Here is a 72,089-nt window from a genome sequence, read left to right on the forward strand (position 1 = left end):
TTTACATAGAGAATATCAAACTTCTATAATAAACTTCTACTCTTCAATCTTCTGCTCTTCAAATTCTTGTCTCAAACCATTTGATCATACTCTCCTCAAGGTATTGTTTACCTTTGCCTTTTACCAAAAGCAACTTCAAGCGGATCATCTTATCTACAAGTTTTGACAGCACTTCCACAGCCATAGGAGATTCCCCATGTCTTCTAACATTTCACTCTCTCCATATACAATGAGCTAGAGTTTGAAAGGCATAGCGAATGAGGAAGCCTTCTGTATTCATATTCCTTGTATGCGATAGCACATTAAGAATCTCAGACCATTCATAGGTGAATCTTTCTCTCATAATTCCACCCACCATATCTTTCCAAATCCTTCTTTAATATCGACAACTAAAAAAAAATGCTGACAAGTTTCTTGCATTTCTTGGCATAGTACACAATCTCCATTCACTGTCTATTCCATTGCTGAATTCTGTCAGTAGTTTGCAGTCTATTCTTGATTGCAACCCATACAAGAAAGGAGTATTTAGGCGTGGAGTGTGGAAACCAAATACCTTTGCTCCAATCACATCGAGGTTGAGCTTGGCGCAAGCACAACCATGTTGTCTTCTTGGAGAAACTTTTAGAGTATTTATCATCAGAATTCCTCCATAAAGAAATATCATCATCTTGATTCACTCTTCTTTTAATAACTTCAATCTCGTCCTCAATATCATTCAACTCTTGCACTCTATGCCTCCTTCTTCGATGATGATTCAACACATCAAAAACAAAGTCATTTTCTCGAATGCCTAGATCAATACTCCCTCCATCTCGCAAAATATTTTCCAGACAACCCAACCGAGACCAAGAGTCATACCAAAATGACGTATGTCTTCCATTGTGCACCTCCATTTTAAGGAACAACATCGCTAGCTCTCTCAACTTCAATAGTTTCTTCCACATCCAGGAGCCCGAAACTGTGCTACTTTTAATAGGCCAGAACGAACCCTTGTGAATGAGATAGCATTGGATCCATTTTACCCAGAGAGAAACTCTATTTGAAATTATTCTCCAGATCAACTTCAAACATAATATTGTGTTAATTTCCTTTAAAGGTCTGAGTCCTAGGCCCCTTTCCTCTTTAGGAAGACATACATCTTTCCAGCTCACCTTCGCTTTACTGGTCTTCAATTCCGGACCAGACCATAGAAAAGCGGAGCAGAGGCTTTCAATTTCTTTCAAACAACTACTCGAAAGACGAAAAGTAGAGAGCCAAAAGTTTGCTAAGCTTGTTATAACAGAACTGATGAGTTGTAGTCTTCCCCCATGAGATAAATAACGACCAGTCCACAGTTTCATTTTACTTCTAAGCTTCTCCACCAGTGGCATATAGTCATTCACTGTCATTCTTCTAGTTAGGAAGGGGAGCCCCAAGTATCGCACAGGCAGCTGACCAGTAGCAAATGGGAATCGAGACAATATATCCTCTTCTTGCTCTTCTGATATCCTAACTGTGTAAAGAGTTGATTTTTCTAGACTGATTTTGAGACCTGACATACCTGCAAAGTCTTCAAATATTTTCATAATCCCCTCAATAGATCTTTTCTTCCCATCAGTAAAGACCAACAAATCATCTGTGAAACATAAATGAGTCAGCAATATGTTTTTACATCTCGGGTGGTATCCAATTTGTTTCTTCTCAGTTGCTCTATCAATCACACGCGAGAGAACGATCATACAGATGACGAATAGGTAAGGTGATAACGCATAGCCTTGCCTTAAACCCCTTTTGCTTGAAAGAAACCTGCAAGCTCCCCATTCACTTGCACTGAGAAGGACGGAGTACACACGCATAACTCAATCCATCTGACAAACTGATCCGGAATATGCAGGGCTTTCAATGTGGTGAGAAAAAATGACCAGTTCACTGAATCAAAAGCTTTTGCAATGTTTATTTTCATGGCGCGTCGAGAGGAAACATCTTCCTTGTGATAATCCTTTACAAATTCAGTAGCCAGCAAAAGATTCTCAACCAACAACCTATCTTTAACGAAAGCAGACTGATTGTAAGTGATGCAATGCGGAAGAGTACCTTTTAGCCTGTTTGCTACTATCTTTGAAATCACCTTGTCTAGTACATTACAGCAAGAGATTGGCCGGTAATCTTTCATCTTTTCTGCAATAGCCTTCTTTGGAATTAGCGTTAGAATAGTTGTATTCAATCCCTTAGGCAGGAAGCTTTTACTGAAGAAAGAATGAACAGCCGTGGTGAAGTCTTTGCCAATGATACTCCAAGCGGCTTTAAAGAACTCAGTAGTGTACCCGTCTGGTCCTGGGGCTTTGTTACTTGGCATTCTGAACAGAACAACTCAAATCTTTTCATCCGTAACGGGCTTAATCAACTGAGAACACTCATCTTCAGAACATCATACATTGAGAATCTCCTTCATCTCATCAACTTCAATACTATGAATATTGTCTGGTTCATACGAAAGGAATTCATTGAAGAAACCCTCTGCCTCCCTTTTAATTTATTCCTGAGATTTGACAATCGCACCAAACCGACAATTTATTTCTCGAATTGTATTTCTCATCTCCCTTATTCTGGCAGCACTGTGGAAAACTTTGTTCTTCCTATCACCCAGCTCAATCCAATGCATCTTCGACCTTTGCTTGAGAATCTTCTCCTCTATACCAGAGATCCTATTCCATCTTTCTGAAGCAGTAAGCTCTTCTCTTATATTATCATGAGTTGAATTATTTAGCAGTCTCTCTTGCTTCTCACAAAGATCTTGGTGCGCTTCCTTAGCTCTCATAGATAATTTACCCAACTTTTCCTTGCTCAGATTTCTTATCAGAGGCTTTAAAGCCTTTAGATATTTTGAAAATCTAAACAAGGCTGAAGTTGACTGAAATAGAGTTGAATTTTCCTTCCAGTAGTCTTCAATCATCTTGAGTAACCCAAGCATTTCTGCCACCACAATGGTAAATTTGAATGGTCTTCTTTTCTCCACTGCCTCTATGTGCAGGTGAAACCTTCCCCTGAGATGATCAAAGCATCTCCCGGCCTCAAAAACTCCATACGACTGAGCCATTTTGTTTATCCAAGTGTCATTCACCAAAAATATGTCTAGCTTCTTACAAATTATCCGCTCTTCTCTTTGATTGCACCAGGTATATCTCGGACCTTGTGAACCCAAATCAGTGAAATTACAGTATTGAACCACCTCTTCAAACTCCCTCATTCCCACACTCACAAGACCAGAATTCTGATAACTCGAGTGCTCCTCTCCCTCCAAAATTTCGTTAAAGTCTCCCATAATTATCCACTCCTTACTCCTAAACAAAGGAGAATCCTGATGCGCTTTTATATCATTCCATAACTCTCTTCTGTTTTCCACCGTATTTTCTGCATAGATAAGAGAACATATGAATTCCTCTTCCTCTTCCAGCAAAACAGACACAGTAATGATTTGCTCCCTCTTAAAGATCGGTGTGACCCGAACATTTGAACTCCACATAACCCAAATTCTCCCTTTTCTACTGTATTCAATATTCATAGTTGCTTATGAATGACCAGCCATTAAACATTGATGACACAATCTGTTGCGCCTTCTTCTCTTTCACACGAGTCTCCAAAATCCCTCCAAATTGTAAGTTTTTTTATTGAATCCAATTTCTCACTACATCCTGCTTCGTTCTTCTGTTAAACCCTCTCACATTCCAGAAAAATCCTGTCATTGCGAAGAGTTTTTTTATTGAATCCAATTTTTCACTACATCTTGTCAAATTTTTATTTCAACTAAAAAGTATCATCTCTTGATTTGATTTTTTTAAAAAGAATTACACTCTAAATTTGTTTTATATATATATATATATATAGAAATATACAGTCATCTTCTTCTATATGTTTATCATTTTCTTAGAAATCACAAGTTTTGAAAAGTCATGATTTTTGAGTTTTAAATCAACATGGATTAACTATAAATATCTTCTACACATAACTTTCATTTATTAGTCTATATAGTTTCGTTTTAATTAAAACTATCAACATATGACATAACATATTTTACAGTATACTATTTTTTTTTTGAATGAATGTAAAATTTATTCAAACACAAACTTTTGTTCATTATTTCTATCCTCTTTCTGATTTTCTTTCTTATGATATAAACTCTCTTCTTCTTATTTTTCATTCATCAAGTCTTCAGTTTCTATGCTTACTGCTCCTTCCACTTTCTATGAGGCGAAGAAGTCCAAAATCTGGTGTAAAGTTGTGGACGACGAGTTTGAATCTTTAGAGAAACTTGATACTTGGTCAGTTTGTTCTTTACTTGAGGGAAAGAAGACTATTGGATATCGTTGGCTTTTCAAGCTCAAACTGAATGCGTATGGAACAGTTGAGCGTCCTAAAGTTCGTTTGGTGGCCAAGGGTTACACACAACGAGAAGGTGTAGATTTCGTTGACACGTTCTCCCCAGTTGCTAAGATGGTAACGGTCAAGATGTTATTTGCCATGGCTGCTAAGAAGAAGTGGTTTCTTCATCAGTTAGACATCTCTAATGCCTTTCTGAATGGAGATTTATCAGAAGAGGTTTATATGGATATTCCTCAAGGTTATGCCGAAAGAAAGGGAAACAATCTGCCACAGAATGCAGCATTGAGGCTCAAGAAGTCTATTTACGGTCTTGAACAGGCATCCAGACAGTGGTTTCTAAAATTTTCAACAACCCTTCTGAATATGGGTTTTGAAAAGATCAATGGTGACCACACTCTGTTTTGGTCTCATTCTGGTGAGAAGTTTCTTCTGGTTCTTGTCTATGTAGACGATATTCTCATTGCTAGTAACTTCGAAGCTTCTATCTCTACCATGATTGCTCAACTTTCTGCTTGTTTCAAGATCCGTGATATAGGAATTCCAAAGTATTTCTTGGGCATTGAAATTGCTCGTTATGCTTCTGGAATCTCTTTATATCAGCACAAGTATATTCTTGATTTGCTGACTGATGCTAGCAGGGGCAGACCCAGCAAATGTTATAACATGTGGCACTCTATATTAGATCACAAAGTTCTTAGCCAAATGTGCATGGGGCATAAGAGATTTAAGTTACTTGAGTTCCTCAAATCTTCAAAGAAACTAATGAATTTTTTTTTCTTGTATGTGGCACATGCCCCACCTACCTCTCACCTAGGTCCGCCCCTGGATGCTAGTCTTCTTGATTGTCGTCCTTCTCCGATTCCAATGGATCCCAGCATCAAACTTTCTTCTAAAGATGGTGAGCTCATTCCTAATGCTGAAGGTTATCGATGCTTAATCAGGAAGTTGTTATATCTTACTATCACACATCCGGACATATGCTTTGCGGTTCATAAGCTATGTCAATTTTCTTCAGCTCCTCGTCTTCCTCATCTTAAGGCGGCTCACAAGATTCTTCATTACCTCAAAGGAACAATTGGTCAAGCTCTTTTATATCATGTTGATGATGATTTTCAGGTTACGGCATTCTGTGATTCAGATTGGTCACACTGTCCTGATTCTAGAAGATCTATCTCAGGATTCTGCATATTCATTGGCAACTCTTTGGTTTCTTGGAAATCAAAGAAGCAAGACGTTGTTTCTCATTCATCAGCCGAGGCTGAATACAGATTGATGGCTTACACTACTAAGGAAGTCATCTGGTTATCTCGGATGGTTAATGACTTGGAGGTCTCTGCTCCTACGGTACCAGTACTTTACTGTGACAGTACTGCAGCTCTACACATAGCCAAGAATCCCGTTTTTCAGGAGCGGACCAAACACATAGAGCGATATTGTCATTCAGTTCGAGAACGGTTGGCGACTGGTCAGATCAAAACGCTTCATGTGAGATCGGAGAACCAACTAGCCGATCCGTTCACTAAGCCACTCTACCCTACTCTGTTTCATAAACTCATGTCCAAGATAGGTTTTCATCAGCTTCTAACACCATCTTGAGGGGGACTATTAGTGTATATAACACACAATTGTAAATGAATAGTTAGAGTAGAGGTTAAAGTAGTTAATTATACACATGTATATATAGTGAACATTGTACACATTTAATTTTTAATGAAGATATTTCATATTATGCTGATGCTAATATACTCTTAAGAATATAATTACACATACATAGATTTTCTAGAGAGTGGAACAAAATGTGTACATAACTAATTACTTTGTATATATCTACTACAAAACACGAATGAATACATTATTCATATGACGTATGTATGCATTCCTTAGACTACCTTATTTATGGAACACACCCGTAAGTAGCAAAGTTGAAGATCATCCATCATAACTTCCAGGTTTATTTTAGCTTCTTATGTCTCTGTTGCGAACCTAGACTTCCATGAGGCACTGGTCCAGGATAAGGAAAACCTCCTCCATAAACCGGGCTAGGGTTCCAAAACCCGTAATCTCCGTACAACTTTGGTAGAAATCTATTGGATTTCACCTTATAGGAAGAATTGATATCTTGAGAAGAAGATTTGGAAGTAGAAAAAGAGGATTTTGCCATTACGGTCGAGATGATGATGATGATAACGAGGGTAGTTATGAGAAACTTAGACATGCTAGAAACATGAGGAACTATAATCAAGATTCTTAGGATGTGCATGATGTTCCTACCTTTTGAGATATTTAAAACCTGATTAGATAGAGGATTACAGCCCGTGCGTTGTTTTAATATTTCTTTATTTTGTATAAATAATGAATTGAACTTGTTTTACATAAGGTATAATGTAATTAAAAGAGAGCGTCTGAGGATTCAATAGCTGTTTTTGGCTATCACGTCATACGAATGAAAAAGATCATGAGGTTTGCATGTACTTTTGCTGTTTATATTTTATTTCGTACTTTATACTATTGGAAACGAAATCACGTTGGTTACAAACTTGCAATTAAACTCCTGTATGATTTTTTTGTACGTAAGACATAGCACAAGCCCAGGAGTTGCTAAAGCCCACATTTTCTTCTGACTTAGGGATTTGATTTTTTTTCACATTTTTCTTAATTTTTCTTTTGGTATAGCTGAATTATTACTCAGTCACGACTCATGAGTTGCGATTTGCGAAGGACCCATACCAACGCTGAAACCTGAATCCTCAAAGCTCACTGCACCAGCAAGGAATGGAACTCGAGAATGTAGCATAGCAAGGTACGACCACTAGCAAGTAGTGCTATTTGTTTTCACGTTGTTTAACTTTAAACTAACAGCAGTGTCATTTCAGTAACCAGCAAAGTAGTTTACACTTTTGTAGTTTGTTGAATAGTTTACACCTCATGCAATCTGTTGACGGTTGCATATAGCTTACACCTTCTACAATTTCTTTGAAGCTAAAACTTAACGTAATATTATCGCACTTGCTTACACATTTTGTAGGATGTTGCATATCTTACACCAGCTAGCACAATATTGTATTAGCCTAATTCTTTAAAAAATATTGTATTAGCTAATCTCTTTTACAAAACGTTGTATAGTTTACACCTTTGTTATATGTTGTGAAACTAACATTTTTTCAACAAATATCAGATTTAAAGCATATCAATATTTATTAGTTTATTTTAAAATACAATATTTTAAAGATGTTTTATTTGTTTTAATCAAATTTAATTATTTCGAAAATGATAAATGCAACCATAGTGAAAATTTTCTAATCATATATAACTTAGTTGTGGTACAGAATTAATAACTTTTCTTGTTAGTTTCTTGATAAATAACAAATATTTGTTTAAAAACAATCAATAACGAGTTGGTAATTTTGAAATCTCCTTCCCCAGTAACTAATGCATGAATCTCATGATAGAAATGTAAAGTTAGATATTGTGTTTTTAGTTTGTAAACACTGTTGTACAGATCTTAGTAAAATCAGTTTGATTATTAACTATTAATAAAGAGATTTGAACTACATTCACTAACTAATTTTAGGCAACATTACTTATATATATTAAGGGGTGTCCTATGATTCATTCAAGTGAACATGTGGCTGTCCTTAATCTAAAACAAACAAACACGAATTAGACATATTTTATTAGTACCAGAAAACCTAATATTTTTTTAACATATGATTTCATTGATTTTAGATTGCCATATGATACGCGACGAATAATAGACTTGGTCAACGGGGGACATGCTTTGCTACAAAATGTCTCCAGTGTCCCCCATCTTGACCATCATGAAAATCTAAAGTCTTCTTTGTTATTTTTCTCGGCACGTTCCAATAATTATTTGACCTTTATAATTAAAATTTCTTAAGATACTTTTATCACAGTTGTGATGTGAGTTTCATTCATGCATCAACCCACTGTTTTTGTTTTACTCGTATAATTATATTCCAGTGCTCAATTCCTCCGTCACACATGTAAACACATCCAAAAACCATCATTAGAAGTTCTGACTTTTGATCCCAAACAATTTCTGACTAAAAAACATGTAACGCGTAAGACGAAAGTACATGTCCGTTTCGAAATAGTTCGTGACCCAAATGAATAAAAACAAATCCTGATAATGATGCATCACCGCGTATAAGGTGGGTCTGGAATGAATGACTGACTTGAAAACCTTAATATAATATATCTAGGGTTTCAAAATCTATAAAACTTGTTTTGTGAAAAATGATTTGTTTGCACAGGTTCTCAAACACAAATAGTTGTAAATTAATATTACTTTTATGTATTAAATAAATACATATATATATATGACATGCATGTATAAAATCATTCAACATATAGAGAGAGTGACTTGCATGCATGGTGCCAGTGGCGAACCTAGTTGTGTAAGGAGGAGGCAGCTGCACCCACAAAAATCTAGAAATAAATATATTTGCATAAGAATTAACAAGCTTTCTATAGCATAGTTGGTTTCAGTCATTAGTTTGTCCCCCTAGACCATGGTTCAAATCTCCTCCTATGCTATTTACTTATTTTTTATTTATTTTATTCCCCCACAAAAAAAAAATCTTAGATTCGCTATTTGATTGAATTTTAGACGCTTAATAGTGAAAGATTGTTTTTTTGCAAAAATATAGTTGAGGATTTGCCAGTAAAGATTTGAGAGTTCCCTCGAACCATAGAGTTAGATGGTAGCTTGAAGGTAAATTTAAGAACTTTAAGAAGATACTAAATGAATAATTTTCCCCTAGACATTGGTTCAAATCCCCTCCTATGTTATTTACTTATCTTTTATTTATTTTATGCCCCCACAAAAAAAATCCTAAATTCGCCACTTGATGGTGCTCAATTGAATTTTAGACGCTTAATAGTGGAGGATTGTTTTTGTGAGAAAATATAGTTGAGGATTTGCCAGTAAAAATTTGAGAGTTTCCCTCGAACCATAGAGTTAGATGGTAGCTTGAAGGTAAATCTAAGAACTTTAAGAAGATACTAAACGAATAATTTTCTTACAATGTTCATTGTGTTGTAGAAACACTTCAAATCGCAAGTAAATATTGATTAGTAAAAAAATTATTCGTTTATTTTTCTGTTTTGTATTGGTCTTGATTTATTTAATGATCAAACTAAGATGCGATAACCTATTGATGATTTTAATTCGTGTGAGTAAATATGATTCTAGATGAAACAATCTATAAGTATAAAAATAAAAAAATAATTTTTCAAAATAAATTATCAGAATAAATTTTTATCTCTATCTGTTTTGACTAAGATACCAAAACAATATTATGGTTTCTTTTTCTTAATTTACCTTTATGTTTACGAAGTGTTTTAATTTTTTGTGCCATTATTTAATAAACTTGTATATAGATCCTAAAAATAAGCAATGACAGAACATTGTAAATAAATTGAAAACTAATGGCAGAATCCCTATTATAATTATGCTTTAATAGTATAGATTTTGACGTTCTAGATTTTATTTATATTCTTTAAAGTAATTTGATTTAAAACTATTCAAATATTTTATAAAATCTGAAATAAGTATAACTATTTTTGTGGGTCTAGATACTATATAAAAATCATTTAATATAAAATTAATAGAATTAATATATTATTTTTTGTATTTTCATAAATAAAAATTTGCATTCTGTTAAAATTAATAAATATTAGATTCTTATTCTTAAATTTGTTTATTTTTAAGAACATATAATTATATGTATGAGATTATGTTGGGTTTAATTTGACATCAGATAACTTTATACAAAAAAATGTTAGTCAACAAATTAACATCAAATAAGTTTTATAATTAAAAGTTTATCAAATAACTATATATCACAGATTTAATCAAGCAAATTACAGATATTTTATTAAAAATTGTAATGAAACGGGCTAAAATAATTAAAAACAAAATTATATAATATTTTAGATACTTTTCTTATGTAATATAAATATAAAATAATATAATTATATAGTTTTAAAAGACACTAAAATAAAAAAAGTTAAAACATTACTCATAAATAATGTTATAATCTATTGATATTGTAATTAGATTTTGTAAAAAAAAAAATCTGCGCTTTATAGTTTGGTTAATATCATTAAAGAAAAAACCACAAAAAAGGCAAGAAAAAAAAGTCTTGAAGAGAGAAAAATGCTTCTTCACTCACTTTCCCCGTTCGTGTCGTGGAGACAAAAACAAAGATGCCACGTAACTCAATCCATAATTACGATACTACCACTCAGCCGCCCCTCAGTCAAAACCGCGGTTCCTTTTTTTTTGTCTATAAATACAAATCTCTCTCTCTCTCTCTTTTTATTCTCAAACCACCACAAAAACACACCAAACTCTTGATTCTCTCCTCTCTCTCTCTCTATATGGCGCCGACAGTTAAAACGGCGGTAGTAAACACCAACGGCGGCGACGGCGGAATCAAAGAAACCCGTTATAGAGGAGTGAGAAAGAGGCCATGGGGACGTTACGCCGCCGAGATCAGAGATCCGTACAAGAAGACACGTGTCTGGCTCGGAACCTTCGACACTCCAGAAGCAGCCGCTCGTGCCTACGACAGAGCTGCTCTTCGTTTCCGCGGCGCTAAAGCCAAAACCAATTTCCCTTATACCTACATGGTCGACAACAACGAGAGCCCGACGCAAAGCAGCACCGTCGAATCATCGTCGATTCCGGATCTCAATCTCGGATCCGTCGGTTCGAAATTCCCTTTCCCGAAGGTTCAGGTCAAGCCTGGGATGATCTTGTTCGATGAAGAGTCGACGAGGAGTGAATCGGACTCGTCGTCTGTGGTGATGGATCGTAGTCCGGAGAGACGGTCACGTGTGTTGTTGGATTTGGATCTTAATCTCCCGCCAAAGCCTGAAGACTAATCTTTAGACGAGTTATAAATGGTCTGAATCGAGAGTAACTATAGATGAAGCTTGTCTCGTTTATTATTAAGTTGGTGCCAATTTTTTTTTTTTTCAATTTTTGGGTCAGCAGGAAACTAAAAATAATGTTAGTGTTGAGAATGTTTTGTTCTCATCTGCCGTTGTTTATCGATTACTTGTAACGTTTTTGTTTAATTTTCTGATCAGCAAAACTTAGTAAATCTGTTTTGGCATCAATCTTTTTGACGAACACATTAAAAAAATAAAAATTGTCGGCAAAGAACAAATATAAGTCGTTTCTCTTTTATCTGTATACAATTATTTGAGGAAAGGTTAGAAAAGCCAAAAGGAAAATACAATGGGACTATTGGTCAAAGACAGAATTTTGCTGCCTCAAATAAAGGCGCATAGTAAATTAGTAGTTTATTTGTTTTTTGTTGTTATGGAATTGTGTCACAAATAGCATAAGATCTAGAAGCCTTATCATGTTAACGTTTTTGTATAAATGTAAATACTATTCCAAAAAAGAAAGAACAAGACTTTAGTTACAAGCGTTTGAGAAGTATAAAGTTATATATTCCGAAAAGATAAAATAAAATCCTGATGAAACTATGAGCGGAAACCAGTGAGACACCGTTTATGGGAATAAACGTGCAAGGAGAGTGTCACGGAGAGTTCTATCCAGCCTCCTAAACATAGGAAGAGTGGTGTCCGAGATGCTGTTGCGCAGCATGTTGTTCTTTTCTTTCCAAATGATAAAATATCTCCACCTGAACCGTGAGTCTCTTTAGGATCGAAGACAATCCTGGCAAGTCTGAGAAAGCCTTCAGCAGAGGAGAGCTTGCCAATCAGAAAGCATGAGAAACGGCTGGCCCAGAAGAGTCAAAACGATGTCCCACAGCTGAGATGAGACATCACAATGAAGAAACAAATGGTCTTTAGTTTATGCATTAGTACCGCATAAACAGTAAGCTGTTACAATTCATGTTATCTTTGTATGTAATAGAAGTTTATCTTTGTATTAGATAAAATATCAAATCAGTTAATAAAATAATATAAAAGTGTATAAAACATCTTGTATTAGAAAAATACTTTCGATTGCTAAATTTTTTTGAACATATTTATATATGTGTGTGTGTGCGTGTGTGTGTGCTTAAAAGGTTCTTGTGATATATTATGCTAAAACATTAAGCTGTTAGACTATGATAAGGATTTATTTTTCTAACGAGAAAAATAAGTAAAACAAAGAAGATATGTTTGACCAAAAAAAAACATAGGAGATATTATTCCAAACTGCTACCTAAAGTGAAGATAAACACAAACTGAACTTGGACCTCATTTGATTAAAAGCCCATGGCCCAAATATATAACCACATTTATTTTGAAATTAAGAGAAGAATTTGTTGGAATTTATTTTGAAATTAATCCAAAATGAAAAAGTAATGTTTGTTGGAATTTGCTCCTCTCCGCCAACCAACAAAATTTCCTATCATGTCAACAATATGTCTGTCCATATTTTTTTCATTTAGCTTACGTGACGATATAGCTAATTCTATTACCGATGCTTCAAAGTTATGGTCGGCCACTGCCGCCACACTTTTGAGTAACTTAAACAGAACTAAATTGTTACTATTAAATAGACTTTTTGTCAAATAACTAAATAAATCTTAGGTTTATTGAAAAAACTAGAGATAGCTAGCGGATAGACAACAACGAACTCCATATTATATGTAAGAGGTCAAAACGACAAGAGACTCACAAAGGACCACGCTAAACGTTTAGTTTAGCCTATAATAAACTAAGTAAATGTCAAAGAAAACAAAAAAAAAAGACCCCAAAGTCAGGCGACGGCGAGTGGGGTCTCCACAAGAGCCAAAAGGGGAATTACGTTAATTCAGAATCAAATGCAGCGGTCGTCATTGAGACCATGTTCAAATTCAAATTGAACAACCGGTTTCTTAGGCCTAAAATATATTCATATAGTATGTAATTGTAATTGTTGCCCGAAAAAAAGTATGTGATTGTAACTATAATTGACCAAAAAAAAAACCTAGTATGTAATAATATATAGGGTCTCATGTACTTACATGAATTAAGTATAACATTGAATTTCAAAACAAATTTTGCTATTTTATAAGAGCCTCTCCAATTCTTCCCTATATTTATTTTATTTTATTTTAAAATAAAAATTTCATTGTAGAGATGATTTACTCCAATATATGTTTCTATAATAATTTTTTTATAGAAAAATGTTATTTTTATTTTTAAATATAAAAATATAAATAACACCGTTTTATAGAAAAATATTATAAATATATACATCAAAACAAGAACCATATCTGTAATAAAAAAATTTAAAAGATATAAAAATAGGTTGGAGATAGTTTAAAGAGAACTGATATATAAATACACTCTATATCATTCATAATTTCACTTTACTTAATTAATGGGTATTCAATAACAAATGGCTCATCTAAACATAATTTGGTTTCAACAAAAACCTCAGTAAAATTTTAGTTTTACATTCGTCTAACACATTTAGTGGTTCTAGGACGAATTGACAAAAAATGTCAAAAAAAAAGAAAGAAAAAAATTCATATCTCGTATAACTATACGAATTCGCTTACAAATCATATTCAAAAACAATGAACATAAGGATAAAAGTAGCAGTTATTTTCTAGAAAATATATTTTTAATAAAAATATATATTTATTTTGTAAAAACATAGGAAACTATTTACATACTCGAACTGATAAGATAATACAAGTGTTAATGGCAGTCCAATTGTCCAAATTCACACGCTTGCTCAGTTTTTACTCTTTTGTCTGCTTCTCTCTTTCTCAGTCTTTTGTCGTTGTAAGAGAGGCGCGTGAGTCAAACAGAACGCAAAGCAGAGTAAAGAGAGCTAGTACACAAGTCAGTCCGTACTTCATGACACGATACAATTTAAAAAAAACCCCGAAACTGACATAAGCGACTGTCATTGGACTCGCAACAATCCACATCAAAATAACTTTGTTTAGATCCAGTTTTCTAATCAAACAATTATAACAATGTACACAAGGCTACTTAACAATTAATACTGAGTGTTAATTAAGAAGTTTATTTTTTGTTTCCGCAACATGGATGATGGATCATAACCATCAGTCTCCGTCTCTTACATAACTAAAAAGAGAAAAGGACACTGAAAAGAAAACTGATCATATTACTCTAAAAAGATTTTTAGCTAAAAAGAAACTAAAGTTAAAACAATAATAGTTCCACCGAAAGTGTTCATCAAGACGGCGCCGTTCTCCATTTTCATAGTGTGTTTTACAGCCAAAGCGGCGGCAGCTCGTTGAGATCAATGGCTAAGCCACGTCTCGTCGTTGCGGAGGCAGTACTCATCGGAAACTCAACTACTCGAGGCGAAGACGACGTGGCAGCGGCAGGCGAGGCGGCTATGTGAAGCGGTGTTTCTCTAGAGAGGAAATCTGAGGTCGTGTCGTTGAGCACTCCGGTTCGGAGAAAGACTCTATGGTGATGGTGGTGGTGATTGTCAGAAACCGGAGGAGGAGCCGAGAACCAGAGTTGTTGGTGTTGGTTATCTGCGGCGGGGACGGAGGGAGCGGAAGGGATGTGGTTAAGGTCAAGAGAGAGAGGAGAGGGGAAGTTAGTCTTAGCTTTGATGCCACGGAGGAAACGGGCGGCGCCATCGTAAGCGAGAGCTGCTTCTTCGGGAGTGTCGAAAGTGCCTAACCAAACCCTAGTTTTCTTCCAAGGATCTCTAATCTCTGCCGCGTAGCGACCCCATGGTCTCTTCCTTACTCCTCTGTAATGAACCTCCCTCCCGCAAGTCGACGACGTCATTGTTCTAATCTAGAGAGAGAGAGAGAGAGAGAGTTTTGCTTTGTCGACTTGTTTGACCCAAGTGAGAGAGAGAGAGAGTTTTAAAGAATAAAAAGAGGTTCGTGGACCTAAACTTGAGACACCCGTCATCATCGGCTTCTTTGACGATTATAAAATTTTAACATTTTTGTAATAAGCAAGCAATATACATTTATTTTAAAAAATATATAAAAATTTATACATTTGTGTTTCCAAAGTAAATAAAATAAGTAAAAAACTGAATATGTGATGTCTAGGATCTAGGTTGCTCGGGTGTTTTGAAGAATCAAACACCGTTCGATCTTTTGCTAGCTTGGCGATGTGACTTTTGTATGCTGAAATATGTTTACACGTTGGTGTTCTTACACCATAATATACTGTTTTAATAATTGAATGTATTAGAGAAATATACATATAACCAGAGCCGTGCTTACAGCTTAATGAAAAAGGCATTTGCCTAGGGCCCCCAAATTTTGTAAAATTTTAAGGGCCCCTAATTACAAAAAAAAAAGAATTACATAATAGTTAATGTATTCTTTTAGTTAGATTTTTATTTTTATTTGATTCTAAATTCGATTTATGTTTAAAAAAAAAAAACTAATTTATGATCAATTTTACTATATTTTATGTAAAACTATAAAGATTCTACTTCTAATTAACTGTAAATATTTGATCCATATTTTTCATTTTTGTATATGTTATGAGTTAGATTTATTTTATATATTTATAGAATTTGATTAACAAATTATAATATTTTGAATATATAGTTTATTGTATTTAATTTAAACGCCAAGATTTAGCTTTTTAACAGCGACCAACATTTTAATTCAAAATTTGTATTTTTGTTTTTATATTACTAATTCCTACTTTTGATCATTATTTTATTTTTAGTTTATAAAAGTCTAGTGCAGAAAATTTAGAAAATGTTTAGGTAATAAATCAAAACTTTTTAGTGTTATGTTTATATGTTTTTTTCAAAAAAATATTTTATATAATTTGAATTTAAATAGAACTTTTTTCAAAAAACGATATCAAATAATTTTTTTTTTAATTCGCCTTGGGTCCTCAAAAACCTTCGCACGGCACTGCATATAACTACTATACAATGAGATGTCTATGGAAAGTAACGGCAGATCGACTGTACTCATCGCTTTTATCTACTATTTATAAGTTGTGTTAAACGTAATTGTTTGAAGAGTTTGAAATTTGAAACAAATTGTAGTTCTTATCTTAAACCGATCGCATTCAAGATTTGACATAACTTGTCCAAATGCAAAAATGTTCTTACCAATCAGCCATGTTTTAGGATTATCTTACTTGATTCTATTGATAAGTTATGTTCAACGTAATTGTTTGAAAAATGTCTTTGATCTATTTTAAACTGATCATGTATTCAACATTTGACAGGTGAACTTGTCCAAATGCGAAAAATGGTCTTACCAATCAGCCATGTCAGAATGATCTTACTTTCCTTTATTGATAAATTAACTAAACTTTTAAAGCAAATGAAATCTGATAATGGTTCATTTGAAACTGTAAATTATACAATCTTTTTTTTGATGGGTAGGTAGATTGATTGATGAGTTCATTATCTATATTATTAAAAGAAAAAGATTCTTAAAAAAATTACTTATGAAATGTTGTTGCACCTATTCATTAACTATTCATTATATTTTGGTCTTATCTTTATTTTCTCTAACAATCAAAACAATAAATACATGATATACTATATACTTTTTGGAAATGTCACTGGTTTGTTTCCAATATTATATTTTCTGCCATTATCATTTATTTATTCATCTAAAAATTATTAATTGTATTTTTGGTATAGAAATATCAGTGAATTATATGTATCTATACTATATTAAAAGGGTTATATGAGGAGTAGAGAGTGTGTCCACGTCAGATTAAAAAATCAGCCAATTAGAGAACTTTCTGTAGCCATGTCATCATCTCCTTAAACCTACGCGACTCTGTCTTTTGAGCTTCATCTCATCTGAAAATAGAAGCAATTATTGTCTTCTCCGATCTATTACAATAAGATATACTCTTCTCCCTTCTCAGAAACGGAAGCGACCTCTCCCCTAGATCTAGAAATCATCATATATTATTTGGATCATGTATTTGCCCTTCAAATCAGTTATTCTTCTGAGTATCATTCTCTTTTTCTCTGTAATCTCCTTCGATAAGTAGTCGGGAAGAGGGATATGATTTCTGGATTGAATTCAGTGATTACTTTGAGTGTCTCCACCAAGGAGGTATCCTACTACTTCTTTATTCTCCTCTTTCCTGGTCTTCTTTTAATTGAAGATTGATTTCGTGGTGATTGTTAGGTTATGGTGCAAGCCACTGTTTCTGATTTAAGAAAACGCTAGACGAGACTGATGAATCATGTCTAGATCACGGTAACTCAAAATTCTGTGTTGGATGTGGCAAGGTTTGTGTCTTGACAATTCAAAATTCTCACTTTAATAGAAAACGTGGAGGAGTCGGAGAGGTCAAAGTTCACATTGTTATGTGGCTCAGATCTCTTCTCTTCCTGATCCTATACACACGAAAGATGTGATTGTTGAGACTGAGACCGAGCTATAGAAAATTTGAGGTTAGGTCTTTCGAGAAATGTGTTACACTGTCCCATATCCCATTGTCTCACTTGAAGGCAGTCCGGTGCAGGTAGGTGGTACAGATGCGACTCCTCCGTTTTTGGAGTCTAGGAATGTCAATAAAATAAAGAGGCCAGTTTATGGGGGTTGATATGCTGCTGCTTTATTCCAAGGTAATCTGACCACCGCTTTAAAAATCGAATGTTTCATAATTTCATTACCTATTTTGGACTCCTTTGTATAAAAAGAGGTCACTCTAACTTGAACTAGATAGGGACGACACATGTTCTATGCGGCGGAGCAGTTAGTGCTCGACATCTGCAACCCCGAACTCAGGGAGAATGCTCTTCACGAGTTTTCTAAGGTCGTTCATTATCTCTCTCTATGCAGTTAATTAAACTTCTCTTGCTTAGTGTTGCCTATGAATTCTGATTGTCTTGGTTTTTGTATTGACAATCAATTTTTTTTACTAGGTTTTGGTTTGTTTTGCTCTGTTTTTCTCGGTAAATCTATTGTTAATCTAGGACAAGCTTTCAGATTTGTAGGATGATATAGTTGAAACTCTAGACAATTAAAAAGTTAAATGGTTTTGATGTTCTGTAATAATATAACATGTGGTCGTGTGTTTTTAATTTACTATCATATTTTTGAGAAGAGAGATCTTTCATGATTTGACTCTCCTGTTGTGGCCCTCTGTTGGTACCATTCCTGCTCTTCCACATGTACTCTTCGTCCATTAAAGCTGAGTGGAACCTTCGCATGGTTGATGTTAGGAGTTTTCAAGGCTCCTAAGACAAATGCTGTAGTATAAATGATTGTCGAACCAGTTCTGAGAGATATCAAAGCACCGAGAATGCAAGTAATCACTTAATCTAAGTGCAACCAATGATTTAGATGGGTTTTTAAACTATGACTAATTAAAAGAAATAACTAAATGATACTTTCTTAACTATTGGAAAAGAGAACTCATGGATATAGGGATTAGACCTCGGGTGATCAAGTTTCGAACTAAAGATGGCAAACGATCAATCAATCTATTAACTTTAAGCTTGGACACGATCCTAAACAAACTCTATGTCTAGATGAATGCTCATTTACTTAACACAATTCAAACATCAAATGTCTTTGGTTGAATAATATGAAAGCAATCGTAACTAGCAAGTCCAATGGCTATCTTAGCACCTCTAACAACAAATGTCTTTGGCAAAGTATGCTAAAAGCTAAGAAGAGTTGTCTCGGGCATTTCCTCGAACACCTTTCGGGGGGGAAATGCCTAAGGTTCAACTACTGAGTGGCCAACTCAGAAGATGCATTATGCTCACTCAACTAGCAAGGAAATATGAATGACCTACACTAAAACATCCTAGTTCTAACCTAATCACCCTCAATCTCCCTAACCCATGAATTCAAAAGGTGATTACTCACTAATCTCCATGATTCCTCTTAAACCCATGTTGGATTTCAGATTAATCATGTAGAGAAACACAGGAAATAGATAAGAACACAGAATTCTCAATAATAAACTGATCAATTCATTCAAAGAGATGACTTTCCAAAGGTTTTTGGTGGTTTTTTCTAAGAACAAAGATGATCCCCCTCTTGGTGGCTCCTAGAGTATTAAAACATAGGTTTAGAAAATAAAAACGTGCATAATGAAATGACCAAAAGGCCCTTGAGAAATCACAAATTCGAGTAGAAATAAAACGCGCAGCGACCTCAGCCCGTCGCTCCGACAAGTCGCTCCAGGCTTCGGGAGCGACCTCGCTGTGTCGCTGCGAGAGGTCGCTCCGGGCTCGTTCTCGCGTCTCCGGGTGATGAAACCGCGAGCGACTTCTCCCTGTCGCTCCCATAACGTCGCTCCCAGCTGGAGCGACCTCGCTGTGTCGCTCCGAGAGGTCGCTCCGGGCTCGTTCTCGCGTCTCCGAGTGATGAAACCGCGAGCGACTTCTCCCTGTCGCTCCGGTTAGGTCGCTCCAGTAGGGTCATCAGAGCGACCTCGCTGTGTCGCTCCGGACTGGTCGCTCCCATGCCTTGCTCGCCCAATGACCACTCTAAACACTCCTTTTTGAGCTCCAAATGCCTCCAAGTGTCTCCAAGAACTCCATGTGGTACTCCAATACCTGATAAGGACTCATGTATGCAAAATGCAACCTAAACATGGCTAAATCCTAATCTATATGATCAAAATACACATGGATGAATGGATAAAACAATAGAAATATGCAAGATATCAATGGTGAAATAAAGTCGAACTATCACAATTACACTTCAGCGGTTGGGAGTGGGAAGAAGGCGATGCAAGAAGTTATCTTGAACTGGTATAATCAAATCTCAAAAATTCATAACATATACCATCCCAAGAACTGGGATTTACATCAATCTCAAAAGTTCTTAGCATCTTTTTGAACTTTCTGAGAAGAATAATTTAACTTGGACAAGGCATTGATGATTGCACATCAATGGAGGAAAGCTCAAGAATTACTGGTCAGTCACTTTTCACTTCAATATCTTAAACAGAGGAGGAATATATGCGAATGAAAACCTAAGCTCTCAGTACTCATCCGCTGTATCATCCTCTCTTGATGTTGCTAACACCAGCCTTCTTACTTCCGTTAATCGTGAGATAACTAATTCCTTTAAATTTGCAGATTTGGATCAAATATTATTCGTTGTTTTGCTGAAAATTTACCCCTTTTCTCTCAGATTCGCTGAACCCAGTAATGATGCATGTTCTAAGATCAACTCCATGATTATCCCCTGCTGTGAAGACTTGATAGAGCCCAAGAGTGATCACAGTCACAATATTGTAGAGATCACAAACAACACAGGGAAATATCTTCTTGATGAAAACTTAGTAAGTTTCATGATTCAATCTGCACTAAACAAACCCAGAAAAATGCAACGTACCAGACATTATAGCTGGTTTTACATGACGATAGGAATGTTGACTTTGGTGCAAACAGGTGGATAAACCTTCGTGTTCAACGCCCAGGAAAAGACCAAACGACATACCAAGCATTGAGTCCATTGAGGTACTTAGAATTCCAGTATCTGAGACTTACTGAGAGCGTTTCAAGATGGGAAACTGTTGATGCAGGCCAATGGTGATGCAAAGGAGCAGCAACACCTTATACGTGCTTTCTCTGTCTATGCAGCAGCTGTGTCGGACTCAAGATCTCCTCTCTCTGCTGTTAACTGATACCCAAAGAGGATTAGTCATAAATAAGCCAAGAAAAGAAGGTTATTAACTTATTATTGTGTCACACTCTACAGAAAGAGTATTGTTGCATACATGTCAACTTATTTTCTTCATGGAACTGGTTTGAGGATTTTTACAAAAAACTTTTCTTAGTATTCTTTATTTGTTTAGTTAAGATTTGTATTGTTTATTAGTTGGAACAAAATAATTTTTTTTATCTTCTGAATCAGTATATTATGAGTCCTGTTAGTTTTAATTACAAGCAATTCTATTAGGTTTACGGTGTTGGATACGTCATGAGCTTGAGATTAGCGATTTCTAATGGTATAGTTCCAGTTAAAAATTGTTGCTGAGTTCAAGGTAATTTAAACGGGGCAAGATGGATTCTGAATCTGGTAATGGACCAGTATATTGGTTTCCTCTAACCGAAATCGTTTTTATGTTGGTAAGTATGCCTGTGTTGGCCGGACAAGGACCATGGAGACGGATACCACTGAGGCTAAAGGACTGCAGATTTGGCTATGGCGAAATAAATGGTTGGAAAGGTCCGGTCATGTTTTTAAGATTGATAAAGGTGAGCATTTCTAAATACTGGACTTTTGCCAGCGACAGGGAGATAATGCCAGTAAGAACAAATATGGGATTAACCGAATCTATGTGGACAGTGTGTTCGACAACTCTGTGATCACCCTTATAGCAACAAAAACGTCCCACAAGCAATAATCAGTACCTTTCTTTCAGTTACTTAAAACTACTAAAGAGTCTTGGGTTATACTATATTGGAAAGCGAAAAGACCGCCTCATCATCGGGATGCGACGCAGCAGCTCCCTTGGATTTAGATATGGACAAAAGATAGTGGCGCTAAGATGACGAGATGGAAAGAACAAGAGTTCATGGTGTTGTTGTTTTAAATATAACTAATGATGTGAACAAATATTTGACATGCGTAAAAGGAAAATACGAAGAGAGAGATGCAACAAGGTTTAATCAGAAGTTTAATATCCAATGAAATTCATTAAAATAAAACGAAGATAAAAAATTCTATTGTTGATGTCCATCAAAATTGTGTTATTGTTTTCATCAAAATTGTGGGTTCCATCTGTAAACAAAATGTTAGTATCTATGTTAGTACTTATTATCTATGTAAATACATACAACACACATGAACAATCGTTAGAAGAAGAAGCAACCAAGTTTCATGAAGCAATCTATACTATAAAAATAATTTGTTTATTGTTCTGTAAAACTATCCACGTAGGCATGGAAATTCAGAAAAAGATTGACCCAGTTAAACGTCATGAGCAGCTCAATCCATTCTTCTTCATTTTTTCTTATCTACTTTAAAAATCATTTTTTCCTGTTAATAGATAGTATAACAGGGGTGGTCCTGAGCATAGAGAAGTAAAACATAGGACTAGGATTCCCAATTTTTTAGAAAAGAAATTACACAAAGTCTCCAAAATCATAAAAAAAAATTGTTAAAACTTCAGTAAAATATTTATGGCCCCCATCATTTCAGGAACGCCCTTGACTACCATTAGAACATACTCCGAAATCTGATACTTTTAAATATTAGTTATTTTACCTTATATTTTTTCAACTATATCAAATTGAAATAGAAATCGAATAGAAAAATTTTGTGTTCTCTAACAAAAACATTGTTAATGGTTTTTTCAACTCAAACCAACAAAACTTAATTAAACCTACAATATATTTTTTGAATAAAAACAGATTACGTTTATTATTTTCAGTATAAAGTAAAATTTCAAATATTTTATAAAATTAAAATATATTCTAATATAAAATAGTTTTAGTGTAAATTCATCCGCCCGTAGGGCGGACAGACCCCTAGTATTATTAATAACACATAAATGTGCAATATTCGGAGCATATTATTCAATTTATGTTCCTTCTATATGCAACATAATTTATTGACCGGTTGAGCATATACTCATATTTTTAATCACTTTTCGATCATGTTACTAAACTGTAAAATATTAGAATTTACATTTTATACAATCATAAAATTCTTAGCCTTCTTATGTGTATTTATACTAAATTTTATACAATTATAATTTTTTAGGTTTTATCAGATTATTAATTAATCAATTTTAATTAAACCCAAATTTGTAAAAACATATCAGTTGATAGAACTTCTGATAGAATGCTACATGAAGAACATATGCCAATCCGGATTATATATGGCTATGGGGTTTATCAGAACGACCACGGGTCCGGATCAGATAAAAACACTGTTTATATCTTAATTCGACTATAAACCACATATGTACCCCCACTAAAAGGGGTTAAACTATTTGTAAAAATAGAATACTTCTTCGTACTATTTCAATTTAAATTCACTGTTAGTCTGTAGCATTCGGTTTCGGTTTGAGTATTTTGGTATTTTGGTTCACGAAATTTAGGAACAGTTGTTTACAAAGTTTGCTTTGGTTTTAGTTGAGTTGTTTTGTTTTTCTTTTATTTGGCTCATTAGCAAAGTTGAGAATCGCCAAATATGCAAAAACAAATTGGGTCCAATTCAGTTATTGTTCGATTCTGGTATTTCAGATAGTTACAAATTTATAGATAAAAATATTAGATAATTTGATTGTTCGGATAAAAATATGAGATCATTCGAATAATTTTAATAATATAAATACAAAAAATTTGGGTAATTCGGTTTATATATAGTATTTTAAAAATATTTGGTTATTTATAAATTAAATATAATTAATATTAGTAAATATATAGTTTATATTTTAAAATTTCAGTTACTCATTTGGTTCTCCGTTAATTATAAAATTCAGTTTATTTTTAGTTTCAGGATTTTCAGTTTGGTACAATTTAGTTCGTGGTTCCGAATAAATGTGATCAAATCTATACGAAATATATTATATAAAAATTCATTTAAAATATTTTTTATTTAAAAAAAAACTCGCACTTTCCAATCGCAAGTCAAAATCTAGTGGCACATTATACTACATACATTATACCGAAAAAGTACACCATTCTTAAGTTTTCTAACATTACATAAATTTCTGTGAACTTTTTCTTATCACTAAAAAATTCTGTAAACTCAATGTATAGTGGCATCTCCAATGATTTACATCATTTTGTAAGCTCAAAATGATTTCTTATTTTACTTAAGTGGTTTTCTTCATTTTTCTCCTCAAAATAGAATAATCTATATATATTATATTATTAATATTTATTATTAGTTCTAATAATGTTTGGTATTTTTAAAATATACAAATTTTATCCAAAAATAATTTTATTTTAACTATATCTATATTATATATATATATATATAGTTTCTAAAAGAATATAAATGACATACATTGTTATAATTGTATTATAAAAGGGTTATTGAAAATTTTAAAGTATAAAATACAAATAATAAATCTTTATAGATATAAAAATTATATAAAAGTTTAAAGATCGATTTATAAATGAGAAAAAAGTCTAACACAAAAATGAGATTGTAAATAGTGTTCCTTTGAATTTGAGGGAAGACTATTCACAAACTTATTTTTTCTTTCGAAATAATGTATTAATAAAAGATGGTATCGCTTATTTTTGATGTTTTTCTTCAAAATGAAGTACAATTGGTGATGGTCTAAATGTAATGGAGTCAGAATGTATCTTTTATTTTCTTTTTTCATCTGAAATTCTATTGATTTTAATATAAGCAGTGAACCTTATAAAACACAGTCTCAACCCTACACTAAAAAGCTACACATTCGATTAAAGGATACACAAGCCGCAGAGTATCCTACACATTTGAAGTGTCTCCAAGTTCAACCCCAAAAATCCCCAAAAAGAAAACACATGTCAGAGGCCTCGGCTTTCATTGACAAAATATTCAAATAACCAGTCTGGATGACTGGAGGCCACATACGATTGCATTAAGCCATACTTTGTCACACTTTGTGCAATGATAGACGCTCCTCTATTTGCTTCTCTAGTCACCACCCGAAGCTGCTTATCACTGATCCCACTCAGCTTCAACTCAATCTCCCCCGCCTGATACAAGAACGCAGGCCACACAGTCTGAGTACCGCTCCGATCAGTTCTCCCATTTCCCCTTCAAAAATCACATTGTTAATTCGCTGGCTCTGCATGCTCTCAATACCCCAAAGAAGAACTGAAAATTTTGCTTTACCAGATTCTGAATGTTTGCAAAAACTCTTTGTGAGTGGCACAAAATCACTCCTATTTCGTTTCTCAAAACCCAAACAGCCCCTACTAGTGACCTTTGTTTACATTATCGCATCCCAATATTGCAGGTAACCCATTTGGCCGGAGGCAGGGTCCATTTGCACCCTTTTACAACATATATATTTTCTTCTATCCTCACAGCCTCTTCCTCAAATCTTTGTGCCTGAAACCATTTCTCTGAGTCCTACTCCGCTTTACTAACAATGTCCAAAGCTGAGAAAGCCCCATTGTCAAAAAGAAAATAGTTCTTATTTTTTCCACAATTGCCACAAAACCCAAGGCCAAACTCTCCTTGCTTCGATCCCTATCGATGTTCTGGTCAGTGACAGAAGAAAAATTAAATTCTCAAAGATAGAATGGAGATGGAAACCTCGTTGAGGATGAGGGATGGTGGAAAGAGCCCATGCTTGACGTGCAACAGTGCTAGAGAATATAATATGGTTGATAGATTCACCCTCCTCGCCACATGCTTGACATCTATTATCAACCTTCATCCCTCGACGTTCCAGAGATAAGCCGGTTGGAAAAGCATCACTTAAGACTTTCCAGAGAAAGCATTTAAGCTTGGAAGAAATAATAACCTTCCAAACTTGATTTATAAGCTCATTTATATATGGTAGCATCTCTGCTTTCCTTCTCACATCAGTGATTTTTTGAGACGTCGCTAACAAATACGAAAAACTTTACCGAGAAAGCTCCACTCCTGTTGACTTTCCACGACCAAAAATCATCTCTTTGAGCAACATGTTGGTTTGCCATCATCCATTTAACATCTCCTGGAACAAACATTTCCTCAAGTGCTTGTCTGTTCTATCTTCTTGAATCTTGGTCGATGAGTGAGGAAGCCAAAATATTGACATCATATGAGTAATTCTTTATCCACAGTGCTCTCATTCCCTCAACATCATCGTCAACCCATTTGTCAATTCATACTCTTGTCTTTCTACCATTCCTCATCTGATGCTTGAGACCCTTGAGTAAAAGCCCCCTTCCAAAAAGGATGCTTTGCCATTCATAAGATGATCTGTCTTCAAGGGTAGCATGAAGGAAATCACACCGCAGAAAGTATATGCTCCGTAAGAAACTTGGCATCAACGAGTTTGGCTTTGTAAGGATAATCCAGGCTTGTTTAGCCAGGATCGCCTAATTAAAACACTTCAAATCCCCAAAACCCAAGCCTTCCAAGTCCTTGGGTAAACGTATTTTATTCCAAGCCACCCAATGAATTTTCGTGTATGACCATCCAAACTCCACCAAAAGTCATCCATGATGTTGGAGAGGTTGGATAAGACTGTCTTTGGAATCCAAAAATACGACATCGCAAACACTGGATTGCTGATGCAGTCGCTTTGAGTAAAACTTTCTTTCTCCTCTGTGATAGCTTTCACAATACCATCCATCTAATCAAGATTTTGATTTCTCTTTTATATATGACAATAGATCAACCTTTGATCCGGAAAAGCACTCAGTTAATCCTAGATACTTACTAGTGCCCCCTGCATTTAAAATCTCCATTATCCTCCTGATTTCTGTTTCAACCTCATCACTGACCCTATCACCAAAAGACATGGAAGATTTTTGGTAATTGATGTCTTGGCCAGTGGCTGCTCAATATCTCTTTAAGATGTCATGAAGGACTTTATTTTGGGACACTTTCACTTAACAAACAAAGAGACTGTCCTCAGCAAAGAGGAGATGATGCAAGCTAGGACCACCTTGTATCGCTCCTTCTTCTTCTGCCTTGTTAAGGAGATGTGTGAGACTTCGGTACACAAGACAGATAAAAAAGAAGACAGAAGATCACCTTGACGAATGCCTTTACCAAGGATATCAAGCCAAAAGGTTGGTCATTAATGAGCACTGCAAATGTTACCGTCATAATACACATCATGATCCAATGAGCCCATTGGTCACTGAAACCCTTACGATCATAAGACTTTTCAAATAGTTCCATTTCACTCTATCATTTCAACATGTCGGTTTTTACGGTCATATAATCCTCCGATGCTATCTGATCAACCTTCAACACATGGACTGCTTCATGTGCGATAATAATATTATCTGAGATGAGCCTTTCAGTCACGAAAGCAGTCTGATTGCTCTATATGAGATCCCTCAGCAAAGGTTTGAGGCATTTTATGAGAATGTTTGAAACCGCTTTATAGAGTACAGAACATAGGCTGATAGCTCTGACGTCTGTCGTTACTTCTAATTTAGGGATCTTTAGAATTAAGCATAGGTATGTGAAATTTCAATCTGTAAGCATAAAAAAAAACCTCTTGAACCTCCTTTACAACATGTTCACCTATTATTCCCTAATCCCTGTTCAAAAATGCGGGCGTTTAGGCGCCCTCCTAATCGCTATATGGACACCAGCTTAAGCGATTTTGATATAATAAGCCAATAAAATAGGAGACCATTTACTCGACCCATTAAGTCGATTAGGCGGCCCAATAAAATATTAAGCGGCCTAATTAACGACTAATCATGCCACCAATTAAACTTCAATTATAAACTAAGAAAGTATTTACTGGGCTTGACAGGAAGCCCGAAGCCCAAATACTCTACTATTCTCCTAGCATGACTATTCTATATATAGAATAAGATTTTGCCTCTCTTTTCTTTTCTAACCGATGTGGGACTTTGTCCATCTAATACAAATAATGCGAAAATATTAAATTACAACTAGAGAGCATCAAATCCGGGCTGATGGACCTAAAACATCACACTTGGCCACTAGGAGACATCAAACTTTATCTACTTTTACACATATGTTAATATATAGACATATACATATGATAAAAATTCAAAAACTAGTCTAGATTAATTTGTGTTTCAATTATATGGCATTCATATATACTGACAATTAATTTTTGTTAAACCCATAAATATAAATTCAATAATAACATACAAAAAACTATTACATTCTAATATATTTATATTTTATATTTAATTTAAATATTAAATAAATAAAATAATAATTAAACTAATTTCCGCGTATATCCCTTTTAATCTCGAGTTTTTTGGTAATTTGCTAGGTCTGGGATTGCCATCCGACTAGCACTTAGCATAGTTACGAACAAGGGTCCCAATACCTCTGGAAGAATAAACCCGAAATCCCGTCAAGACCAGTATTGTTTTGATATTAACAATAATAGTAATGTGGTTTGTAAAAGAATTAATTTTTGTTGTAAAACCAGTGAACTGAAGTATTTTCGAAAGAAGAAAGTAATGGGCCGCCTCTTTGACTGGATCTGTGCATTGGGATGGCTACGTAATCCCTACTGCCTTGGCACTCTTTCTGTTTTGGACTTCGTTTAGAGCATCTTTATCCCATGAGAAAAGGGAGCGCTTAAAGTTTGGGGTCCCACCAAAAACTCAAGCACCGCTGCTTCTGCCTGCTAAATAAGCATCGTGTTTCTTTTGTTACTTGTTCTATTTGTGAGCCTCACGAATACGCGGTGGCCCACAATTGATTCTTTTTTTAGTCAGATAAATAAATTAAAAAAAAAAATTTAAAAATTAAAAATTAAGTATCCCTAATAGAATGCTGGGATAAAGATGGTCTTAGTATGATCTTTATTTACTCTTTTTTAATAAAAAGGATATTTGTAAAGAGTAGAGCTACTGATATTTTTTATTGGCACCCATATTTATGATGTGGTTAAGGATATCATTAAATAAGGTAGCTTGTCACAAACTACATTTTCTATAGAGTAGCTGACTGATTTTGTTTTTCGTTTTGTCCAAAAATATTAGCCATTTGATGTAATGTTACTGCTGGGTCCTGAGTCCTGACCAAAGAGATAAACATATTGATAGGCTTTTTCTTTGAAAATAGATGCACTTATAGCCTTTAGGTAATAAACTTTTCACAATACAAAGAATACTCATATTTATCAAAAAAAAAAAGAAATGCTTAAACAATTCTTATAATTGAGTCTAAAAAGTTTGAAGTAAAAATTAATTAAACTACAAATATGACCTTTTCACTAAAAGAAAACCATTTAAAAGAAAACTGAGACTGGCCAACGCTTTATTCTAGCCAGGAAAAATTGCTATTTAGACTGTTTGGTTAGTTTACCTGTCTTGAAGTTTGATTTATTTCTAAATAGTAAAGAAAATTATAAATATATATTGCAAAAGACGAGGGATATTGTGTAATTTAAAAGTTTGCAAGTGAGGTTTTGTGTTTTATTTTAAATAAAAGAAATACTTCTACGTTTCAATATAGATGATATTTTAGATGATTATTGTTGTTTTACAATAAATAATGTTTTCTCATATTTAGGTAACTTTAACTATACCAAAAAATGTGTAGTTAATTGTATCTTTACTATTTTTGTTTATAATTAAATAATTAGTTTAAATTATATTTTAATGATTTTCTGTTTAGAGAATTAATTTATTAATATGTGTGAAAATGTTTTTTATCTATCTATTATAAAACAGAAGATGTATAAATCAGATAAGAGAATAGCAAGACGTGAAAGGCCCACGCCAACTGATGTTTTCATTTCACGTGACAAGACTTAGGTCTTAAGGTATGAGTGAATATACATGTTAGAGTAAGCATTTATTTCAAATTCAGTTTTTATTCAGGTTTTATTAGAGTTTTTAGACATTTTATTCTAAAAGTGAATAAAACGAGACTAAATTCTTTCTCTATTTTCAAGAAGTGAGAAACTGTACTCTAATTTTTAAAATTTTATTTTTTTCACCTTATTTTTTCACCATTTTACTCTATTGCTAACCAATCGTACTCCTAAACTCTGTCGTCCAAAATAGATGCACTTATAGCCTTTAGTTAATAAACTTTTCACAATACAAAGAATACTCATATTTATCAAAAAAAGAAATGCTTAAACAATTCTTATAATTGAGTCTAAAAAGTTTGAAGTAAAAATTAATTAAACTACAAATATGACCTTTTATCTAAAAGAAAACCATTTAAAAGAAGACTGGCCAACGCTTTATTCTAGCCAGGAGAAATTGCTATTTAGACTGTTTGGTTAGTTTACCTGTCTTGAAGTTTGATTTATTTCTAAATAGTAAAGAAAATTATAAATATATATTGCAAAAGACGAGGGATATTGTGTAATTTAAAATTTTGCAAGTGAGTTTTTATGTTTTATTTTAAATAAAAGAAATACTATTACATTTCAATATAGATGATATTTTAGATGATTATTGTTGTTTCACAATAAATAATATTTTTTTCATATTTACGTAATTTTAGCATTATCAAAAAATATGTAGTCAATTGTATTTTTACTATTTTTGTTTATAATTAAATAAATTAGTTTAAATTATATTTTAATTGTTTTCTGTTTAGAGAAAGTAATTTATTAATATGTGTGAAATTTTTTTTTTATCTATCTATTATAAAACAGAAGATGTATAAATCAGATAAGAGAATAGTAGGACGTGAAAGGCCCATGCCAACTGATGTTTTCATTTCACGTGACAAGACTTAGGCCTTAAGATGTGAGTGAATATACATGTTAGAGTAAGCATTTATTTCAAATTCAGTTTTTATTCAGGTTTTATTAAAGTTTTTAGTCATTTTATTCTAAAAGTGAATGAAACAAGACTAAATTCTTTCTCTATTTTCAAGAAGTGAGAAACTGTACTCTAATTTTTTAAAAATTTATCTTTTTTTACTTTATATTTTCACCATTTCACTCTATTGCTAACCAATCGTACTCCTAAACTCTGTCGTCCAAAAAAAAGACTATGTCGGTCCATATCTGTCATAATTTATACATGTGCGAACTCTTTGATGTCTAAATTTTGACAAACTTGTAGTACTATTATTATTACTTTATTAAATTTACCCTGTAAATAAATAAAAAATACCATAGAGCTAAAATGAGAGAGAGAGAGAGAGAGAGAGAGAGAGAGAGAGAGAGAGAGAGAGAGAGAGAGAGAGAGAGAGAGAGAGAGAGACTATGTAGTAGCTCTGATGCTAACTTGTCTTCCTATGAACCCTCATATGACTTTGATCAAAGTATTCTACATCTGGTACGTTTTCGAATTGGCTATAATTTTCATTCTAAACAAATGTTAAGGGAGAGGTCAAGGAAACCCAGCCTTGTCTCAGAAGGTTACAAGTTTCCCACCTATGTAAGTTTCAGACATATCTGTAACACTTTAAACCACCATACACTACATAACTCTTTAAACCCTTGATGAATCTCCACTTTCTACTCGGTGTCATTCTAACTGAACCCAAAGGAACCATTACAATACAACACATTCTCGATCACGCTACAAGTCTTATCTATATCATCCAATTATCAACTTTGCACCCTACAAATACAAATATTCCCGTTTAGTCAACAACGTCTTTCCTAGCATGCTAAGAGCATAACGCCAAGTGTGGCTATGTCAATATAGGACCAAAGATAGCTCTGCCTTACAGTGCCGGCTTTGTGGGTGTGTCATTGGTACAAATGCATAGGGTCCTCAATTTTCATTATAATTTCTTTATAGTTTTAGGGTCCTAAATTCTAAAATTATCACAAATAAAAGGTCCAAGTTTTTACAAACATAGCAGAAAAAATGTTAGATGGGACAGGGTCCCCCCATTTTTTGAACCGGGCCTGCTGCCTTATATGTAGATCTGTGACTCAGAACCAACAACTCCAGTCTACGATTTTGATACTGGAAAAGATTGACAACATGGTGTGGTTACCAACAGATTGTTTCTTGCTTTCTCCTTAATCTTATAACTCTTAATCAGCAAGGATATTCATGGGTGGCAAACCATAGGTATACATAGATGAGTTGTTTGGTGGTTCTGAGGCAGGATTGCGGCTTGTAGAGCCTTGATGAAGAAAAAGGACGTGATGATGATGATGATAAATGGTTATACTACTGTACATAGCCGAGGAAGTTGCAGCATTAAACACTGGAAAATATGCATTTAGAATGAAGATATATATAACCTTTTTCATTTAAAATTGTTGCAAAGCATTTTTGGTGAAAATGATCTTAATAAGTTGAGATCTAAGTAATGAAGAAAGTTTCATTAGTATTAAAAACTCTAGTCCTTTTTCAGTTATCATTATAATGTAAAATTCTTCCCTGCTTGGTTGCTTAATCAGCAGTCTTTTCAAAAACTAAAAGAGAACTTCAAAATAGAATTGCAAGTAACCCAAATCCTTCAGAAAGTTTGCAACGATGAACACAAGTTTGCTTCTCTGCGTTTGCAGCTTCATCTGGTGACTCTAAAAGCCTACATAAACAGAAAAATAAAAAGATAAACCAAAAGAGTCAAAGCGGATTCATGTCAATATACAAGCGATGTGGTTAATCAAATTATAAACACAAGGGGAAAAACATTTTATTACCTTGACCTGTTCCAGTAGATTTTTGGCGCGCTCGTTGGTTTTGAAATGGTCACGAACAGGCTGAGAGATATACAAGTAAGTGATAAGAAGCATATCGTTTCATATACATAATACTGATAACTCAAACATCAAAAGGAAGATCAAAAGTTGCTTGCTTATGTTTGTTGAGGATATGGTCGAGGGAAGTACTTACTTGCAGCATTATATTCAGTGCTTTCACCAAGGCTTTCTTCAGATCTTCAGGAGCCAACGCGCCGCTCTCATATTCAGCAGCAATATCTTCAAAGCTTTCGAAGGTCCTGACAGTTGGGAACAATTTCAAAGATCAGTCTGTGATGTAGAGACTCAAAAGTTGCATCCAAGAGAGTTTCTAGATTAGGTTCCAGCTACTCACTTGTTACCGCCATCAGTTCCAACCGTGAACTCATTGAATCGTGGTAGAACTAAGTATTTGACGTATTCAAGACATGGATTGCCTTCCACAATTCTTGCTGGGCAATAAGCTTTGCTGATCTTCTCATTAACATCAGCCTAGAAGACAAGAGATCATTCATTACACAAGTCAGTTTATCTACAGAAACAATCTTCTCGGTTTTGTAAGTTCTGTAACTACAAATTTACCTCCTCATCTTCCATAAAAATGGCAGATGATGGATTACTCTTCGACATCTTCTCTTGTCCTTGTTGGAGACCAGGAAGCATATCTGCAAAGCCATTAAACAACAGTTAAAAGATGAGAGGACAACACAGTGAAGAGAGAGAGAGAGAAAATGTTAAGAAACATACGGTGGGACAAGATGATGGGTTTGTTCTTTCTCTTAATGTCATCACAGTATTCTCTTGCTAACATGTTTACTTTCCTCTGATCCATCCCCAGCTGGCAAATATCAGCCTGCACAAGTCAAACAATAAGCATCAATATCAAGCATAGAAGTGTGTACATACATAGATATGAACCAAGTATGCATAATAAAAGATACCTCGAGTAAGAAAATATCAGCACACTGCATACAAGGGTAAAGAATCTGCGCTGCACTTAGCACCTCCGTCTCACTACGTCCCATAATCTGCCCACACCTGCAAGAAAAAAGGGAACATATCCCACTCAGATCCATAAATACATGAAGCATGCATTGGGGTGAATTAGTTACCTCAAGATTCTACGGAGGTTGTTTCTGCGAGCAATGTCCATCACAAGAGGCCAATACTTACCGCCTCTACCGTTAATTTCGTCTGAAGCCCAAAGAAAGCTTACTTTGTCTGTGTTCATACCACCAGCTTGCCAAATCTCCTTGAAGTATTCTCCAACCACTTTGATTCTCTCCAAGTCACCTCCCAACTTGTTGTTCAGTTGAGCAAACCAATCTGCAATCCAAATTTTCACTTGGCAACCAGCTGTTGTCAACTTGTTTACATTGGTGACCTTCATCACTCCCTGTTAAGGAAATACCAAAATGAAATAAGTTACAAGAAAGTTCTCATGCAATCAAAACACCAAAAAGACTTTCAGTTTCTACACTAGTTTGTCCTAGTGAACTATCAAAGCTCAACAACTGTCAAAATGCATCTTAAAACTCGACTAAAAATCTTCTCAGAGGCTTAAAGTTTGAGAGAATTTTTGCATAAATCATGATTGGCCGCTCAGAACTACAAAAGTATAAAGTAAGCATAACAGAATGATAACTGACCTGTGCAATGTGCATCCTTCCTGATGGTTCAAATCCATCGTAGCAGATCGGAGTGGGCTTCTTGGCTAACAGGTTCTTTAGCTCATCCTCTTGTATGCACTCCTCGCCAATACTCCTCACAATATTGTATTTATTCTCTACCTCCTCGCTCAGCCTGAATCAGTAAAATACTAACCAGCTAAAAAAGGATCCAAAATATAATCAACTCAAAAACCTATCCGAAAACAAAATTGGAGAACTTGAACTAAAACATGTTCCTTGTTTAACTAAATTACTATTTAAAATTACCGAAGCTATTACAAAATTTAAGAGAGAAAATCTATCTCCAAATTCCAAATCGGAGTAACAAAATAAACAAAATTAGATGAGAAAAAAATCACAGAACATTCATCAGATACGAAGCAACAAACCATGAAAGAAACTGAATAGGAGTTACAGAAGAAACAACTACAAGACTACTCACTGTAATCCGGCAGCTGAAGATGCTGGGTTTGGTGCGTTGACGGAAAGAGCCTCCATCTCCTTGGATAGAGCCGTTCTGGCAGAGCAAGACAAAAATCCAGGAACTTACGCCAAAATATTGGTAAAGTGTCATTAAAATAAGAGAAGTTTCTGATATATTGACATCCAAGTATATGCGTCTGGCTCTGTAACTTATGTACCTGGTGATTTTGTAGCCCTACAATAACAGATAAACCAAAAAGAAGAGAGAGAAATTCAGAGGCTGCGTATGAAAGTCCAAGCTATAAGTAACTGGTGAGACGTACTGGGAATATATTATTCTTACCTTGACTTGTTTTAGCAGATTCTTGGCACGACTATTGGTTTTGAAATGATCACGGACAGGCTGCAATATGTATAAAAGACAGATTACAATCGTTCAAAAAACCCAAAACAAAGATCTAAAGAAGGAAGCTTTCTATGTGCCACGATGATTCGGTTGCATATATACAACTGTTTGCTAATATTATAACCGTATTGTTTCTCCAGAAGGCAATACTCACTTGCAATATCTTATTCAATGCTTTCGACAGAGCGTCCTTTAGATCCTTAGGATGCAACACATTGCTTTCATAGTCAGTGACAATGTCTTCAAAGCTTTTGTAGGTCCTGACAATTAAAAGAATTTCATTTCAGAGATTAGTAACTTACACTGCTAGATAAACCTACAAACAGACAAGTGTACAAAGAAACCAAAGGGAATATATAATCCCAGACATTGGTCACTGACCCAGAAACCGAACACGAAACTCAAAGTTCTAGAAGAAATAGTAAAAACTCACTTGGTACCACCATACTTTTCGTCTCGCTCTACTGTGAATTCATTGAACCAGGGCAGAATGATGTATCTGACGTACTCCACGCATGGGTTACCTTCCACAATACCCGGAGGGCAGTAGGCTTTCTTTATCTTCACATTAACTTCAGCCTGGAAGTGAAGTGGTCATTAAACACCATTCAATAACTATAAGACTTCTCTCAGGTTTTTAGACTTAGTGTAGAACCAGGTGGGTGCTTTACCTCCTCATCTTCCATGAAGATGGCAGACGAAGGATCACTCTTAGACATCTTTGTCTGTCCTTGTTGAAGACCACGAAGCAGATCTGCAATCCGTTACAACTAGAGATAATAAGAACAGTTGAAAGAAAACACATGAAAACAGATATCTAACAGAAAAAGAGAAACTTACGGTGAGACAAGATGACAGGTTTGTTTCCTCTCTTAATGTCATCACAATAGTCTCTCGCTAGCAGATTTACCGTTTCCTGATCCATCCCAAGCTGGCAAATATCAGCCTGCGGAGGTTAGAAAAACGTTTCAGCAACAATTATAGAAAGGCCAAAAGCTCTATGCACTTGATATTATCAGAGAAAGGATTATACAAAAATACAGAAAAGGTACCTCAAGGAAGAGAGTATCGGCACACTGCATACACACGTACAGAATGTGAGCTGCACTCAGCTCCTCGGTCTCACTATGACCCATAATAGGCATACACCTGACAGGGCCGGAAATATATTCATGAGAGTCCATCATCATCAATCATCGACGCAACTCAGTGTACATGAGATGTGAGTACAAACCGTTTTATTTTGGCGAGACTGTTTCTGCAGGCAATGTCCATGACAAGAGGCCAGTACTCATCTCCCCTAGCATTAATCTCTTCGGATGACCATAGAAACTCCACATTCTCACAGTTCATCCCGGCAGCCTGAAAGATCTCCTTGAAATATTCTCCAACCACCCTGATTTTCTTCAAATCACCTCCCAGCTTGTTGTTCATGTACGCAAACCAATCTGCGATCCAGATCTTCACTCGGCAACCAGCAGAAGTCAACTGGTTCACACTCATGATCTTCATCAGCCCCTGCCAAAGTAACAGCAGAGTTAAAAATTCGCTACATTTTGAAACAAGCATATGAAAAAGGTACACCCACCTGAGCGATATGCATCCTTCCTGATGGTTCGAAGCCATCGTAGCAAACCGGAGCAGCCTTCTTAGCCAGAAGATCCCTCAGCTCATCATCATGTGTGCATTGCTCGCCAACACTTTTAACTAGGTTGAATCTTTGCTCGACCTCCTCGCTTATCCTGAATCAATAAACCGCTAATCCAATAAGCTAACGAGTGCAGATCACAATTCAATAATTGGATAGTTTAGACTAAAGGTCGTGGCTTTATCCTTCTTATAATCGTAGGAGAAACCAATTTAATATAACAGAATGGTTCCATACGTTTCTTGAATCATATGCAAGAAAAAAGAACTTACTGTAATCCGGAGGCCAAAGAAGAAGCCTGAGTTGGTGCATTCTCCATCTCTGAAAATCAAATCACAGACATTGACTCAAAAACTTTATGCTCATTGTCACCAACACATACTCATCTATCTATGCAAAGTTCGTAGCTTTAGATTATAATTCGATCTGGGTTTTGGAAACTGGCGTTGACTACTAAAAGCACAGGAGTCCTAATGAAGAATCCTTCAAATATAAGCTAATAGAGAAACGATAAAGGAAGCAAACACAAACCGATTAGGAACTGACCTCTGCGGGTTGATTGTCGTAGGTGTTTTTGTTCGCTATGTGAAAGAAGAAACACAGAAGACAACGGACCCCTTTGGATTTGAAACAAGAAAAACGCATGATCCCGGTTTATTAGGTTTAGTCGGTCGAAGACTGGTTTTAGTCGGACCAAACATTTTTCTTCTAGTCACGGTTCAGTTGATTAAACCCGTCTAATGTTTAAATCAAGAACCGGAAACTTTCTAACTTATTGTGACCGGTTGGTTTGGTTTTGGTTTGACCTAAAGATTTCAGAGTTTTGTTGGAGGTTATTTACTTTAACCCTTTTTAAAATTCAATCAAAATCCAATACCATTCGATTATAATTAATAATTTGTTTAATTTTTTCAAAATTACTGTTATGCATTTTTATTTTTTGAAATATTAGTTGAAACATCACGATGTCACTCAATATGAAATGAATTTGATTTCCCGGTGAATTTTAGTGAATTTGAAAAATATGTTCATTTAAAATTACTAAACATAAATTAAAAATAATAATCTAAGATATAGGAATTATTAAGTTTTGAAAATCCTATATACATTTTTAAATCAATTAAAATACATAAATCAATAATAAATTTTAAATTTGTAAGCAAAGTTAATATTAAAAGTTTAGTTAGGTTCTAATTTTCTCTGTGATCAGTCTCTATCCAATCTATCTAAATACTCAAAGATGGTATAACAACAATTAAACACAAAAGGATCAAAGTTCGCCAAGTTCATAGCAGAGACCTTGTACATGTTTGTAAAACCAAAAAAGATTTACCGGCGACGTGATCCCTAGCAGTTTATGACAAAATTGTCTTTTCTGCATAATTTGTGTCTTCATTTTGTCCTTTCGCTCGAGTAGCAACTTTAATTTGTGTATAGAGATTACATGTGTTGATATTGTTTATTAATTCTTCTGCTTGTGACATATTTAACCACGTTATCAATTTTCATACTCTTTTATTTATTTCTTAGCTTTTTAGCTCTCCGCCTCCTGATATGTTTAGCTTGTAAGCTACTCGGTGAACTTTTTTTTTTTTTTGATAACTCTGGTATCTGGGCAGCCACAATCCCAACTATTCCCCGAAAGGGATCCAGCGCCCCAACGGAAGCGATGTTAAATCCGTTGTGGCCAAGACTCGAACCCGGGTGGCGGGCAGTACAGCTGTACCTCCTTTACCACCAAGCTACGAGCGCTTGGTTAGCTACTCGGTGAACTTGGCTTGCATCGACCGGTTTTCATGTCATATCTCAGTGGTTGCATGCAATTATAACCTTACGATTTTACATTGGTTATTGGTTTCCTAAGACCTAAAAGTTTGCAAATTAAACACTAACCGAAACTTGGATTGAACACATCTAGCATGTTCGCTTCAAATGACTTTCAGAGAATTATTAAAAGCTCTTATATCACGTGAGATTGTCCGATTTGTTTCAGTGGGTTGATTTTTTCTATCATAAAACATGTTTACATATATAATATAACATATTCTTCATGCAATATATGTTATGCAATAAAAATTTACAGCAAATTATTCATAGTGACCGAGCAAAGAAATAGACAAGAATGTGTGAGGAATAAGCGCCCTAAATCAGATATAGCCTTGCCGGAAAACATCTAGATCATGAGGATCTCAAGGTTTACATTTCTTGATGGTCTAAATGAAGGAAAAAAAATCAACTGTCAACCTAGCAAATGGCAGAAAAGCTCCATTATCTCTTGTATTCATTGTCAATTAGTTATGAGTTAGAAATCTATAAATTTTTATTGATATCAGAGTAAATTTACTTGATAAACAATTTTTAATAATATAATTTGTATACCTTGTTGAAGTACTTTTGAAACGATGGTTGAGACTATGGTCTTCATTTCTTTTAGATATTGAAATGGATATGTTGCTAAAGTAATATAAAATGAAATGGGTATGATTATGCATTTATTAGTTTTTTTTGTTTGGTTAATTATGCTATTACAAATTATAAGAAACATTACATAGACGATATTACAGCCGATAATTCTACATGCTTTATGAGGATTCACGCCTGACTGCATCACTATGAGTAGCTCTATGAGATTCATTTCTAACGGTATTCCTTGTGCTATGCTGAAAATCTCTTGTATGCATTTTCTCTAATTTTCTGCATAATTCGTCTTTTCCGGGAATTGAAACTCAAGAATTCTTCCTGTAGAAATATGCACTTATTAGTTTTTATTCATTGGTTTTGACTTGCGAATCACTGTATATCAAAAGATTAAACTTCGTAGAGTGACTACTGTTGAATATGTTATCTATAGAACAGTTTGGTTAACACGTCTCATAAACCAGTCCGAAATTCGCTTGGGCCATGATTATTACATCGATCGATGAGCCAACCACAAAGCCGAAGTGAGCACTTGCAAAAAGACTTGGCCCATATCTCTTCTTCTTTTTTTTTTGCTTAAATCATAGGGTGAATTTTCCAACTAACCTAAGTTCTAAATAAGTATGAAGAATCTATATTATCACTAATTCGGAAATGAATTCAATAACCAAAACACACTGTTTTCATGTTTTACCCTTCCCGCTATAACACACAATATAGTTATACTATTTCTCTATTGTTATCATTTATTTATATAGTATGGCTACATGATAGTATACTATAAGATATATGATACTATATATTGACAGATGTCAAATGAAACCAAATTAAGCTACTACTGAATGAATGGTATATGTAAAAAATATTTATTCTTGATCAATGTTGTTTTAAACGACTGGACACGTGCTACGTTTTAAGAATCTGATTTGTCAAAATTGTATATAACTAATAAGAAAATAGTATTAAAATTATGATATAAATAACAAGGGGTAAATATATGACTACTGAGAAAATGTAAATAGATAGAATAGAATGACGGAAGTTTTTTATAACTATTTACTTATATTTTCAGATAAAGTGTCTAAATTAAAAAAATCAAATCATGTTATTTATGAAAAAGACTATATAAAAAAGACTATAAAAAGGGGTAAATATATGACTATTTACTTTTTTTTATATAGTCTTATATATGAAAAAGACTATATTAAAAAAAAGACTATACTTGTTAGTTGAATTTAAAATTTGATTTATTGTACAGTTTGAAGAATATATAAGAAATAAGATTTGGGGGGGGGGGGGGGGGGGGGGGGAGGGAAGACATAAACAAAACTTTTTAAAATTAAAGAAATAAATAAAAAGAGTAATATGGTATACAACGTAGAAATGATGGAGGGAATTTTTTTTTTTTTGGTTAGATAGTACATTATAATTTGTTTGATGTATATATCATGCAATTTTCCTAAATCACATCTCTTCTTTATAGGGTTTATTTATGAAATAGCTAAAAATAAAAGGAAATTGGTTTTGTAGAATGAAGGCAGAGAGAGATAGGAAGAAAAAAGAGGTGAGAGAGTGTTATATTGTTACTTTCCTCTCTTTTTTTGTGTGGTTGTTTGGAGGTATATAACCCTTTTAAGGGAAAATTGTTTTTTTAGACCAAAAAAATAAGGACATTGTCCCATTAGACTAATTTCAAATTTGGTCCATTTTTTCCTATAATACCCTTTTTATTTATAAAAATAAACCAAATAAATAGTTTTACAAACCAAAAAAATTAGGAAAAGTAGGAATTGCATTGTAAATATCTATACCAATTTAGAGGTGTTTTTTTTTTGTTCTAAAAATGTTTAAATAAAAATTTCAAATTTTGTTCTACGGACTGTAGAATGTACATTCTACAAAGTAGAAAATGAAATCTACATTTTTCATTAGATCTACAATGGTTAGAATATGTCTTCCACGTTTTTCAATAAATCTACTAAAGTTAGAATACATAATCTACGGAAATAACAGTAATCTAAAAATATTTAGAATACACATTCCGCGCTTATCGTGCAATTCAAAAATATGCAGAAGCTACAATCTACACATTACATAAAATCTAAAAGCCGTAGAAATCGATTTCTAACGGTTAACTATATTCTACACATAGTAGAATGCAGATTCTACGGATAAGTATGAACAGTTCCGAATATATAGGATGTAGATTTTTGAAAATATTTGAAAATATTTTGTTTCTATTTTTTTAAAATCGATTTTTTGCACAAAAAAACACGTGGCTACGTCTTCTTCAAACACGTATCTGCCCCTTCAATAACCCCTTGACATTTCACAAAGAATTCTCAAAGTGTCTTCCATGATTCATATCTATGCATGGGGTATGGGAATTGGTTTTGTCTATTTGGTTTTATTAGGCCAAACAAGAGACAGTTGAGAAAGTGTCTAAGATCGTCAAGAAGCAGCTATCACTCAAAGACGATCAAAGGGTCGTTGCAGAAACCAAATTCACCGATCTTGGAGCTGATTCTATCGACACGGCAATTCATCGAACATTCTCTTATGTGAATACATAACTTGTTGAGTTTTTTTCAAATACTGATTAACTGAGTGTTTTTTTTTTTGCAGGTTTAGATAGTGATGGGCTTAGAGGAAGAGTTTCACATCGAAATGGCTGAAGAAAAATCACAGAAGATTCAGTGGAAGAAGCTGCTGAGCTCGTGCAAGCCAAGAAGTAATTTAGTATAAGAGATCCGACTATCTGAGGCTTTCTGTTTGTTGTTTTCATAATCTTTCTGTCATTTTCTTTTAATATGTCAAGTCAAGCGACTCTTTGCTAATACTGTATGCCATAGATCTCTCTATTTGTCGACTGAAACTTTTGGTTACACATGAAGCCTTGTTCTTTTCATTTCTTAAATCGAAATGTCAAATGGGAGATTAGGCAAAATGCGTGCAAGAGAGAGAGAGAGATAGAAGTTACTTATATCACTCATGTATAGGGAGTCTTGTATTAATACATACATAAGTGAAAGAGTAGGCCCTAAGATGACAATTTGTAAACAATCCTTTTCACATTGTATATACAGGTTCTTATTATTCCCAATCGGGGTCAAAGAATCCAGCATCCTTCATCTCTGAATAGTAGACATTCTCCATGTTCAGATCTTCCTCCTGCATCAAAACCAGCACCAAATCATTTGAACATTGCAATAATCACATGCCTAGAGGGATGCTTTGGTGTAAACGAGTTAAGAAACATTTTGGGATAAACATGAAGGGACATGAGTGTAAACGAGTTAAGAAACTGTCCTAAGCTACAGAAGGTGGGATTAACAGAGATCAAATACAGTTCAACAACATAAAAGAAGACACAACATTGTGAAAAATCTAATCTTTAAACAATCCCGAAAGGTAACAAGAACACATACATAATAATCAAGAAACAAGACACAACAAAGCTAACAGAGACAAAACAAGAACACAAACACATAAAAAAACACCTACATTCTCAAATCGATTCACAAGAACCCAAGAACATATACATAAACACTAATCTATATGCTTTTTACAGAGACTAACCACGATCAAAACACATGCAAAGAAGAATAAAAACAAAATTTCATACCATGAAAACAAAATTTCATACCATGAAAAAAAACAAAGCTTTTGACTTATCAATGATATAAACCGGAGAAGAACGATGTGGATGTAGATTCCGACCGACGGAGGAGGCGATGTTGGATGGCTCCGAGCTCGACGAGACAAAGGAGACGCGAAGGTGATATGGAGGAGACGACGCCATCGAGAAGAAGAGGAATTAGGTTTTGATGATTTGGGAATTTCCCCTTTTCTATTTTTTTGTAACGTCTAATAAATAATAAACTAAATTAATTTGTTACCTTTAATAAGTTAATTTAAGGTTATAATAGGCAATTACGAAAATATTAGCCTAATGAGACAATTATATTATGGGATTAGTCTAATGGGACAATGTCCCTATTTTTTTGCTCTAGAAAAACAATTTTCCCTTTTAAATATTAACCTCCATCTTTGTTTAATCTTATAAAATCTAAAACTATGCACATCATCGTTCCTTTTTTTTGTAACTGACACATCATCGTTCCTTTCTCTGTCTTTTTTTTTTCTAATTTCCTTTCTTTGTTTTTGTAATCGCAAGTTCTTGACAAAACAAAACATTTTTTTGGTTTAATAACGGAATATGCTTATTTTAATATTGATTGTGATGCAAAGGAATCGAAAATCAACTGCCAATCAAAACTTCGAGAACACTGTCTAAGAAAACGATAACATAATGAAAATATTTATATTTGTTGTATAATATGTGAAGTATAACTGATTTAATAATATTATTTATGTCAAGGGTCAACTAAAGGAGAGAGAGATGGACGTGAGATGAGAGGAGTGATAATATAATTTCACTTATGATTCTCCAGATGCAATACAAAGGGTCGAGAGCTATTTATAGCACAAGGAAATATATAAAATAATAAGGTCGGTTAAGTAAGTCGGTAAATTTAGATGAGGATGAAACAATCATATTATATCTCCATCTTTATCTTCAACACTCCCCCTTGATTATTCATCCTTGTATTACGTAGTGCCTCATTAAAAACCTAGTCATGGAAAAACCCATTGGGACAAAAACCATGACAAGGGAAAAAGAGTACACTGCCCGTAATCTCCCCCTGAGAATAGTGGATCTAGCTTTCTTGTCACAGGTCATGCAAATGTCGCATTCCGATACCGTAGACGTGTTTTCGAAATATTGTAGTCGGAAGAGCTTTTGTGAACAAGTCAGCTGGATTTTCGCATGACCGTATATACTCGATGTCCACTTCTTTATTTTTCTCGAGCTCCCTTATGTACGAGAAAAATCTTGGAGGGATGTGCTTTGTTCTGTCGCTCTTGATATAGCCTTCTTTGAGTTGAGCGACACAAGCCGAATTATCTTCAAATATTTTCGTCGGCTCTTTCTCGTTGACTATTCCGCTTGATTTTTGTATGTGGTGACTCATTGACCGAAGCCACACACATTCTCGACATGCTTCGTGAAGCGCAATAGTTTCTGCGTGATTCGAAGATGTCGCAACCAGAGTTTGTTTCTGGGACCGCCAAGAGATCGCGGTTCCACCAATTGTAAAAACATAGCCGGTTTGCGATCGAGCCTTATGAGGATCTGATAAGTATCCCGCATCTGCAAAACCAACCATACCAAACTCGGGTTTTCTATAATACATTAACCCTAAATCAACTGTACCTTGGAGGTAACGAAATAAATGCTTTATTCCGTCCCAATGTCTGCGAGTAGGAGCAGAACTATATCTCGCCAGTAGATTAGTTGCAAAAGCTATATCTGGTCTGGTACAGTTTGCAAGATATAACAGCCCACCGATAGCACTCATATAAGGTACTTCTGGACCTAATATGTTCTCGCTATCTTCGCAGGGCCTAAAAGGATTACTCTCAACATTGAGAGTTCTACCAATCATTGGAGTACTCAAAGGAGTTGCTTTGTCCATACGAAAGCGTTTCAATAACCTTTTCGTATAGTTTGATTGATGCACAAATATTCCTTCTCGGAGATGCTCTATCTGGAGCCCAAGACAAAACTTTGTCTTACCGAGATCTTTCATTTCAAACTCCTCTTTCATATGAGTTCGAGCATCATCAACCTCCTTTTGAGTTCCAATTATGTTCAGGTCATCTACATATACAGCAATGATCACAAAGCCAGATGACGATTTCTTTATAAAAATGCATGGACATATCGCATTATTAACATATCCTTTACTCAAAAGATATTCACTTAAGCGATTGTACCACATGCGTCCGGATTGCTTTAATCCGTAAAGTGATCGCTGTAACTTGACCGAACAGATCTCCCTGGATTCTTCTTTCAATGCCCCTGGCATTTTCAATCCTTCAGGGAGTTTCATATATATATCGTTATCCAACGATCCATACAAATATGCAGTCACAACGTCCATGAGATGCATTTCAAGATTTTTAGACGCCGTTAGGCTCATCAAAAATCTAAACGTAATTGCATCCATTACCGGGGAATACGTTTCCTCAAAATCAATTCCCGGTCTCTGAGAAAAACCTTGGGCAACTAATCGGGCTTTATATCGTGTTACTTCATTTTTCTCATTTACTTTTCTCACGAATACCCACTTATACCCAACAGGATTTATATTCTCAGGTGTTATGACTATAGGTCCAAAGACATTTCTTTTATTCAGGGAGAGTAATTCAATTTGAATGGCCTTCTTCCACTCCTCCCAATCATGTCTTTTTTGACATTCTAAAATGGACCTTGGATCGGGATCATCATTTTCATGATCGATCTCTTTGGACACAGAAAAGGAGAACATTCCATCAACATCTTTTATCTTATTTCTGATCCATATCTTTTCATCTCGGGCGTAGTTGATGGAAATCTCATACTTTTCTGTTCCCTTCTCGTCATCTGGATCATCTTTATCTATGTCTTCTTTCAGACATTTTTCACTATCAGATTTTTCTAGAACCTTTCTATTTATGTCTTCTTTCAGACATCTTTCAATATCAGGTTCTTCTAGAACCGTACTTTGTTCATCCAATTTCTTTTTCTTTCGGGGATTTTTATCTTTAGAACCCGCTGGCCTCCCCCTCTTTAACTGAACCCTAGGTTCATTCATTTTATTTCCATCAGTTTGTTCTTTAGGGACATCAACTCTGGATGGAACATTTTCAGCGGGTATACATGACTTCGTCACTCTTCTCGTATCTGTGAACGCATCTGGTAACTGGTTTGCCAAATTATGCAAATGCACAATTTTCTGAACTTCCAGCTCTCTTTGATTCGTAGGGGGATCAAGGTGTAACAACGACGGTGTACACCAAGTAAGCTCTTTAGGAATTTCTCTAATTCCTCCCCCTAATGCTGGAAATTCATCCTCATTAAAATGGCAATCGGCAAATCTTGCCGTAAACATATCACCAGTTACTGGTTCCAGATACCTTATTATACTTGGTGACGTATAACCCACATAAATTCCCAATCTCCTTTGTGGGCCCATTTTTGTTCTTTGTGGCGGAGCTATCGGAACATAGACCGCACACCCAAAGACACGGAGATGGGATACATCTGGCTCTTGCCCAGATGCCAATTGTAAAGGAGAGTACTTATGATATGCACTCGGTCTTAACCGAACCAGTGCAGCCGCATGCAATATAGCATGACCCCATACAGAAATTGGGAGCTTTGTTCTCAAGACTAACGGTCTTGCAATCAACTGCAACCGTTTTATCAATGACTCGGCCATGCCATTTTGTGTATGCACATGGGGAACTGGATGTTCCACATCAATCCCCATTGACATACAATAATCATCAAAGGCTTGCGATGTAAACTCACCAGCATTATCAAGCCTTACTTTCTTAATGGCATACTCTGAGAACTGTGTTCTCAGCTTTATTATCTGGGCAATGAATTTTGCGAAAGCCGTATTTCGTGTCGTCAAAAGAGACACACTTGACCATCTACTAGATGCGTCAATCAATACCATGAAATACTTAAACGGCCCGCACGGTGGGTGGATCGGCCCACATATATCACCATGTATTCTTTCTAAAAACATTGGTGATTCATTGCCTACTTTTGCTGGTGATGGCCGAGTTATAAGCTTTCCTTGAGAACATGCATTACATGTAAACTCGCCCGTTTGCAAAATTTTTTCCGTTTTTCAATGGATGGCCATTCGAATTTTGCACTATCTTTCTCATCATGACTAAACCAGGATGTCCTAGCCTTTCATGCCATATTTTAAATGTATCAGTAAACTTCATGTTTACCACGGCATAGGACTCAGTCATGGTTATTTTCGTACAATATAGTCCAGAGGATAACATTCTTAATTCTTCCAATATATGTTTCCTCTCGGACTTAATGCAAAGAAATTCAATGCCATCTTTATTTATAGTCTCAATATGATATCCATTTCTTCGGATATCCTTAAAACTTAACAAGTTTCTATGAGACTTGGGGGAATACAATGCATCACTTATTTCAAATATCGTTCCCCCTGGCATTGAAAATTTCGCTCTTCCAGAGCCCATAATAATCTTTGCATTACCAGATATTGTACTTACGCTTCCAGCGTAATTTCTTATTTTGAGACTGGAGAAATATTTCTTATCTTTGATTATCGTGTGCGTTGACGCACTATCTGCCAAACACAAATCTCCATCCATAGTCTCAAAGTTTGGCATTCTTTCTGAATTTAAAATATTCATAAAACATATATTATTAAACATTAAACATAACAAACATAACATATATCTTACAACAAAAGATATAGATACTATAATACAGTCTACTTATATCACATCAATTTATATCACTCATCGATACTCTCTGGTTCAACCAGAAAGTCTGATACGTCGAGATGAGTATCATCGTTTAAACCATGAAAGGATGGCTCAGGTTCATCAGAGATGAAGTTAGTTTCACCTCTTCCTTTCTCTTTTCCCTTTTGGGATTCTCTATACAGATCGGCTAAATGGTTTGGCGTACGACAGTTACGTACCCAATGACCTTTCATGCCGCATCTGTAGCAAACCTTTCCCGTTTGCCTTTTATCATCCTGGCCCTTTTCATTCCTTTCAATTTCGTGGAAGTCTTTATTATTTCTTTCATCATAGGGACGAAATCTTCTTCCTCGTCCTCTTCCACGACCATGATAACGGTTTCCACCACGTCCACGACCTCGTCCTCTCCTATTATCATAACTGGATGATGCAACATTCGCTTCTGGGAATGGAGCAGATCCAGTGGGACGAGCTTGATGGTTTAAAGTCACGAGTTGATTATTCTGCTCCGCTACAAGGAGGACTTGCATCAACTCCGAGTAACGGGTATATCCACTCACCCGGTACTGTTGCTGCAGGATTACATTTTCAGGATGGAACGTGGAGAGAGTTTTCTCGATCATATCATAATCACTTATTTTCTCTCTACATAACATCATCCTCGAAGTAATTCCGAACATCGCGGAATTAAACTCACTAACACTTTTGTAATCCTGGAACCGGAGATGGATCCACTCGTGTTTAGATTTCGGTAAGATCACATATTTCTGGTGATCAAACCTCTCTTTTAAAGATTTCCAGAGGTCACAAGGATCCTCTTTCGTAATATATTCATCCTTTAAACCATCATGGATGTGGTGTCGTAAAAATATCATGGCTTTAGCCTTTTTCTCATCCGACACCGTTTTTGAACTATCGATGGTTTCCAAAAGCCCGTTTCCTCTCAGGTGCATTTTTGCACCCACTGCCCAGGTCATATAATTATTTCCCGTAATATCCAGGGCATTAATTTCGAGCTTTGTCAAATTCGACATGATAACTGTATTCATAGAATAATATATAAATATAATAAAAACGGGAATTTAAGGCATAATTTAAATGCAGAAATTAAAGGCATAAAATAAAAGCATAAACTTAAATTGCAGAAATTTAAATTGCAGAAATTTAAATTGCAGAAATTTAAATTGCAGGAATTTAAATAGCATAAATAAAATCGGGAGGCTCAGCCTACCACATGATCCGAGGAGTCATAGACTACCATATTGATCATTTTTTAAAGTCCGAGGAGACATGGTCTACCATTTTGACTTTATTTATTTTAAGGTCCGAGGAGACTTAGTCTACCATTTTTGACCTTTTTATTCACGGAGGCAAAGCCTACCACATGTTTCTCTGATCGTGAAGGCATAGCCTACCATAACGATCAGTCGGGGAAGGCAGCGCCTATCATCCCGAACGGAGAAGGTCCAGCCTCTCACTCCGAAACAATAATAAAATTTAAATAAATTAAGTGTATTGAAATACATAAATTTAAACATTACCTCGGCTGGTTTAAGAACTTTTGGATTGATAAACTTCAGTTGGTCAGAGCCTCGTGCTGATAACGTGTTGTATAATATGTGAAGTATAACTGATTTAATAATATTATTTATGTCAAGGGTCAACTAAAGGAGAGAGAGATGGACGTGAGATGAGAGGAGTGATAATATAATTTCACTTATGATTCTCCAGATGCAATACAAAGGGTCGAGAGCTATTTATAGCACAAGGAAATATATAAAATAATAAGGTCGGTTAAGTAAGTCGGTAAATTTAGATGAGGATGAAACAATCATATTATATCTCCATCTTTATCTTCAACAATATTTTGATAATCCCTTGTGGCAAAAGCAAATATTGCAAGAGCAATCTGGAGAAGACAATGTAACATTAAAATTCGATAAAATAAAGCGAAGTTCAGAAGAATAAAAAGTAAATTTATCATCTGACAAAAACAAAAAACAAATAAATAGTCATAATTTTGCAGTAACTTAGATAGAAAATGTAACTTTAACGGGAGAAGAGAAAATCCCTTGAAAGTCTACAAATTCATTAAGTTTCCCTATGCTAATGCTTTTGCTTTTTTTTTGTTTGTTCTTTCCAATCTGCCTCCCACATGCATTATCGTAAACATTATATTAACAATTTAACATACACATACACACAAATATGTGTTCATATAGACTCTTTAAGAAAATGAGTTATCTAAAAAGATAGAAGTTTCGTATCTGTTGGAGATTTTTTATTTGGAGAGTATAGCTTCCGTGGTGAATATAGGAAAGATATATTTCCAGGACGATTACAAGATGAAAAACAAAAACATATCAGAGTTTCAAGTAAATACTTCTCTTTTAAAAAGAGTTGATTGCCAAAGTTATATGCAATGAACTAACTGGTGGTAGTATAGAAATAAGAAAAGAAATCGGAACAAGACATAACCATGTCGATTTTAGGTTCGAAGCCTAGTAGATACTAAGTTATTATTTGCTTGGCCAGATAAAGATAGAACTATGTTATAGCTTTCATTAGGGAAGCGGGAGTACGACTACTCGTTAGTACTGTTTTCTTTGAAGGATTAGTTGGATTTGTGTCCAAATAACTCCAGATTAAAAAGAAAAACAAATAGTGTATATAAGGAAAATTGCATGGTATAACACCAAAAAGTATCCAAAATTTATTCACTAACCAAAATAACACTTTCACCTCTCTTTTTTTTCTATTTCTTTCTACCTTCTTTCTACAGAACTAATTTCTCTTTTTTTTGGCTATTTCACAAATAAGTCCAATTTATAACCGATAAGTAGTTTGTATGGCTCACCCAAAACAAAAAGTTGTGATTGACATATCCGAAAGAGAAAAAGTCATGTACATTTTCATTTTTAAAACTACAATATCCCAAAGAGAAGAAGTCATGTACATTTTCATTTTTAAAACTACAATATCCGAAAGAGAAAAGGCATGTACATTTTCATTTTTAAAACTACAATATCCAAAAGCGTTTCTTGCTGCTCCTATCTCAATACAAAGATTTACAATTGTTATTTGTTATATGGTCTACCGTAACCATACTTGGTTGTTATATGGTCTACCATGACCATAACTTGGTTGCAAGTGACACGGCTAATTGCAGCACCATTCATAAAAATCTGTTTATTTTGCAGTGTACCGTGTAATATGGTTTCAATCATAGGAAAACATCTGATTTTAAATTCACAATTAAAAACAAGAACCATGCGATTGAAATGCAACAACTGTTGGACTTTAATTAATTAAAAGCAAACAACGTTTCAGACAAAACATATTGGTTATGAATCAACATACACGTTGATTAAAAGACACCGTTTGAATTAACGTATGCATTAGTTAAAGGTACTACTTGAGTTATTATATAAAGTGGCAAGTGCAATACGAGAAAGGAAGAGAAGGAGAGAAGAGATAAGATAACTGAGAATCAATTGGATTTAATCTTCTTTTTTTCTATAACAAATTTCTGAAGAAAAACTTCACAAACTCAAAGTAAAGTTTGCTATGGTCTCGGCAGTGTGTTGTACAAAGATCGATAGTTGTATTCGACGCCTACGAAACTACATACACCATTGTGGGGGTGAAATTTTGTCTTAGGAAATTGCTTAGGCGAACCTCGATCAAACTACATTCGGTTAAGAAGTGAGAAGAAAAACATAATTATATCATAAAAGGGTTTATCAATCGAGTAAGATTTATAAAGGTTTTATAAACTCAAACGTATTGAGTAGGTGAGATTGATTTGCATATGTACTTTGGAATAACAATCTAAGACATAATTGTCTTTGTTCTTTTCAAAGAAAGCAAGGTGGATCAATCTACTACAATTGTGGAAAGTCACATAGAGAAGCATTTTGATTCCGAGAAGTGGATTTCAACAGATGGCAACAAAAATGCTGTTTTATCTCACGACACTGAATCTGGCACAGTGCTTGACTTCTGAAGGGCCAGAGTTACCTGTAGAAGGTGATATTCCTGATGAAATCGTTATAGCAACAGAGGCATGAACGCAAAACGAGTTTTTGTGCAATTGTTACAACTGATTTTAAATTATGGATATTTGTTTCATTTGAGAATAAGTAATGTAAAATAGTATCACTTATTTTTATGATACAACTTAAGTGATTCAATTCACTATTTTTTTTGTAGTGTTAACGCTTTTGGACGATGTCACGATTCTCTCGACGATGTTTATCATATATTCCAAACTTCAAAACAGTTGTGAGAATCATTAGAGAAGAAATACAAATCTGAAGTTGCAAGCGTTAAGACGTTCATTGTGGGAAAGTTCTTAAACTTTAAGATGAGTGACATTGTTTTTGTGGTGAAACAAGTGAAGAAGACAAAATTCCAAATTATTGCTCATGAAAGATATGAGATTGGCTGTTAATTCTTGGAATTAGAGTTAAACAAGAGTCCTATGGTTATTCACCTACTCAATCTCATTATGGGAAACAAAAAGAGAAAATTACTAGAATGTTATAGAAAAGTTGGTTTTTGACTAGAGTGTTATACATCTTTTTAAATTACTAGAATGTTTGTATACCTCTTGTAAATGATAATAAGGGCTTTTGGTTAATTTTTTAATTAAAATTATTTTAAAAAATTAAATTCACATCATTAATTAATTATCCACATCAGCAATAGAGAACAATCAATTGTCTCTTTAATTACATAAATGTTGAAAAAAACACAACAACACAACGTACAACTTCGTCGAAGAACTAAAGAAACCCTAACTGCCGTTTTTCTGAAATAGTCGTCGACATTGTGTTTACTCCCTCTTCTTTGAACTAACTCTCTGTCTTGTCTTCTCCAATATCGTCTTCCCCGAAATCGTCTCCAATCGTTTCTACGAAATATTCTTCGCTGCAATCGCCCGAAATCATCTTCTCTGCTGCGTTTTTTGAGTTTGTGACTGAGTTTTAATTTATGTTGTGGCTGAGTTACTTTTCTTTTACGGCTGGTTTATATATACAGTTGTGGATGAGTTACTTCCCGCCAATCTCTGAAAATCTAGTTATAAGAATTGTGCATTCCGAGGAGAAAAAGCAAATACATTCCAAAAAAATACTCGAATCGGCATTTGTGGGATGTATTTATTTAAGTTTATTTGTGATTTGATACTCATATTTGGATAATCTATTTTTTTCAGATCTGAGTGAAAGAGAAGATTGAACAAAAAGAGAATGGAGGAGACGAAAAGAAGTGACGGATTCAGCAGAGATGACACAGAAGAGTTCAATGAAGTTTGGATACATGGACGAGTTATCACCGGAATGGTGTAGAAAACCTATATTTTTGGTTTTCTATGTAGGAAACATAACTCACCCATGTATTTTGTGTTTGACTTATGCTATGTTTACACTACTCAGCCGTGTCGTTTACATAACTCAGTCATACTTCAAACATACCCAAAAATCAGAAAATGTTTAGATAACTCAACCGTATCGTTTAGATAACTCAGCCGTATCGTTTATATAAATCAGCCATATCTCAAACATACCCTAAAATCGGAAAACTAAATTCAAGTACTTTAAGAAGTTATATTGAAGATCATCTTATCACTGAAAAGTGAATATAAATCAACTGAATGTGTATAGTTTCTTGAATTTCAAGTTGAGACTTTAATTTGAACTTGAAATATATTTTCTCTTACAATCACTTATACAATTCTTGAAAACAATATTCTAACTTTAATCTTTTCTTAAATATAAACCTCAAATCATAAACTGTAGAATTATAAAGTTATAAAAATTATAAATTTTATCTTTGAACATTAAATCCAATATTTTTTATTATTTAAAGTTTAAGGTTTAGGTTTAAAGTTTAGGTTTATAGTTTAGAGTTAAACTCAAATTTTAATCATTTAAAAAAATAATCTTTAATTTAAAATTCCATTTTAAATTTTGATTTAAACCGGTAACTACATTCTTTAAATTTAAATTTTTTAAAAAAAAATTGAAAAGAACTAAAATTACAAATTATATTGCTTTTTTTCATGACCATTGATTGATTTTAGTCTAAGGGTTCAATATTTTCAATATAAAATTATAATATTTTATAATGTTTTAAAATTTAAATTACAAATATAAAATATAAAATTATAAAGTTAAATATTTCAAAACATGATCTCAAACCATATCTATTTCGAACTTTTAACCCTAAACCACATACTTTGACCTATACCATAAATCATTAAACTTAAAACTTTTTTAAAAAAATAATTAATCATCTACTATAAATTCTAACTACAAATGTTAAAACTCTAATATTTTTTTATTTAAAAATATAATCTTAAATATTAAATCTAAACCCAAAACACTATATACCAAACCCTAAACTCACTCAGTTATATATCATAAACTTTAAACTTCATATTGAAACCACACATCTAAAAATCAACATATAATCATAAAATCCAAGTTTTAAAATTTAAAGCATTATCAAAAATACACTTTAATATAAAATATTATTTTAACCATCAAAATTAAAACATTAACCATTGATTGTTTTAATCTAAGGGCTGCAAATCCATCTTGTGGTTATCTTCTAACTTCTTTCTCATTGGTTAGATTTTTTAGTACAAGGATTATAATTCTTGACCATTGATTAGTTTTTATCTAATGGTCTAAAATGCATTTTTTTTCTTCACTTTCTCTCTCTTCTATTTGACGTCTCCTTCTCCTCTTCTTTTTCTTTCGGGAGTTCTTTACCGTTCCAGATCTTCTTCATCTCTCTCATTTTCTGTCTTGTAAACAAGAAAGATTCATACATCATCATTTATTTCTTATGCCTTAGTATTTTTGGTTTGTAAATCTTAGAAGTGAGAGAAGAGGACATGTCAAAGAAGAAAAGAAGATTATCGGAGAAGAAGAAAAAGTGTCGAACAAGACTGGTCTTCGTCGTCGTCACGGATATTGAGCTTGTCGCCGTCTATACTTGCCGACGTCATCCTTGTTTCCGTTTCTCAGATCCATCTTTGCAGGTCTCCGTCTTCACCGTATTCGCCACTACCACCGCTTGTCACCACACTGGTCACCTCTCTCTCTCTCTCTCTCTTTCAATCTCTCTCGCTCTTTCTCTGTGTTTTGAATTTGTTCTTGTTACTGGAAGGTGGATAAGGCAGAGGAGCTTGATGGTGGAGGAGGTAACAAAACCGTTGTGTGGCTTGAAGACATCGGAGCTCATGTGGTAACGGGACTGCGGCGGCGAAGGAAGAAGACACCTCCCGGCTCTCGTGATATGGAAGAAACACACGGTGGTTTAGTTAGGTTTAGATTTTGTCGACACAGCTGCTAGCTTTTTTGTTTCTAGGTTTTAGATTAGGGTTGGTTTATAATTAAACTCAGCCGTAACGTATGCATAACTCAGTTGTAAGTGTGCATAATGCCGCCGTAATGTATCTGAATGGTATAAGCCAGTCGTAACGTTCCTATAACTCAGCCGTCAAGTGTAATATGTTTCGCGACGTTTCGTATTTTAGGCGGGGAAAAAATATTTTGGACGGGAAAAAAATCATTCCTTTAATTCTGAACACAATATTTAAACTTTAATATTTTCTTAAATTTGAACCTCAAACCCTAAACTATAGAACTATAAAGTTATAAAAATTATAAAGTTTATCTTTTGAACTCATTATTAAAACTTTAATCTTCTCTTAAATTTGAACCTCAAACCCAAAATTATAGAACTATAAAGTTATAAAAATTATAAACTCAGTCGTAACGTATACATAACTCAGCCATAATTTGATTATAACTTAGCCGTAACGTACGCATAACTCAGCTGTAAAGTATGCATAACTCAGCCGTAACGTATCTGAATGGTATAAGCCAGCCATAACGTTCCTATAACTCAGCTGTCAAGTGTAATTTGTTTCGCGGCGTTTCGTATTTTGGACGGGAACAAACTCATTCCTTCAACTCTGAACATAATATTAAAACTTTAATCTTTTCTTAAATTTGAACCTCAAACCCTAAACTATAGAACTATAAAGTTATAAAAATTATAAAGTCAAACATTTGAAAACAATATTAAAACTTTAATATTTTCTTAAATTGGAACTTCAAACCCTAAACTATAGAACTATAAAGTTATAAATATTATAAACTCAGCAGTAAAGTATGAATAACTCAGCCGTAACGCATGCATAGTTCAGCCATAACGTATGTGTTGGAGACTCACTGTATGAACTAAGTTATCATATTCAGATGACGCACCATCTAAGTCATCAAACATATAAAATCAGCTTTCAAATTCATCATCTTCTTCGTCTTCTCTCATTTTCTTACTTTTTTTTCAATTCTCTCCTTTCTTACAATTTACGGAACTTAGCTTCTTCATCTCTCTCTTTGAGTCTTTCTTCTTCTGCAAGACGATGAATCCAATGAGTGAGGGAGCAGCAGGATGTCAGACCCCCATAGATGACACTGGAGGAAATGAAGCTTCTTTTTTAACCGATCATCATCGAAAATGACTGTAGTAGATCTGTCTCAGATTTTCAATTTTAAAAAATCTATGTTTTTAGACCCAGTTGCGGAAACAATAATTACCAGATCCATAAGATCTCAGAGAAAGATAAATAATAAGTTGAACAAGATAGATGAAGAAGATGAAGAAGATGAAGAATGAAGAATAACATAGACCCTTATTTTATTGTTGTAACATTAGTGATGACATGACAAATCTGAATTGATGACATGGCGGATGACATGAAAAATTGGTTAGTCAGCCGCCAAACGAATATATAACTCAGCCTAATTAAATCAGCTCTCATGTACAATGTAAGTCAATCGAAATGTGGATACTATTTCAGTAGTTAATCTTTTGTTAATAAATCAGCTGTAATTAGGATGAATAATCATAAGTCAGCCGTATCATCAAATAAATCAGCCGTCAAACAAATGATATTCTAGTAATTAATCTTTCGCTAATAAGTCAGCCGTAAATAAGCTGAGTTTACTGTTAATCCATCCAATTACGGCTGATTAAATATAACCCAGCCGTAACAACATCCCATAAGTGGACCATAAATTCAATAACTCATTCAGTCGATGTTCATTAACTCAGCCGTGGAAACGTAACTCAGCCGTGTCTTAACTACAACTCAGCCAAATTTTTCAGAAATCAAACCGCCGATGTATAAGTCAACCGTAACTTGTGTATGTAAGTCAACCGTTATCCCATAAATCATCCAGATTTTTGTAAATCAGCCGTAACTAACGGCTTATTTTTGTTCTTAAGTAAGCCGTTTTCTTTTAAGTCAGTCACGTTGTTTAATTCAGCCGCAACGTAGCAATAACTCAGCCATAACGACGTATATAGCGCTTTACAGCTGACTTAATAAAAACACGGAACCGAATTCCTACGTGGCACCGGGTTTTTGATTATGTGGCATTAAAAATTAATGACATTCTTGTAAATATGTTTTTTCTCATAACGTAAAAAAAGTACGCTTGGTATTAAAACAATGGCAATAATAAAATAAAGATTTGTATGGTTCTAGTCAGTTGTCCTAAAATATGTAATGTTTGAGTAAACTTCCCCAAAAAAAATTACAATGGCAAGTCAAGACGTAAACATTCATGACAATTGCTTTCCAATGGGGTGATAGTATTGGATTACATTAGATCAAAAGATAACTTGGCTGATCCTTTGACTAAAGGCCTATCTAAAAAGCAAGTTGTTTTCATTTCGAGGGGAATGGGTCGGAAACCTAACCTAGCAACATTGGAGATCCCATGGTCTAGGTTCAATAGGAAAACTAGTTGAGGAAGACTCAAGACATTTTACATATTTCTCATTCCTATGAAATAATAATGTGTATCCATTGATGATTGATGGTTAAATAATTTATTCTTAATAATATTAGTATCTTTTATAGAAAAGAGATAGAATAGACTGTCTTTAACTAACGCTACCTATATGAGAGTGTTGTCGTGTCGCACCTATGAGAATTGATATGGCTAAATTATCTAGAGCTCTCACGAAGTCAAGATATGTTCAAGACCAAAATGAACACAACCGTATAAACTAGAAATAAGCTGATGAGATATGTGTTTCACTTATTGTCTTGTTTTACTATAAAATGTGGTTAATTCAAGACTATAGTTCATTACCTACAAAGTAAATCCGATAAGTTGTTACTAGGAAAGGTTCAAGTCCAAAAGATACCTTTTTCGATGCATATTGATTCTATTTTCTTAGAAATAATTGAACTTATTTTCTATTCAAATGTGAGGTATTGTTGAGTTTGAATAGAAAAATGTGGGGTATTGTTGGACTTTATTTAATTAAAAAAAAGAACGTTTCAGACAAAACGTGTCGGTTTTGAGTCAACATACGCGTTGATTAAAAGGCACCGCTTGAGTTAACGTATGTGTTGATTAAAGAGTCATTATATAAAGTGATCAAATGCAATACGAAAAAGGAAGAGAAGAAGGAGAGAAGAGATAAGATAACTGATAATCAATTAGATTTAATTTTCTTCTTTTCTATAACAAGTTTCTGAAGGAAAATTCAAAGTAAAGTTTGCTAGGATCTCGGTACCGATGTGTTGTACGGAGATTGATAGTTGTATTCTCAAGATAGACGCCTACGAAACTACATACACCATTGTAGGGGCGAAATTCTGTCTTCGAAAATTGCTTAGGCGAACCTCTATCAAACCACAATCGGTTAAGAAGTGAGAAGAAGAAACATAATTATCTTGTAACTTCTTATAAGAGTTTATAAATCGAGTAAAATTTATAAAGGTTTATAAACTCAAACGTATTGAGTAAGTGAGATTGATTTGCATCTCTATTTTGGAAAAACAACAACCAATTAATAATTTAGAATTCATTTTTTTAAAGAATATCATATCATTCGTACCCAATAATTTCTTAAAAATTTTAAATCTAAATCACTATTCCATATTTACCATTATTTTGAAAGAAAAAAGGACATTGATCTATATGCTGAATGTTTCGGAGTATTTGTTGTTCATGGTTATCTCATTATACTTCATTTGAAATACGAATTTTTAGCCTTGTTTGAATGCAACAAAACTTGAAAATGTGCAGTAATATCTATATGATTTCGTTTCGACAGTTAAACCTAAGATCTAGTTATATTATTTTATTAGAACAAAAGTAAAGAAAAGCAAAGATAATGTAAGGAAAGAGACGAGGGAGAATAAAGTGGAGATTGGAAATGTGAACCCATTTGGTGTTGGCAGTGAGTGAGATGGAACATCACATGCACTTATGCTCTCTTTTGTCCCTTTGCTCTTGGAGCTTTCACTTCTCAAAAACCTTCTTCTCTGTTTTTTCCTTGCGACTCTAATCCAACCCCACTTCGTATTTAATTCTTAAAGGTCCTTTTTTTATCGTAATCATGACTTATAACTAATGATATGCTAATTTGATCTACCATGCATATAGTCTCAACTCTCAACTATGCTTGGACAATAGTGGCAATTTCAAAAAAATATTGTAGTCACCAAAACCATATTTTGTGACGTCAATCAATATGAAAAAAAAAAACTCCTATATTTTGAAATTTGTTATTTAAATTTAAGAGTTATATTTGTTTTCTTCTCATTATATTATGTAATACAGTCATCGTTGAATGTATTATTGGTAATGAATGGTGACAATACCATCGCGGAATTCAAAGCGGTTTTCACAAAAACGCTTTTAGTGCACCAATCACCCATTTTTGTCAGATGTACTGCGGTTTTCGAAAAGGAAAAAGCAAAAACGCATACAGTAAAATTTACTCAGCAAATCAACAAACCGCACTTCAAAATTGGAAAGCAGTTAATACCCAGCGGTTTTGAGAATAACGCACTGGATAACAATTTATTATTATTATTTTTAAAGATTAATTTATTTTCAATAAATGTACTGTAAGAATAGCTACTAAAATATAATGTAATCAATAAAGCAACGAGATTGCTACAAACTTCAAAGTTACCTTCATGCGTTTTAACAGAAAAAAAAAAATTTCAAATGTAAAAATACCATAAGCTAGATTCAAGAATCAGCAGATTAATAAAAAAATATTGTTATTTTATGTTTTTATGACTTAATTTAAATGTGCTTAAATAAAAAATAATATATTTTTATTTCATTACAAATTATAAATAATTACTTTTAAAATACATATTTATAAACATATAAATTTGTAGTTAATAAACTTACATCATTAACACTACTTAATATTAATTTATTTACACAGTATAATATTTTTTACCAATCAAATTTTTTTATTTAAAATATAGTTATTATGTTAATATAATAGTTCTATTATTTAAATATGTTCCATATTTTACATTATTGTTATTTTATTAATTAAATAGCTACTCAAATACCGCAAATATATATGTCACCAATCAAATAATATTTTGCACCGCTTTTTACTTAAAACCGCAGTTATACTGTACCGCACTCTAATTCCGCATGAACCGCAGTTGCACCGTCCCGCACTTTAATTCCGCACCGCTTTTAATATCAAATCCGCTGTCACCATTCGGAGCCATTATCTCTAAACATTCTCCAGCCTACCAAAATATTGTAAGCAATCTCTTCAATTATTACGACCATCTCAAAAGATGCAGCTAGTACTATTATAGGGGAAGTATCATATAATATTCAAACCGACGCGTATAAACTATAGTGGGTCTGTATGATAGATGCGTATATAATATGATAGTTGGAGTTTGTATAAATTAAATCAAAGAGTTGGAAGTGGGATTAATAGGTTGATGTGGGTCTAGGGATTCACTCCAATTCCAAAATATGCAAAAGAATGTCACTTATCGTGATGAGTGATGTTCCTCGATCCCTCTGAAAGATTCACCTGTTACATTCTCCTTTATTGTCTCTATATTTTTCTTCTTGCATTTTTCATATAAATATACACTTTACTTTAATGTAAGTTAATTGATTAGGGATCTAGATTTGGTTTGCCATCTTGACCTGCCTTGTAAGCTAAATTTAGGGCTGGGCAGAAGATATATAACATTTTCGTAAATTTGAAATATTTTCTGTTTGCTCTGATTCGTACAAATATTTAAACATTTTATATGTTTCATTAATCTGAAGAATATTTATAGTTCATATGTTTTCATAATTAATACATGTAACAAAATGTTTTGTATCTCATATTTAAGCATTTGTACTACTTTTGGTCAAGATACATGCATATTTAATATGCATAATACATATTGTTGAAAAACAAAAGGCAAACAGACAAAAAAAATTCAAGAAGTGCTTTGTCACTATTTAGAAGTTTAGTTTTTTGTTAAGATTTAACTGAATTTTCATCATCCATCGAATCATGAGAAAAAAAGAACATGATTTTTTTGTGGTTTTCAATTAAGATTAGGAAAAACAAGAGAAGAACTTAAAAGATTGTCCAAGAAGATCATCTCATAATGTGTATTGAACTCATTAAAATGTTCAACCTTTATTTTTGCTTGTGTGTTTAATTTTTTTCTGTTGTCATTTTCTCATGAACTTTCTAAAAAAAGGTAATTTCCGATGACTTTAGAAAAGAAAAAAAGAGTCAATTTCTCATGATCGGATTTGGGATTTAGTATAGTGTATAGATATATGATCAGTTCCGATGCACATTCAAGTATAAAGTCCTCCAAACGGTGAACATTGATGTCATTTCGTTTTGTTTAACTGACTGGAACATCACGATATATTTGAAAAATACCACAATATTCTTTTCTTTTTGAGAAAAAAGAATACCACAATATTCTTTAGAAAATCGTATTTACAACTCAACCAAAAAGGCAGTACAACCCAGCAACCAATTGGAAACACAACGGTGGAGAGCATAGAATATCCAAAGACGATGGCTGACAAACAGGTACACTATTTCTATTAGCAAAAGGATTAAGAATTTTTGTAATCTTTTTGTTTTTGTTGATTAAATTATTTCAGTACATATATAGTAAGGTTCCCTTAGCAAGAGAGTCAGCTAGTACATTCTGCTCTCTAGGCATGAAGGTAAAAACAAAAAAAAATTCAAAGATAAAGATAAATATTCGATATACATGAAAATTCCAAAAAATTCCACGGGATATGAATTCGAGTTGACAGCTCTAACGAGCTCCATACAATCGGATCGAAACTACATGATATAAGTAGAATTGTTTTCTAATCTATTTTACACGAATATTTTAAATTATTGTCGTCACTAAATCTACACAACTAATTGATGGCATTTTAAACATTTAAATTTAAAAATATATTTTAAGAAGTAGAATAAGTGTAAACGTCCGGCAAGAGTTAATTACCGTTTTCAAGTAAGAATGTTTAGATTATTGCCAAAAATATAATTTATGTAAACTAATAGAGTAAATATATAAATCTGTAATATTGTGTAAGTCGTTTTTCGTAGTTTCGAATGTTATGGACACAACTTTTCACTAGCGGTGGGTGTTTGGGTATCCATTCGGAATCGGTTCGGATTTATTTGGGTTTCGGATTTTTAGGGTTAAAGATAAACTTCATTCAGATATTTATAATTTCGGTTCGAGTTCAGATTTTTGCGGGTTCGGGTTCAGATAACGAATTTAAATTATTTAAAAAAAAATATAAATTCATATATAATTTAAATTCTTCAAAATATAAAAATAAAATAATATATCATATAAATTTGAATAATTTATGCTAAAATACCTTAACTTAACAATATTAATTAGTTTTTTTTACAACAATATTAATTAGTTTGACTTGAATATTTGGATAGATAATCAATAGATAATTCAATTATTTTTAGTGTTTTTGAGTATTTTTAACTATTTTAAGCATTTATTTTTGACTGTTTGTATATATTCTTAACTATTTTGGACAAATTCAAAATATCTTATATATTCTAGGTATTTTATATATTCAATATAAATTTAATTAATATATTTAAGTATATAAATCTATTTCAGATACATTTTGGTACCTAAGTTATTTTGGTTCGGGTCAAGTTCGGTTATGGTTCTCTAGATACCAAAATTTTAAATCCACTCGAATATTTAACAAATTTCGGTTAGGATTGAGTACTATTTATTCGGATCAGATTCCGTTCAGTTCTTCGGATTCAGATTTTTTGGCCAGTCATACTTCTCACTGTAAATATGACGCAGATAAATTTAGTTTGTTAACAAAAACTTATGTCAAAGATTGGATACTGAAATGTTTTATAATATTAATAAATATTAAGAGGATAAAGTTTTGGTAAAGAAAACTGATATTTTTCTTTCAAAAATAAGTGGAGAATGGGATGAGACAAGAGATTATCTCTTTTTTGCTTGTCCTTATTCATTCACTGTTTGGGAAAATCTGGTGAGAGGCTTCTTTGGCCAGAGGACAAATCCCGACTAGACTCTCACGCTCAATGCGATCCAGCAGAACAGGTTGAATCGTCTTGATTCCATCCTAATTAATATGTTATTTCAAACAGTCATTTACTACATATGGAGAGAAATAAATACGAGGCGACACCAGGGCAAATGGACGCCCACGGACCAGCTGCGAAAGGTTATGTAGGAAGTATATATGGAAAGGTCTTATGTGTAAATTATATTGTCATGTAACCCTAGCTAGTCTTGTATATATATTGTAACAGCATGCTCTAATAAGATTACGCTTCCCATTACATATGGTATCAGAGCTTTCGATTCAAAAACCCTAAATAAACTAGCCGCTTCTTCTTCTTCTTCCTTCCTCCTTCCTTCAGTTGCCATGACTCACCCAACCAACCATGAAACTGTTATCACCATTGATTCAGTCAAGCTCTTAAACGTCAACATGACCAACGTTACGAAGCTCACGGCATCCAACTTTCTTATGTGGAGTCGTCAAGTCCAGGCCCTACTCAATGGCTATGGCCTCGCTGGATACATCACCGGCGACACCCCGATCCCAACCCCGACGATCATGACGGCTGAAGTCGTCACGGTCAACCCTGAGTACACGTCTCACCAACGTCAAGATCAGCTGATCTACAGTGCCCTCTTGGGTGCGATCTCAGCTAACATCCAACCCATCCTCGCTACTACAGCCACGTCTGCGGAGATCTGGGCGAAACTCTCCGCCACCTACGCTAAGCCAACTCGCGGACACATCCAACAACTCCGTCAACAGGTCAAGCAATGGAAGAAAGGCACAAAATCCATTGACGAGTACCTGCAAGGCTTCACCACTCGCTTTGACCAGCTCGCTCTCTTGGGAAAGCCGTTTGATTTGGAAGATCAGATCGAGTTCATCGTGGACGGACTGCCTGAGGAGTATAAACAAGTCGTGGATCAAATCCAAGGGCGTGATGTTACTCCTTCGATAACTGAGGTTCATGAAAAGCTGTTGAACCAGGAAGTTAAACTTCATGATGCTACGTCTGATGCCGTACTCCCGATCTCTGCGAATGTGGCTCAGTCCCGCCCTCAGAACAACAACTACCGCAACAACAACTACCGTGGTCGCTCGAACAATCGCAACAGTGGTAACTCATGGTCCCCACAGCAGCCGTACGCACCACGCCAAGAGCAACAATCACGTGGGTATCAAGGCAAGTGTCAGCTCTGCGGGGTCTATGGTCATAGCGCGAGGCGTTGCTCTCAGATGTCTCAACAAGGAGGCTACACTACCCCTGCCTTGGCACCATGGCAACCTCGTGCTAATCTGGCAGCTGCTGCGTACAACCCCAACAACTGGATTCTTGACTCCGGAGCCACACACCATCTCACTACCGATCTGAGTAATCTGGCGCTCCATCAGCCATACAATGGTGGTGAAGAAGTGACCATTGCTGACGGCTCGGGTCTCTCCATCTCTCATACGGGTTCCTCAATTCTTCCCACTCCATCTCGTCCTTTAAACTTAAACAATATCCTATATGTTCCTAACCTTCATAAAAACCTTATATCTGTTTACCGCTTGTGTAATGCTAATAAGGTGTCTGTTGAATTCTTTCCTGCCCACTTTCAGGTGAAGGATCTCAGCACGGGGGTCCGATTACTCCAAGGCAGAACTAAAGATGAGCTATACGAGTGGCCAGTACCATACTCCAAACCCACGTCTCTCCTTGCGTCACCAACCTCCAAAACGTCCCTCACCTCTTGGCATTTGCGACTTGGCCACCCAGCTCAACCTATCCTAAACACTCTTGTTTCTCAATTTTCTTTACCTACTTTGTTGTCATCTCAAAAACAAACTCCTTGTTCTCATTGCTTAATCAATAAAACCCATAAACTGCCTTTTTATTCAAATACCATTGTCTCAACCAAACCACTTGAGTATGTGTATAGCGACGTCTGGATGTCCCCAATAACCTCAGTAGACAATTTCAAATACTATGTTCTCTTTGTTGATCACTTCACGAGGTTTACTTGGCTATATCCGCTTAAGCTCAAGTCGCAAGTCCAGGCTACCTTCATCGCATTCAAAGCACTGGTAGAAAACCGGTTTAATGAGAAGATCAAGACTCTATACTCGGACAACGGTGGGGAATATCTTGCGCTGCGACAATTTCTTCAAACTCACGGTATCTCTCATCTGACGTCCCCACCGCACACACCAGAACACAATGGGATTTCCGAAAGGAAACACCGTCATATTGTGGAAACTGGTCTTACTCTCCTCAGCCAAGCGTCCATGCCTACTTCATACTGGTCTTATGCCTTCACCACTGCCGTCTACCTTATCAATCGCATGCCCACGCCAGTCCTCAACAACACATCACCCTACGCCAAGCTCTTTCAACAAGTCCCAAACTACCATAAACTTCGAGTCTTTGGCAGCGCGTGTTATCCCTGGCTCCGTCCGTATGCAAATAACAAAATGGCGATGAGATCGACTGAATGTGTCTTCCTTGGATACTCACTTACACAAAGTGCGTATATGTGTCTTGATCGCGGCAGCGGCAGAACCTTTGTGTCTCGCCATGTCCAGTTCATCGAGGACAAGTTTCCGTTTGCTACTCCACCCAAACCCACACCCCAGCCTGAGATGTCGCAAACCTCTCCCCCTTTCTCTGTGGTCCCACTTACCCTCTCACCACACCCGGTGCCACTCGTGTCTGCTCCATCTATGCCTTCCCCGGGCGGGGATCCTCACCGGCAGGCCACGCCTGACATTCCATCCTCTTCGTCTTCACTGATGAATGATGCTGTGCTATCTTCTGATAACACACAGGTGGACCCAGGTATTGAATCAACAACACCCTCTGGCAATGCACAGGTATGTACTCCAACTCCCACTCCTCCAATAATCACCACTCAACCAGCCCAACCCCCGCCACCTGCGAACCCAGCAACCAATATACATCCCATGCGGACTCGCGCAAAGAACCAGATACACAAACCAAACACTAAACACTCTTTCCTCACCATCAAACACCAAAGCACCCCACTGATCCCCACCACCGTAACCCAAGCCTTGAGGGATGAGCAATGGCGTAATGCCATGGGCGAAGAGATGGATGCCCAGATACGGAATCGAACCTATGATTTGGTTCCATCACATCCTGGTCAGCATGTTATTTCTACTAAGTGGCTCTTTTCTCATAAATATTTTCCAGATGGCACACTCAAGAGACATAAAGCAAGATGGGTGGCGCGGGGACACAGACAACAGCAAGGCATCGATTACTCGGAAACGTTTAGCCCCGTGGTTAAGTCGCTCACTATACGACTCGTTCTCCAGCTTGCTGTCTCCTGCGCGTGGCAAATCAAACAGCTTGACGTCAACAACGCCTTCCTCCAAGGAACCTTAACTGATGAAGTCTATGTCAGCCAGCCACCAGGCTATGTAGATAAAGACCGCCCTCATCATGTTTGTCGTCTCCGCAAGGCACTCTACGGCCTGAAACAGGCGCCGCGTGCGTGGTATCAGGAACTCAAGACGTTCCTCTGCTCCCTTGGGTTCCGCAACTCTCTAGCCGATACCTCTGTGTTTGTTTACAATGATGCAGGTCGAGTTGTGTATTGCCTCGTCTACGTTGATGACATCATTGTCACTGGTAGCAGTCCGGCTCTTGTCACGAGCTTCATCACTGCCCTGTCCAATAGATTCTCCCTCAAGGATCCAACGGACTTGGATTACTTTCTAGGCATTGAGGCGACAAGAACCGGTCATGGTCTTCATCTCGTGCAACGCAAATATATCAATGACCTCCTCCGTCGCACCAACATGGTTGATGCAAAGCCAGTCACCTCCCCAATGGCAACAACGCCGAAGCTGTCTCTCAAGTCTGGCACTGCCCTCTCGGATCCGACTGAGTACCGAACTGTCATTGGTAGTCTACAATACCTTGCGTTCACGCGGCCTGATATAGCTTATGCGGTGAATAAGCTCTCTCAATTTATGCATTGTCCGACGGATCTACATTGGCAGGCTACCAAACGGATCCTTCGTTATCTCGCCGGTACATCTTCACATGGCATCTATCTCCGTAAGGACTCCCCTCTGTCTTTACATGCATTTTCAGACGCCGACTGGGCAGGAGATGTTGATGATTTCGTCTCGACGAATGCGCACATTCTGTATCTCGGAACCACACCCATCGCATGGTCCTCCAAGAAGCAACAAGGTGTGGCGCGTTCCTCGACGGAAGCTGAGTATAGAGCTGTGGCTAACACAGCCTCTGAAGTGCGATGGGTCTGTTCTCTCCTCTCAGAACTTGGTGTCACGTTACCCTCGACGCCGGTGATATATTGTGATAACGTCGGCGCCACGTACCTCTGTGCTAATCCAGTTTTTCACTCTCGTATGAAGCACTTAGCCTTGGACTACCACTTCATACGCGATAATGTCAGCTCCGGGGCTCTGCGCGTGTCACATGTCTCCACTCATGATCAGCTCGCGGACGCACTTACAAAACCGCTTGCTCGAGCACGCTTCATCTACTTATCTAACAAGATTGGAGTTCGACAACTACCTCCATCTTGAGGGGGTATGTAGGAAGTATATATGGAAAGGTCTTATGTGTAAATTATATTGTCATGTAACCCTAGCTAGTCTTGTATATATATTGTAACAGCATGCTCTAATAAGATTACGCTTCCCATTACATAGGTTATTGATAGGTCGATGAGGAATATAATCGTGTCACTGAAGTATGGTCTGCAGTATCGAAACGCTGGACTTTTGCAGAGATTGTTTCAGCTCACCGGCTAGTTTAGAGGATGGACTTTTCCATAGAATTAGTCACACTCTATTCTTTATAGTATATTATACATAGCCTGATTCTTTTGTAAATGAAACTCTTTCATGTTTGATCAATAAATTTGAAATTTCATTAAGAAAAAAGATGTCAAATGGTTTTTATATGATTTATTTACGTAAGTAAGTGTGTAAGGACCAAATTTAGTACAAAGGCATCTTGGACATCTCTGTACAAAATATTAACAAACTAATACTAGTAGTTTATGTTATGTACAACTAGAGAAAACCCTAGTGACATATACAAAAAGTTAATGAATAGTGGCACAAATAATTACAATAATATAAAATAAAGAGCTTAAGAAAACATCTGTCAAGAATCTTTGTGCTTCAATCTGTGAAAGTTAAAACAGTAATCATAGCTTCAGTGGCCAACAGCTCTTTGTCTGTACACTGCTGGTTTCATAAGGATTCTCTTTTAAAGAAGTGAAGAAACAAAGAAAGAAAACAAAATCAAAAGAGCTTAATCAAGAAAGATATGTTTGGCAATTGTGACCAGAAGAAGAAGATGCCTAGCATCAGCTCTCCCAATACCAATCCACTGGTCTCTTTCTCTCTGTCTCTCTCTTTATATATATATATATGTATATATCCCAAATAATATGCGTCAGTTATCTTTTGTTTCCTAGCTTTTGGATCCGAATAATATCCATTTGTTCTCTTGCTTTTAGTTGAACCACACGGTCTAAAATTTTCTTCCTTCTCCCTCTCTTCTCAGGCTATTATGCAGAGCAAGAACATGATTGTGGCTCCGTCTCATCAGCAGCAGCAACAACAGCAAGCGCATCAACAGCAACCACAACTTAAATGCCCTCGTTGCGATTCTTCTAACACAAAGTTCTGTTACTACAACAACTACAGCCTCTCTCAGCCGCGGCACTTTTGCAAGGCTTGCAAGAGGTATTGGACACGAGGTGGGACCCTCCGTAACGTTCCCGTAGGCGGTAGCTACCGGAAAAATAAACGTGTGAAGCGGCCAGCAACCGCTGCCTCCACGGTCTCGAAGACTACTTCTTCATCCCCTAATCATCAGATCTCCCATTTCTCTTCCATGAATCATCATCCCATGCTCTATGGTTTATCAGATCATGTGAGCAGTTGTAATAGTCTTCCAATGATTCCAAGCCGGTTCAATGATTCTTCAAAGACTTCATCAAGTGGTTTAGAGAGTGAGTTTTTCTCATCTGGTTTTAGTGGCCTTGGTGCTCTTGGTCTAGGGTTTCCACATCATATGAGTCATGACCACACCGCCATTAACGGTGGCTTCATCAACAACTCTACAGCAAACAAACCCTTTCTTCTCTCGGGGCTATTTGGGTCTTCGGTATCTTCATCTTCCTCTAGTCATCTCCAGCATCCACACAAACCCATGAACAATGGTGGTGAGATGATGGGACAATCCCATCTCCAAACCCTAGCATCACTTCAAGATCTGCATGTTGGAGGTAACAATGAAGATGTGAACAAATTAGGGAAGCTGGGTCAGATCTCAGGGACCTTTAGTGGATTCATGTCACCATCCTCTTTAGATCCTTCAAACTCCAACAACATATGGAATAATGCGAGTGTTGTCAATGGAGGATGGCTTGATCCGACAAATAATAACGTTGGATCCTCCCTTACCTCCTTGATATAAACCAAAACTTATTGCTTATAGAATCCATTACTAGCTGGGGTTTCATCTTCATCACTTTTTTTCTTTGCGTTTTGAGATGAGAGAAGAAGCTTGGATCAGAGAGATAAAATCAGGGGAAATGTTGATGTTAGCTACTATAAACTCCCTCGGATCCTCTTCATCTCAACATCTTCATCACGCGTTGTTCAAGAAAAACAAAAGAGCGCTCAAGATTGGTTCAAGGTTTACTATGTTCGACTGTTAACTTCACTCGAGGTAAATTATATGTGTACGTAAATAATATGGTCCTGACTTTCATCATCTTTTTTTCATCTATGTAATTCGAAGGTCCACCACATGGGTTGGTGTTTCTTTTCATTGGAACTAGAAGGGTAAATTTGGGTTAAATTGAGTTTCTCATGGGGTCAGAGAACTCATTTCACGTTTGATTTCTTTTTAGTTTCACATTTCTTCTTTGGTGTGGCTTTCATTGGGTATACAAACAGAGGGAAGGGTGTGGTTTTGTATTGTTAAAACTTTGGTTATTTATGTAAGAGTTATGTTATTACGGTTCTTTTGGATACATGTCTATGTATATTTATGTTATATATATTTACGTTATAATCACGATAGATATGGGACGAAGGTACATGTGGATCAGTGGATAACTTGATTAATTGTCCAAAAGGAGAGCGTCCTTTAGATAATGTCAAATGGGAGATTCATGAATAGGAGAAACTTCGCAGAAACGACGTTAATGGATACAAATTAGTTGACACATATATATACAATATACATGTAATATACTAAGACCGACAAAGTGAAAGCGTGGTTAGACATCTTATTTATATAAACATTCTGCTCGTAGAGTCGTAGTTATGTCATATTAATGAATAATGATTTTGTTCTTTACCATTTTGGTTACAAGCCTACAACTCATGGTTTCATGTATATATGAACACAAGTTTTGGTCCAGGCTTGGAGTTTATTGATGCGTCATTATAAAGTGGGCACGAGTTCGTTACCAGCTTCTGCATGTCATTTTCTCTGCAATGATTCTTTTCGTGCAAGTATTGGAGATAGATTTATTCGTTAAAGATTTGGGTCGGCAGACTCGGTACCGTGTGGACCAAGAACTTTATTACCTTTGTGTGGATAATTTATGGATCAAAATCAATTATCACACGAAAGAATGTTATTAACACGTATACTGTCGTCTAACATTCTAGCTTATGGACACATCAGACGAGAACTTGACCTGATTATTTTCAGCAATCTGCATATACGTTTTCATTGTTGATATTATGTATTTATATGAACAAAACTTCGATTCGCTCCATGTGGTAAACTTTCTAATTCACCTCAACTCTTGAGATCAATCAAACTGTCACATAGGATTAATAAGAGAAGGTATTAAAATTAAAAAGAAAAAGAAAAATAGCTAAATAAAGAAAAGGAAGAGGTCGCCGTTAACGAAGTAATAGAACGTGATCTCCATCTGCTAGTTCTTCTTCATAGCCCAGAGATATATGATTTTGTTTGTCAAGTTTGAATCTCCAATTCTTTTGACCAAAAAAAAAAGAATCTCCAATTCTATGCTTTCAAATCCAATATCGATTTCTCTTTCTCGTAACTAAATCAAGTCATGTTGCCTTCTAAAACATTGTTTATGTATGTTCTTAAACACGCTCCTCGTATAATAATAACTAGATTTTGACCCGCACGCCCGTGCGGGTGTATTTTTTTTTAAAATATGATATTATTTACTTTTTATGTTACTATTTAGGGTTGGGCAAAAAACTCGAATTCGAAGAATCGAACTGATCCTAATCCGAATAAGTAGTACTAAATCCGAACCAGAATTGATTAAATATCTGAATTATTCAAAAATTTTGTATTTGAAGAATTGAAACCTAATCCGATCCGAACCGAATTATTTTGGGTATCCAACATATATTTATATACTTATATATATTAATTATTTTTATATTTAATATATATAAAAAACATTCAGAATATATATGATACTTTTAAGTTCGCATAAATGCTTGAAAATATATACAAATAATTAAACGTAAATATCTTAAATAGTTAAAAAATACTCAAAACTCCAAAAATACTCAAATAATTATTAATTCTCTATCCAAATATTTAAACCAAACCTATTTAAATTGGTTATCCAAATCAGAACCAAATCCTCAAAGATCTGAACTCAACACAAAATCCCAAAAAGAACCGAAAACGAACCCGAACGCCCACCCATAATCACTATTATATATATATATATATATCCATATATGTGTTATCATAGGTTACAAAATATGTGTGAACATATAATTAATCGTATTTTATACGTACCATCAAATAAGTTTTCTTATAATTAATAATATTTTATACGTACAATCATATAAATAATCACATATATTATATTTTAAAATTTAATATGAAATAAAAAAACCATAATTTAAGTTGTTGTTTGAAATTGAGCTTTGTATTGTATTTTTATTATATATATTGAAAATATTTTTATAATAGTTATTGGAAAATATGTTAGTAAAAATCAAATTTTGAATATATGTATATTTTTGAATGAATTTTTGATATAAATCAAGTTTAAATTATTATTTTGATTTGAATATATATATCAAGTAAAATAGACTCATTACTTTTTAATATAATGTAATGGACTTTTAATTTTTTTTATTAG

The 72,089-nt window shown here is 34.9% G+C and overlaps 6 protein-coding genes, 1 long non-coding RNA gene and 1 pseudogene across 11 annotated transcripts in view; 4 read left to right on the forward strand and 4 right to left on the reverse strand.

Moving 5' to 3' along the window:
• Positions 1–6,107: 6,107 nt before the first annotated feature.
• LOC106357439 lies at positions 6,108–6,774 on the reverse strand. Its single transcript, XM_013797115.3, has one exon. It carries the CDS (start codon positions 6,617–6,619, stop codon positions 6,311–6,313), a length of 309 nt encoding a protein of 102 aa, XP_013652569.1. The 5' UTR covers positions 6,620–6,774; the 3' UTR covers positions 6,108–6,310.
• Positions 6,775–10,690: 3,916 nt separating this feature from the next.
• LOC106356337 (ethylene-responsive transcription factor 11) lies at positions 10,691–11,508 on the forward strand. The gene has a single exon (XM_013796102.3). It carries the CDS (start codon positions 10,765–10,767, stop codon positions 11,269–11,271), a length of 507 nt encoding a protein of 168 aa, XP_013651556.2. The 5' UTR covers positions 10,691–10,764; the 3' UTR covers positions 11,272–11,508.
• Positions 11,509–14,340: 2,832 nt separating this feature from the next.
• LOC106356336 (ethylene-responsive transcription factor 12) lies at positions 14,341–15,227 on the reverse strand. The gene has a single exon (XM_013796101.3). It carries the CDS (start codon positions 15,118–15,120, stop codon positions 14,584–14,586), a length of 537 nt encoding a protein of 178 aa, XP_013651555.1. The 5' UTR covers positions 15,121–15,227; the 3' UTR covers positions 14,341–14,583.
• A 4,805-nt stretch (positions 15,228–20,032) lies between these two features.
• LOC125576481 lies at positions 20,033–31,088 on the forward strand. The gene is made up of 2 exons (XR_007314846.1): positions 20,033–20,595; positions 20,705–31,088. It is a non-coding gene; the product is annotated as an uncharacterized LOC125576481 (long non-coding RNA).
• Positions 31,089–32,175: 1,087 nt separating this feature from the next.
• Positions 32,176–37,362, reverse strand: LOC106358059 (tyrosine--tRNA ligase 2, cytoplasmic). Of its 2 annotated transcripts, none has more exons than XM_013797798.3 (21): positions 37,247–37,362; positions 36,973–37,021; positions 36,641–36,794; positions 36,287–36,570; positions 36,105–36,201; positions 35,893–35,998; positions 35,724–35,806; positions 35,486–35,631; positions 35,207–35,312; positions 34,990–35,049; positions 34,865–34,881; positions 34,666–34,740; positions 34,203–34,356; positions 33,666–33,949; positions 33,495–33,591; positions 33,301–33,406; positions 33,136–33,218; positions 32,909–33,045; positions 32,708–32,813; positions 32,515–32,574; positions 32,176–32,399 (listed from the first exon to the last, which is right to left on the reverse strand). In XM_013797798.3, exons 2-21 carry the CDS (start codon positions 37,017–37,019, stop codon positions 32,379–32,381), a joined length of 2,223 nt encoding a protein of 740 aa, XP_013653252.1. In that variant the 5' UTR covers positions 37,020–37,021; positions 37,247–37,362; the 3' UTR covers positions 32,176–32,378. The 2 variants fall into 2 exon arrangements, with proteins under 2 accessions (XP_013653252.1, XP_048592603.1); XM_048736646.1 differs by having other exon boundaries at positions 37,232–37,350.
• A 1,036-nt stretch (positions 37,363–38,398) lies between these two features.
• Positions 38,399–41,853, forward strand: LOC125576482 (annotated as a pseudogene).
• A 5,667-nt stretch (positions 41,854–47,520) lies between these two features.
• On the reverse strand, positions 47,521–48,444 carry LOC125576122. Its single transcript, XM_048735496.1, has one exon. The coding sequence runs from the start codon at positions 48,442–48,444 to the stop codon at positions 47,521–47,523; it is 924 nt and encodes a 307-aa protein (XP_048591453.1).
• Positions 48,445–67,928: 19,484 nt separating this feature from the next.
• The window catches only part of LOC106358058 (dof zinc finger protein DOF1.4), a 5,077-nt gene continuing 916 nt past the window's right edge, over positions 67,929–72,089 (forward strand). Inside the window, exons 1-3 of one of the 4 annotated variants that reach the window (XR_007314848.1) lie at positions 67,929–68,311; positions 68,486–69,658; positions 70,348–70,721. Coding sequence is in view for 1 of the 4 variants with exons in the window: in XM_013797797.3 (XP_013653251.2) it covers positions 68,246–68,311; positions 68,486–69,403 (984 nt within the window). In the remaining 3 variants the exon portion in view is untranslated. Of the gene's footprint in view, positions 68,312–68,485; positions 69,957–70,347; positions 70,722–72,089 lie in introns of those variants that run through there. The other 3 variants (XR_007314847.1, XR_001272394.3, XM_013797797.3) reach the window with 3 other exon arrangements.

This window comes from Brassica napus, chromosome A7, assembly GCF_020379485.1.
Source record: "Brassica napus cultivar Da-Ae chromosome A7, Da-Ae, whole genome shotgun sequence".
NCBI classification, from domain to species: domain Eukaryota; kingdom Viridiplantae; phylum Streptophyta; class Magnoliopsida; order Brassicales; family Brassicaceae; genus Brassica; species Brassica napus.

Bases quoted from the DNA above. Each gene is read 5' to 3' on its own strand.
- LOC106357439 (XM_013797115.3), bottom strand. From the start codon at position 6,619: ATGCACATCCTAAGAATCTTGATTATAGTTCCTCATGTTTCTAGCATG.
- LOC106356337 (XM_013796102.3), top strand. From the start codon at position 10,765: ATGGCGCCGACAGTTAAAACGGCGGTAGTAAACACCAACGGCGGCGAC.
- LOC106356336 (XM_013796101.3), bottom strand. From the start codon at position 15,120: ATGACGTCGTCGACTTGCGGGAGGGAGGTTCATTACAGAGGAGTAAGG.
- LOC106358059 (XM_013797798.3), bottom strand. From the start codon at position 37,019: ATGGAGAATGCACCAACTCAGGCTTCTTCTTTGGCCTCCGGATTACA. The intron at 35,050-35,206 runs GTGAGTATTGCC...TACATATTGCAG, and splicing joins CATTGAATAAGATATTGCAA to CCTGTCCGTGATCATTTCAA. The intron at 33,592-33,665 runs GTAACTAATTCA...TTTTTCTTGCAG, and splicing joins AACCTCCGTAGAATCTTGAG to GTGTGGGCAGATTATGGGAC.
- LOC125576122 (XM_048735496.1), bottom strand. From the start codon at position 48,444: ATGCACCTGAGAGGAAACGGGCTTTTGGAAACCATCGATAGTTCAAAA.